The sequence below is a fragment of the Megalops cyprinoides genome, chromosome 17, assembly GCF_013368585.1.
Source record: "Megalops cyprinoides isolate fMegCyp1 chromosome 17, fMegCyp1.pri, whole genome shotgun sequence".
Classification (NCBI taxonomy): Eukaryota; Metazoa; Chordata; class Actinopteri; order Elopiformes; family Megalopidae; genus Megalops; species Megalops cyprinoides.
The window spans coordinates 23,159,077-23,231,165 of record NC_050599.1 but is presented as its reverse complement, the minus strand read 5'-3'; the positions used below and the strand labels follow the sequence as shown (position 1 = coordinate 23,231,165).

The 72,089-nt window shown below is 44.2% G+C and overlaps 1 protein-coding gene across 2 annotated transcripts; it reads right to left on the bottom strand.

Moving 5' to 3' along the window:
- Positions 1-33,018: 33,018 nt before the first annotated feature.
- Positions 33,019-59,039, bottom strand: flrt2 (fibronectin leucine rich transmembrane protein 2). 2 transcript variants are annotated; one of them, XM_036549724.1, is made up of 3 exons: positions 58,942-59,039; positions 38,410-38,688; positions 33,019-35,528 (listed from the first exon to the last, which is right to left on the bottom strand). In XM_036549724.1, exon 3 carries the CDS (start codon positions 35,075-35,077, stop codon positions 33,068-33,070), a length of 2,010 nt encoding a protein of 669 aa, XP_036405617.1. In that variant the 5' UTR covers positions 35,078-35,528; positions 38,410-38,688; positions 58,942-59,039; the 3' UTR covers positions 33,019-33,067. The 2 variants fall into 2 exon arrangements, with proteins under 2 accessions (XP_036405617.1, XP_036405619.1); XM_036549726.1 differs by lacking the exon at positions 58,942-59,039 and having other exon boundaries at positions 38,410-38,953.
- Positions 59,040-72,089: the final 13,050 nt, after the last annotated feature.

The following is a 72,089-nucleotide window of genomic DNA, read 5'->3' as shown; positions in this document are numbered from 1 at the left end:
TGTCTATGTGTAACACCACAGTGACTTTCCAGTATGAATATGTACCTTGACTTCAAGCCACACCTTCATGTGATTCTGCAGTTCACGGACTTACTAAAATAGCTCCTAACTGGGTAATTAGCAGCTCCCCTCTCAAACGGGGGCCGTACCTGAATTACCATCTCGTTAATGAGCGCGGATGTTACCTAGCTCGCAGCGAGACCTGACACACACACCTCATGAGCGAGGTCCAAATGTTATTCCACCGATAAAAATTTGTGATTAATAGCAATCAATTTCTTCAGCACCGAGATTAATCACAGTCAGTCCCTGTGCACAGTGTATTATACTACACCACCTAATGACTGCAGCCCAATTAATAAACTCCATCATAAAGCATGAAGACTGCCGGGCAGTTTCTCCTCATCAGCCATAAAAAAAAAAAAAAAAAAAAGTTTTGCAGGACGGGGGGAGAGATGGCAAAGAAATTACAGCATTGTGAGCAATGATGGCGTTATTGTACATCATTAAAAGATTCTTAAAAGTAAGATAATTTGCGGGTTTCTGGAACTTCTACAAGATGGTGTTGCAGAGATATTGCAGAGCATTTTTGTTTTGTTCTTGTTTTAGATACTATATTTACGTATGTTTTATTCCAGTGCATCCTGTCACAGCTGTTATTGTTGTGGATAAAAGAAACGCCGAAATTAGCTTGTTTCCACACTGATAAAGATTACATTTGTTTTATGTTAAATGATCCTGCACATGCTTTTTTATGACTGATTAAAAAAAGCAACTAGTGGGAAAAGGAAACGCCGCCCTCACTGTTGACGGGTGCATTTGAAATACACAGGAAATGCTTCAAAAATACTGCTGGAAAACACCAGTTCTCAGTCGTTTCTCGATTGAAAACAGACCCAGACCTCCATGTGCAGAAGTGGGGGTGCTTCAACAGAGAGGATTTGTGTTACAGAAGGCCAACTTTAATGCAGTATCTTTTTAAAGTAGGTCTAAGGGGGCGACAATGACTGTGTGGTGTTTATCCAACAGCGTGAGCACTGGGGTTCGAGGAGGCGGTGCCTCTTCAGCCCCCAGAAAAGCGCTAACGCAGCGCGCATTGCACGAAAGCGGCGAGCCTGTCACGGTCCGCTGCCCATAACAAACACTCGACTTGACGCGCGACACCAGGTAGTCCTAGTTCAGCGTACAGTAATATTATCGATTTTCACGGCCTGCAATTTTATTGCATGGGTGGACGGAGTAGTGTTTATATGAAAAGCCCAGACAGTTATATACTACAGGGGGATGTGTGAGGGAGAACCCTGAGGTTGGATTTACAACTCATCTATGAAATTATATGAAAGCAAAGAAAATTACATCAGCTTTTTGCATTTTTACACCGCGGTAATGATTTTATTTCTTATTTTACGCCTGTAGATTCGTTGAGGGCGACTTAAACGTGAGTTTAAACGTGGCTGAAAAACTAACAACAGTTTTACAGGGCAAATATTATCTATGGCACATTTAAGGCTTGTGTATCTTGCAGCTTTCCCAGTTTAACATTATGAATCATTTTGTGTTTTTTATCCTTTGTTTCTAGTGTAAATTAGATTAAGTAAGTGTTGACTCCTGTTTTTGTTCCATGTTTACAAAGTCCAGTTTCTAAGATACAATCTTTCTGTTCAAAACAGGCATTCTAAAAAGGCGGTAATTGGCCACATTTTGCCAAAAAAAAAATGGTTCCACTGTTTTTCAGTGTTGCCTGGCAACTCTTGCCACTTTTTAAGAAATTGAATATTGCACTGCGCATTACTATAAATGAAAACAAATAGGTCAGGGAACAATACTGTCACGTTGGTGCAGAGCAGGGTCAGAGACATGCAATGAAATATGTGCTCCAAAATTTCTTACGTGCGTTTGGTTGTTTGTTACCCCGAGAACTTAAACACGGTTGCAAATCCACACAGCTTGCATTTCATTAAACTGAAGGGATTAAGCAGGTAAACAGTTTAAGCAAATTACTGTACAACCAGGAAAAGATTGATCACACAGAGGATATACTCACAGGGAGAAACAGAGAGAGAGGGGGCGGGGGGGGGGGGGGGGGGGGGGGAATAAAGAAAGACAACGAGGCATAGTGAAATGGGTGAGGGATAAAATGGGAGAAGGGTAGTGAGAGAGAAGGAGAGAAACAGAGGGATAACAGAAAAGAGAGAGAGATACAGAGTTAAGTGTTGCAAAGCCGCTACAGAGTGCTCCACTCCTGTCCTTTCCACTCTACGTTCAGATAAGCAGTCAGTTGCTTGTGTGGGATTTTAGAACACAGTGTCTCCTTCCAAACCACAATGAGCGTCTGAACTCCACAGAAGAGGTGAACACATACACTAGCTGACCTTAGATGCTGTAAACCCACAGAGAAGGGCAGGTTGCCTGGTAGGCATACAAAACTGCACATGGAATGACTCAAACTGGCTGGTTACAATCTCTGAGTTTTAAGGCCCTGGCTAAACACTCAGTTTCCACATGGGTCTTTATATCACAAACAGTGCAGTAATGAGAACTAGTCATTTTAGGTTTATATTTTAGGGCAGCTGTTTGTTAGCTAAATAACAGTGCTCTGAGATCATTTGTATCTCTGAGTTGTATCTGATACACAGTATACAACTGCATGCTACATTGCTTCTGGAATTACCTTTTAATCTAGGTAAAAGATCTTGAGGATCCTGTCATTGAAAAGCTTCCATATTCTGATTTGCCCTGTATATTTGTTTTTTTTTTTTCTTTAGAGACTGATAAGAACATAGCCTCCTCCCATCTTGTCATGCTTGTCACTGGCCTTTTCATTTGATTGATTTATCCCATATAAAGATTAGTGTATCTCTGTTACGTTCCAGAATGAACCCTTAAGACATGAACTGCGTTAACTCCCAACTAAAGTCATTTTGAAATGAAACATGACTAGAAAACAGGGATCCATTCTTCCACTTTGTTTGGGATAAATAATTGAAGTCCTTCTCGGAGCGAATCCTTTGTGCTCCCAATCCTCACAGGCTATAACTACAGAGGTACAGAGTGAAAATGAATCATTTTTATTGTTGTTTACATTGATTCAGATTTCTGCATATGACTGAGGTTTTCTCACAGGCACTGTGCACAGCACCTGACAGGAAATAAATTAAGTTGGATTTTACATGCATGAAGGCATCATCCAATTTTATATATATCTCGGCTATATATATATATATATATATATATATATATATATATATATATATATATATATATATATATATATATATATATATGTATATATATATGTAGCCGATAAATGTATGGAAATATTCATAAGGGGCTGCTGTAATCTTATGTCTGCGTACACACATGAAAAATGAAATGAAAGTGAATTTATGTAGTGTCTACTCTTTTGATTCATGGATGAGGATGAGGCCTTTTCCAATGAAATATTCCATATTCATGTGAGCCATTAGGTATTAGTGTGAAGTGTGTGTTGTACGCATTTGCAGCTATTTCTGTTGCAAAGAACAAACTTTTATTGTACTTCACCACCAGGGATGCAAGCACAGCCTCAAGCTGGAATCCTGTGGTAAATGAGCAATGTGATCGGGGGCAGCTGTGATCAGCTTTAGTTAAGGTGAGGTATTTAAAGCTAGATGTATATATGCCAGGGGCCGTGTTCTTTATGCTGAAAGAACTCCAGTCTGTGACTGTGAGCTATCCTGTATGGGTGTGAAGTCTTATATTTCTTTTGCAGTGCTATTTCTTTTGCATTGGTTTCATGCCATGCACTCTTATTTTAACATAAAAACAACACTTTTTTATTTTGAAACTTATGAAACAACATATGTTTATTTATTTCAGTAGGATTTGAACATTTGTTGTGGAAGCCTGTTTTGAGTGTCAGCTAGTCTGAGTCCCGTCCCGAATGTCTGCTGGCTTAATAATTTTCTGTGGTAACACAAGCCGGACGGCCTTCGCCATCCCCATGCTCCTGTAGCATGCGAGCAGGAATTCTGGCCACTTCGATTTCATACTGTACATCTGTATCTCGTTTGGTTAATTAATCGCATCGGAACATCTCAATAACGTGGTTTCTTTTCCGCAGACCGGCCAAGATTCCTGTGTCGGCGCCTTCCATCTTTTTTAGATTTATTTTTATTTTTTTCCCCCCCCGCCGGCTTTTTATGCACACTGTTAAATTACTTGGCTTCGCCGCTCCCTGGACGTAGCAAGCACAATGTATTCCAGGCGAAGTCTTTTTGAGTGCTGATCTCAAATGAAGGCCCCCGGTTTCATTTGTGATGGGAGACTCAGTGGAATATGTGCCCTTAGTAATTGGAAGTTCCCAAGACCTCAGACAGCCATGGCCCATTGATCAGAGCGAAATTGAAAATGCAATCATCTTTGTTTACATTTCACCGAGGGAGAGCTCCGCAAGACCAGGCGGGCCCGCGGCTTTACCAACAATCTTAGTGCTAACGGTGACACCGCCATACAAATGACCTTTGTTCTCACTGCCTCCCTGGATCTTAAATCATAATTATTATCTCTGTTAGTGCATATCGTCACTGTCTGAGTTATTTTTTATAGACACACAATCGCCGGGTTGTCTTTTTTTTTGTTTTTGGCAGGACTACTTCCCTCCGTTCCTTCCAGTTTCCACACGGTTGACTCCCTGTTGACTCCTTATTCTCACTTCCAGCTTTGTTTTCACAGCAGTTGGTGCTGCTGTTTTCTCCTTACTCCTTTTCTCCTCTGTATTCAAGATGGAGATTTTTACACTGCCTCCCCATCAAAAATGGAGGTTGAGCTGTCACTGAAAAAGCCTTCCCTCCCCGTTAACAAAATAACTTGATGTGTTAAAGAAATTATTAGAATTCCCAAGTGATGAAGCACGGTAGACGTGAAAAAAGTGCGTTAGTCTGACATTGCTCCAGCACCTCATTTCTTTCATTGTGGGAGACAGAGAGGGCCATGACATCACCTAATAATGAGGCGCCAGCTGCACTAAGACCCGAGTAATGTGCCTAAAAAGGTGCCCATTTTTTCCATTGACTATCTATACAAACATATAGGTGCTATTTTATTCCTTTTCTTTGTTTCTTTAAAGGATTATTCATCCCTCTCTTCAAGCAACCATTTCCATATTATCAGAGGCGAGAGGCCTCTCGTTGAAAAGCACAAAGAGCGATCAACGTGTGCATTTCCCATCTCTCAGAAGCGTGCCTTCCCTCTGATCTTCAGAGACAGTAATTGCTTTCTGTCTCCTAATGTATGGATAGGAAAGCATTATTCAGTCCTATTCTCAGCAGGCATCTCTTTTGTTGATGGCATTGAGAGAGTTCTGCCTTTTCTACCTTCTTGATATGATTGAGTTTTGACACGCTGCCTGGGACACAAAGTGTGCTGTTGACATTGAGTGAAAGCACGACTTCGTTTTTTTTTCTTGCATTGAAAGCAGAATATTAAAAAATAATAATGTAAAAATAAATAAATAAAAAAACTCACTATGCAGTTCAGTGGCAGTGTGCCCCTTGTGGACAGGAGTCGGGAGTGAAATGCCAAACACGGCCACAATCGTGTGCGCTTTATGTGATGTAATGTACTGTACTACCCCTCTGAGGCTTTAAAATCTATTGGAAAAAGGCCTGTTTGACAAGAATGTGATGCCAGTCAAACAGATGGGATTAATTCAGTGCAGTGAAATGACATGAGTTATTGAGAGAAGATGCTAACTTGCAGCACTTTTCAAAAATTGAAACATTAAGAAAAAAATAACAATGATAATATTTATTTTGCTTATTTATAAGCAAAATACGTATTTGTTTTGCTTTTTTTAATTATAATCTTCAGTGAATCGAGAAAGTCCACTGAGAACTAGCTTCTATTTTACAGTGACAATCTGAACAAAGCAGGATAAGGGATGGTGTAGCCAATCATCTGCGAAGGGGGTGATTAGGTGGCCAGACTGAGACAGCCAGAGGACCAGGACACTGGGGTTAACACCACAGGTTTTTCAATAAGTAGCCTCAGGATCTCTAATGACTTCAGTGAGTCAGGACCTTGGTTTAACGTCAAGTCAAAAACAAGGTAAACAAAATGAGCCCTTAAAAGGAGATCAACATCTATCTCAAGGCCTTGAAATAACAGAAGGTCAGTAAAGTGTAGTGTTTTTAAAACAGTATGAACACTGGACAGAAGTTATGTCGAGTTCTAGTGTCTGTAACAGTCGTAGCAAGAATAGAGTTGGGATAGAGTGTTGCTAGACGGCGGTGTCTGTAAAAGCTGATGGTTTCCTTTGGCTACATTGACTTCAGTGATCCCTTCTGCAGTATTGATATGCTGATATGACTGCCACACACCTGCAAAGCATTCACTGTGACAAGGCAGTGGCTCGCGGGGATTGGAAACATTCTTCTTTTATATTCAAGATAACACTGAAAAACCTTGCGCTGCACATTCTCCTCCTGACTTTATTTGAGGAGCCTTTTTTCATTTTTTTGGTCAAAAGATTCTGCAGTCCAATGCCTCACCGAGAGCCATGGAGCCTCGAACATGCAGCTAGAAAGTAAAAGAGATTTGCGTGTTGTGTTTTGCTTTCATGGTAAGAATGCGAGAGCTGGGCGGTTTCGCCTTCAGGGAGTCGCTCCCGGGCTCCTGCTGCAGATTGCTTGTGCAAAGCAACTCCTCCGCAAAGCCCTCTTCTTTTATGCCAGGTGCGCCGGGGCCCTCCTGCCGGATCAGGTGTTCCCGCCGCGCGGGGCCCCGCGGGGGACGCCAGACGCTGCCGCTCGCCGATCCTGCCACGTCTCCCGGAGATCTCGGGTTTGATCCTCCCCGCATTTGGCACGTCGGTGGCGGCGGTGGCGAATAGATTTCCCCCGATCCATATTTCATTTCCTCCTCAGTCTCCAGAGACCCCCCCCCCCCGCCGTGGTTCCTCCAGTCAAGCTGTCACATCTCTCCCCGCTCACACCAGTAGAGTGGGATCACTGATGTTTACCAAACGGCAAGACATCTCTCTTATGCGCCTGTCACTTCTATGCTATTTCTTTTTTTTCATCATTTAATTGCTTTTTTTTTAAAAAAAAGATGCTCGGATGACTGTGACACTATGCCTACATATGCATGCTCTCCACTATTCACTGCCTGAATAGCAAAATGAGTTTCGTGGTGAGTATTATTTTTTTAAACAACAGTGACAGTGGAATGTCCAGGGATGGTGGCTTTGGGCCCTTTTTTCGGGGGGAACCAGAGGAATCTGGTATTAAACAGATGACTCCTACCCCTTTATAAAATATAAAATATATTAAGCCTAAAATTGTGCAAATACTAAAAAGCTAGATCAGTGACTAACACAGATGCAGTTGAGATCGCTCCTGTAAGTGGGTTTCAAAATGGGAATAACAATGTGAGAAATAACAAGAACAATGAATAAAAAATGAATATGGTAAATCTTAGCTGAGGCCTACAGACCGCTCAGGCATGGTGAACACAGTAAACAGAATGTGCCTACTATTTATAATTTTAATATGTTCACAGCCAGGAATTTAATAAAACCATATCTTATGTTCCTTCCTTTCTACAGCCTGGTATTGTTAATTTCTCTTCAAATTTTTACTGTACACACATATGCTCATAGTGACATTCAAGACACCACACTCCCAACCTAACAGGCACAGAGGGAAACGTGGCAGGTAATATGAAAAGATGGAAAATACAGGAGAATTCAGCTAACAGCATGATTTATCGCTTGGATTATAAAGCCCATAATGACTCATGTTATTATTTTATAATACATATTTTAATACGCGGCGTACCAACTGTTACCTTGACAAATCTCTGTGATTTATAAGATGTTGCATTTCTCTCAGTGGTAGGGCAGAAAAAAAAATGGGTCTTAAGGAAGGAATATTCCAGATCTCACCCCTGCTATCAGTCGGCTTGAAATGACATGGTGATGGAGGGGTGAAATATGGCAACGCGTGGGAACATTATGGATGAACGTGAACTGACAGCAGCAGGAATCAAAGAGCCCCATCCTGAATATGAAATATTGAGAACAGAAATATTAAGAATGGGAGCTATGAGAAAATGAGGAGCAATACAGATGCATTAAAGTGACAGCACACAGCCATCACGAAAACCAATTTTGTGTCCCTGCAACAATTTGAAATGTGCCACAGCCGTCAAGTATGGAGCTGAAATCCTTGACGTTAAACAGCTGGTGACATCACATGTCCGTCATGTCTTTTCTCGCTTGTTATTGGATGCATCGGCCCACACATGGGCTGGGCAATCCTCCAGCTGCCAATAGAATCTGTTGTGAGCATGAAGCTGATGTACTGATGGCCTCTTATTGTCTATATGATTTACCAGCCCACTGAGAGTAACATGTCATGTTTGTTTGGGATCTGCACCCATTTCATATGTTCCACTGAAACCCTCATCTGGTATCCATTTGTTCTGTCTGTTAGAGACAGACCATTATCTCCCACTGCGTTGTTTGTACAGCCTTATTTGCCTTGAAAAATGACCAGACATTAAAAGACGACCTGCAACTGAAACAATAAGATAGATTTGATTTATTCATGTGACAACAGTGACAGCCCTCATATGGAATGCGTGGAGTCCTCTGCGTCTGACATGCTGCTTGCTTTTTTAGTTTAGTGATTTAATTCTCCCTGAACGAATCTCACGGTGTGTCAGAAGAGTGGGATTATGGTTTCTGTACACTCTTTCCAGATGTTGAGTGTATGCTGTATCTCTCGCACTCTCTCCATGTTACAGCTTTTTGCAGTTCCTCCTCTCCAGCAAATCAGATTCACTTCCCTTGCCTTTCCACTGGACAGTCACACAGTATGGGAAAGCGATAAAATGCCAGGAAAGAGGATCACAGGGAAGGTAAACTGTAGTTGCCTGTACCACTACTCTTGGAGATTGCATGTCTCCAAGGGACACACAGTGCACCTGTTGCACCTCATTGGTCCATAATAATACGCTGTTGACACCATGAGATGCAGGTCTGTATTTTGTTCTAATAGCAGCGTGTCCATGTAGTATCTTTGAAATGAAAAGCCAAACAACTGAGTGTAAAATATGAGTCCTCTGTCGTGCACTGGCTGTGGTGTTGTGTGTTGCGATGAGGTCAGTCTATCCAACCTAGCAAGCCAGATTCAGAACATTTCTATGATAAGGCAGATGCACAAAGTATTGCGTGATGACAGTGAGGATGCTGGACCTCATAGCCCTGTGCAAGCTACCACTTGGCAACCTCTGGTCAACTGGCAGCTCCCCTCCCTATGGCCATTATGTCCAAAACTTGCCTCTTTTCCTCACTGCCCCCTAGTGGTGGAATGACCAACCTGCAACATTGGTGTCCATCAAAAAAACACACTGCTACTACAAGTGGTAGTAATTACCGTAATAAAAATGAGGTGTTGAGAAGAACAATCATTGTTTGTAAATGCTCTGATTTCGTTGAATCAGGTTTTCTTTCCTGGTTGTAAACATTTTTCCGCACACGCTACTATTAGCTAAGACTGTTCTGAAACGAGGCCCTGACAAGTGGATCAGATCATGGTGATGCGCGCGCGGTTAATTTGCAGACTGATCAGAGATCAGGCCCGGTTAAGTGGATGAGGGCACGGCGGCATGGCACGGTTACTTTATAGACACCGGAGATCAGCGGCGGAGAGAAACACCTCACCTCCCGCCCTTCGAATTCGCAGAGCGATACTCCTGCCAGCGAGAGGGGCTGACAGCGCTGCACTAATGCGGCTTGACACTGACAAGGGCTTCCTGGGAAAGTAAACTATATTATATAAACAAGGTAGATCAGCGTAATCCACTGCAAACCTAATTTGCGGACTGAGTGACAAGACTGTCACTCAACGTTAATGTGCCTGAGCCTGGGAAGGCACTGTGGTACAACAGAGGAAGAGGATAAAGAGGAAATGCTATGCTAAGGATACAGCAGTATAGTAGTCCGGCCTGCTTAACTCTCTGTCAGCCACTGGTGTGCCATAAAAAAGGCTGAGGCTACAGACTGAGGTATCTGTGATAGGCCCTAGTCACTTTCACAGGGTTATCTGTGAGTGCATCCTCAGTATGGGAGTGTATTTGTTGGTGAATTCTGAAAGTAGGGTTTTTTATTTATGGGTGTGTATTGAACGAAGTGTTTTTTTTATTTATGGTTGGATTTTTAACGTAGGGTTTTTTTTTTATTTATGATTGCACTTTGAACACAGGTTTTTATCTGTGGTTCCATTTTGAACACAGGTTGTTATTTGTGGCTGCATTTTGAACGCAGAGTTTTTATTTATGGTTGTGGTTTGAACATGCGATTTTGTGGAACATGGGTTATTTATGGCTAAATTTTGGTCAGGTGTCTTTATTTATCGTTGCTTTTTGAACATAGAGATTTATTTATGACTGCATTTTGAACACAAGTCTTTATTTATATTTGCTTTTTGAACATGGGTTTTCATTTATAGTTGTGTTTTTAACATAGGATTTTGATTTGTGTCTGCATTTTGCACATAGATATTTATGGTTGTGTTTTGGCTGTACAGGCATTTAAGTGCATTTAGAACCAACATGGTTTGTTTTATTGTGCATTTTTGATGTACTATATTCATAGGCCCGATTGAACATAGCCTGGTGTAGTAGTACCTATTTGCTTTTATATCTTCCCATTTTCTCTGAGGCCTAACAAACACTAAGGCTTTATGCCTTTTTCAACAAGTTGCTGACAGAGAAATCATAGCTAGATCCAACCTGTATATATATATACCTTTGTTCAGACCTTTAAATTTATTTATAGAACTTCACATATATTATACAGCAAGTGAAATGAGCTTGCACAGTGTCTGGTGCAATGGAATATTGCTTTAATTACTTGAGATTTAAATCTCAGCTGAATCAGTTTCATTTGAGCATGACTACAATTCGTTCTACTACTATTCATGTGGCATCAAAAAAAGAAAAAGAAAAAAAACAGGAATGCACATCACCACAAAGGACCAAAAATATCTGTGAGGCCATTTCTGTTTTGTGGGGTTTGACTCTTGGTAGTATGTCTTCACTTGTATTAGTTCTGCTTGAGCGATTCTACATGAAATTACAATACAATAATTCAAAAGAAAAAAAAACAGACAGGCAGGCATAAATAAAAAAAAAGAAGAGAAATACATATCAGGATTGAAGATGACATGTTTTATCAGAACAGCGGTGGCATATTCATTATGAAACCCTTCAGCCGAGGTACGCAATCTCGCCATCATCCCCAGCTGCGGAACCCTCGAAAAGCGGGAACGCCGAACTGAATCCAAACGGGGGGGGATCAGGCGGACGCGCCCCGCTCCTCATTCTCGTTGGACGGACGGCTAAGGGGGCCCCCTCGGCTAATGTGCCTGACAAAGCAGCAGCCCTCTCTCCCCCCCCGATTAAACAGGCCGGTGACAGTTTTTGACAGTTCATCCGGGGTGTTAAACACGAAAGGTCACCCCGGCAACGGGGTTTGTTTTACGTGTGGGGATGGGACATGACAGATGAAGGTGCGTGTGCGCGCTGGCGCCTGTGAATGCCACGGTAACCGGGATACTTGCGCGGAAATGTCACTCTGCGGTAGCGGGAGCCTACTGTACTGCGGAAGCCGACATCGCACCTGCCACCTTCAGACAGCGAGCATTTATTGATTTATAAAGGCCCAACCAAGGCGGGGGGGGGGGGGGGGGGGGGGTGGAGTTGATTTTGGCTCCACAAAATGCCAAGGAAAGGCGTTGTCTCCCACGCCTGTGTTCACTGCTTTCTCGTTCTTATCAGGCAGTTCTGGACTCACTGACATACAGACATTGGCAAGCAGGTTTCTAAACAGATAAGAATGACTGAGGCCTTCTAAAAGTCCCACTGTCAGATCTGCTTGGGGGTGGTTATTTAGACCGGATACCACCATAGAACATGGTATTAGTCTTTCCCTATGGGTTTTCAGATCTCTGTTACAGTATCTGCGGACTGGAATGGAGAGAGTCACAGCATGACTCCATTCATATCCATGGTGCAAAATCAGTGAGTCAAAATGGCGAGAAGCGGTGACATGAGTTTTTTTGTTAGTTTGTTTGTTTTTTTCAGACCACAATGAACGACTTTCTGCCTATTTTGAACACAAAGACGGGGGGGGGGGGGGGGGGGCAAAAAAAGATCCAGAGAGCTGAGGATATCGCATGGAAACCTTTTCTCATTTCGTATACAGGGGTGGCGTTCAGGACCAATCATTGTTAATTATATGCCGCTTTATGTGCTTGTTTGTTTATTCTGTTCCGCGGTAAGGTAATCGCCGAAAATAGAATGGACGATGTTTTCAAGCTGTGCCAATTTCGCCTCGCGGATTGAATCCAATACAGGGCTGAAGTGCTTTCTCGCAGTGGGTAAACGCGATGAGCCAGCCGGCTGAATGTGGCGCGTTTTCAAACCTCGACAGTGTTTCAAAGCGCTACATTTCAATGGTCAAGGTATTTTGTGAATCTGTTATTTTTTGTCTGTCTCATCAACGAAAGCCGTGTTATTACAATCAAACGGTTTGAAGTCAATTTTTGGGCCGCAGCTGCATCGTGCAGAACGCAGCGATGGCTGAATTTCAGCACGGCTATTAATGCTATTTGCCAGGTTCTGTTTACTGTTATGCAATTAGCTGAAAAAAGGCCTTTGTTACAGCCCGGGGGGATCTGCGATCAGCATGGGTTTGTGGTTTTGCTTGCACGGGTGTCCCTCCACATCTGTGTAATGCTAAATTAATGTTTGTCTTTATTATTGGCTTAAAGTCCAGCTTCAGTCTCCTCTCATGCTGTGCTCTCTATCCTGTCTAACATTCAGTACTGTCTGCTTTGCTGTGCTCTCTCTCTTTCTCCATCTCTTTCTCTCTCTAAAATTTAGTACTGTCTGCTTTGCTGTGTCCTCTTTCCCTCTCTCTAATATTAAGTACTCTCTGCTTTGCCTTGCTCCCTCTCCCTAACATTCAGTTCTCTCCGCTTTGCTGCTTTCTCTCTCTCTCTCTCTCTCTCTCTCTCTCCTCTCTAACATTCAGTACTCTCTGCATTGCTGCTCTCTCTCTCTCTATCTCTCTCCCTCCCTCTCTAACATTGAGTACTGTCTGCTTTGCTGTGCTCTCTCTCCCTCCCTCCCTCTTCTCTCTGACACTAGGCACTGTCTGATTTGGTGTGCTCCCCCCCCCCCCCCCCCCCCCCCCCCCCCAACATTCAGCCCTGTCCTCTCTGGATGTTGTTCAAAGGGGATTATCACAGCTGCACCCTGACAGCGCTGTATCACCTGCACCTGTTTCACATTTTCCTGACCTCTCGCAGTGCATTCTGGTCCTGCAGCTCCAGTGACCTGTCCGTTCTTGTGTGAGAGTGTGTGTGTGTGTGTGTGTGTGTGTGTGTGTGTGAGTGTGTGTATATCGATCCTTGGTCGCTCACAGGATACAGAGACACCCGAGTGGATACCTCTGCCTGGTGCTTGCCCATCCCCTGCCCCCTTCTTTATTCTCTCCATCTTTCTGCTTTCCAACTGCGACAATCAAAATCATCTTTTTCACACCCTCCACCCCTCGCCCCCAGCATGGTCAATTTCACACATAGCAAAAAAGACTAAAGATTCACCTGCTGATGCATGGCATTGCATCAAGCTTTTGCCCTGACAATCGCCTGATCCAGGGCATTTTATGGTTTGCACGACACTCTGACTCCAGCAATCCAACTTGATTGCCCATTGATGTAACAGTGGCGGGGAATTTTCCTGCAGCGGCGGGTGTAAAAAGTCTCACTCAGCGGGGAGCCCGTCCTGGACGTGACTCTGCCAGGCCACGGCTCCCGAGTCTCGGGCTCTGACTGGGTGCGGGGGCTGTAGCCCTGCTGTTCGTGGAGACGGTTCCAGGCGGGAGATTATGGGACCGGTAATCAGCGCCAGCCGCGGTGCTGGAGCGGCTCGCGGACAAAGCGGCTCTCGGGCGCGGGGGGGGGGGGGCCTTCCTCTCAGACTCACCGCGAAGGCCCCGCTTACACGTGGAGTCGCCAGATTACACCGTTCCGGAGTGGAGGAAAGTGGGCGGGGGGGAAGGGGCGTAAGGGAGGAGAGCATTTGTCGCTGGCACGGCCTCCAAGCCCGGGGCTTCAATTTGCCTACTGGCCCCCGGCCCCTGGGCTGCCCCTCCCGCATGTCCAATCAGCAGCCATGATTGCACCGGCAGATGCCCGTTCACCGCCGTGGGGTGCAGGAGAATCTCTTTGCATTTTCCTCTTGTTCATTCTCATTAGATGATCAGAGGGTCTGCTACTCAATCAATCAATATCCAACATTTAAACAAATCCCCGGCTTCTTCCCTAACCTGGTGTACTGGCAGGATTTGATGGATTTAGGGTCATGGGGAACTGCGCCCTCCTACAGATCGGAGCTATGGGTGATTTATACATTACTAATGTGCATGTGTCATGCGGATGCAAAGACATGGCAATGTCAGCTTCTAACACAGTGGGCAATGGGAGAGCTCAAACCACTCAGATAAAATGCAACATTCAGATCAACAGAACTGTGTTTTCCATTGGGTGGCAGAACTTGTAAAAATATGCTTATTGGTCAGGTGTACAAATAGCCCATTAATTAGGTTTTACTGTTTGTGCTGCAGTACCACCCTGGGTGGCTTGGGCATTGATGGAAGCATACAAGAAGTCCCCCGAATTACACACATTTGAAATGGGTAGACTGTTTGGTCTTTTATTTATGCAAAGCCTTTGAATGAGTAACTGATTTATGCCAGACTGCCAGCCACGTAGACATAAAGTATAAAAATATATAAATAAACATTTTTAAATCAATGTCATCCATTTTGCCTTTTCCAGCAACCGTTCCACCCTGTGTGTCTCTCCTGCCAGTAGGGGACAGCCTTTCCTCTACAGTTCATATGCTCCCCAGTCTCCTCTATGTGTTACCCTGCCTCTCTCCTCAGGTTGTCACCGTGAGAGAGAAATGAGCTTTCAGTTGAAGTTCCTGGTTACGTAAAACAGCAGCTTAAGAGAATTGCGTTGACTTTCATTTGTTTGCTGGGATTAGCAAACACTCACACACAGGCTTTTAAGTTTCTTACCTTATGAGCAACGTTTGTATCAAGTGACATAATTTATGTATGGCTGGCGTAAGAAGAGATGAGCTTGCACTCCACGTCTCTGAAAGAAAAAACTAATCCTTTTTCGCTTTCCTCCTTCTACATTCGTGGGGAGTGCTGAGCGGTTGGGGGAGGGGGGCGGTTCATGACGGGAGCCGGATGTGCGAGTTTCAGCACCATGTCATCAGCCATATGTTTGGTACTGACCAGACCGCGGATGAGTTTGGCGGTGGCAAGCCCCCGGCATCAAAAGTTCACAAACAGGACGCTGAGCATTGAGTGGCGAACGGCATAAACGATGAGGAAGCAAGGAGCTGGGGGGGGGGAATAGTTCCTGGCCAGCTTCCAAGTCTCCCCGGCAAAGACCACATGGCGTGGCAGCAAGGATTTCACTCCACCAGAAACAGAAAGCCACATCATACGCCCCCAAAACGAGGCTGCCTGGAGTCTTTTATTTATCTTTTATCTTTTAGTAAAATAACCATGAGTGCCAAGACAGGTACATATTGTCTGCCGTTTGTTAGCGGCCCTTGAAACTCAAGTACAGATGCATCCTTCAGCACTTACCCAGATGGAATAATGCACCTGCTTATTTCAGCCATTGCACTTGAGCGTCTCTTTATTACAGGGGCGTTCATTGTCTGCGTTTGCGTGTGGTTTCTCCCTGGCAGGGCCTATGACGGATGAGCCCACACCTGTCTTCAGAAAAGGTGTGTATTACTGGGTGCGAATGCGCTGATTCAAGGCATGAGCATTAAGCAGTTGGCAAGACGTTTTCGGTACATTCGTGTCTTAAACTGCCGTAATGAAGGGTTGTAAACTTTTAATTTAAAGGATCCTTGGTTTCCTCTCACAAATGTAGCCGCAGCAGATTTCTGCGATCGGCTTCATTTCAGACAGACTAATTGTTGTAATTGAGAACATGTGGAGTTTGTGACTGAGGGAGGCCAGCTCATTGGATATTGAGATCAACTGCACCTAATCAATATCGGCTAAATACAGGCGGAAGTTCATTTCTGTATGAGAGGTCTAAAAATGGTCTGATGATTCTTTTTCATTTCAGATAATCTCCCATGGCTCCTCATTGGCCATATCTCACAGGAGGCGGGGCTTGTTTCTCCCAGCTCGGGGTATTATTCAATCCACGCCCAAAGCAGTTGTCTTTAGCTTTCACTCAAGTCAAGCTAAATCCTTTTTTATGGTTCTTCAAGAACATTTTAATCTCAGTGGCAACTGAACGCGGTGATGTGTAGTCAACAGATGTAAAAATTCTATCAAAATGTCAGTAGGTGTTATTGAGGAAATGTCAGATGTATGGCATAACGCAAAAGACTGCTGCGAGAACTGCTGGATTCAAACATGAAATTCTGAACAGAGAATAAAGATGAACTTATGCAATGCTGACATTCATTTTGTAATGTTTTTGGGGTAATTAAACCCAAAAAAGCCTCTGTTGAATATGATTGATAATAATTACAGACACTTTCTGTGATATATATATATATATATATATATATATATATATATATATATATATATATATATATATATATATATATATGGAGCTTCAGCTATCCAATCAAGATGTGACTGTAGAGAAAATTATTTTTGCAGTTAGAAGGTCAGGCTTTATGTAGACTCCATGCATGTGTAATTACACGATTATAATATGTTATATAATTTATATATATACTTGAAATATATTATATTATATTACACATTTTCAGGGATTCTTAATTGTGCTCCAGCTCACACATGTACCACATCAATAAAAACAACTTTTATGCTTATACTGCACATGCAAAATTAGCTGACGTATTGCAGGTTGTCTCAATTGATTTGACACATTCCTGCAAACTAAGGTCCATGTTCTCAAAACAGTTCATACAGCCATCTAAACACAATTTTCACTTTGCAAAACAGTCAAATTCAACAGCAAAATGAAGGATTGTTTACATTTTGGTTAATACCCTTTTTAAAAATCAAATATCTGTGTGTGTGTGTGTGTGTGTGTGTGTGTGTGTGTGTATGTGAGTGCATGTGTGCGTAGGTGTGTGTGGGTGGGAGGGTGTATGCATGTTTTTCTGTCTTTTGTGTGATGACTTTTTTTTCTTTATATAAAATATCTCATTTGATCACAGTTTTGTAAATGGTGAAAAATTAAATGTTTTTATGTGCTGCTTTATGTAACTTTGATAATTTCAAGAAGGCTGTCACACAGTATGGTCTGTTGAACATACAGTATGAGAATGATACTCATGATTCACTCATGCAATCACAATTTACTTCAGAACAGACAACTCCAAAACACATTTACTGTCATGGACAATTACTCTATACATAATGATGTGCTGATTAGTGAGTGAACAATCTAGTAATTAGCACCTTCAGAGCTGACTATTTTCCTTAGCCTAGGAGTTGAAGTTTGTTTGAGGTTATTGGTAAAAACTGTGCTTTGTTCGTAATTTGTGTGAAAGCAATAAAAGGGCACCCTTAGTTCTGGAAAATTGTCAAAATTTTTGAGAACTTTGTTAACTGTTATGGAAGCATGGACTTGAGCTCACAGAAATTTACCAAATCAATTTGGAAAAACTGTATTATAAGATACTACTCTATTTTGATATCAAAGTCAAGGTAAGTCACACAAAAAGCACTATTCCGAAAAAATACCTCCAAAAACATGAATATTCATTGTGCAACCTCAGTGATAGCATCTGTGGATGGGATAATATTTATTTATTTATTTACGTATTTACTTATTTATTTATTTCCAACAATACTAGCAGACGTTGTGCCACTTTTATCTATTTGACTTAGCACTGTTAATAAAATGAATGATTTTCAATTAGAAATAATGTCCACAACAAGGGTAATTTCAACAGAAGTCATCTTCTGTGTACATAATATTTGCATGCTATATTCCCTGAAATAGTTTGGGATTGGACACTTTGGCGTGACATACATGAGCTACAATTTACGAAGTCACATATACACAGTTATTTCTGCAGTGAGGGTGCAGGTAGATTTGTATTTTAGGGCTATATAGTTTGTACTATGAAAGCAGAAGCAGCTTCCAAGCAAGCACAGACATATCATGCCTGGAGAGTGTACTTTTGCAACTGTGCTACATGACATAAATGGAGATGTTGTGCACCCTGACCCTTTTTGGCATTTTAGACTTTTATGTGAGACAAAACTTTAAAGGGCACATTCTCTTCAGATGGTAGAGAAGAAAAAAAACACACAGGACTGCGGTATTTGAAATATCTTTTGAAGCTTTGTGTCACATTTCTTAAGGGAAGTTCCTTTCCGGTTTGCTGGAGTTTATGTGGCTGAATTTTGGTGATAATTCCATTTTGATATCTAGAATGGCACACCATCTTCTACTACTTTGTTTTTTTTTCCCCTGAACCTATACAAAATACATGCTTTGTACATGTCATAATTTTTATGTTAATTATCTTAATTGGGATGTCATTTATTTTCTGTTGAAGAGGTTCTATGCATATGAGCTGATGTGGTGTAACGGAGAATTCAGCACCTATACATGGTTGATTGTGTTTCAGCACAGGGACGGAGTCATTGTGTGTATAAATGAAATTCTGTTTGATTTACAGCTTATTGTTTTATTTATGGAACATTTTTCTTTGTTGACATGTCAGCTGGCTGAGGTAGTAAAATGGATAGGCACACATGTTGTTGATGTGGATGCCAGGTAACCGAGCACAATCTGCTTCCTGCATGATGTCTGTCTTAACTGGATTGAATATGTACAGAATGAGTATAGACCTGCTAGGGAATGTATTTTCCAGATACCAGAGTGCTTGAGGATAAAATATCAGCAGACCTGGGAAATGTGAGTATATTTCATTAAACAAACAGAGTAGCCTACCTGATGACTCTTGTTAGCAGTCATCGCATTTGCAGTGGTCCCTCACCAGTCGCAGGACCAACTGTACGCAGTGTATGAATTGCATAAACAGGAGACCCGCCATTCTCAGATTCAGCATCTGGGTTTTTGCCTAATTCTGCCAGGCAGCACTCTGGTTCTGGTGTCACTCTCGGTTCCGGGGTGGCAGAGCGCCAACACCCCTTTGTTTTACCCAGCATTTACAGGTATACTTCAGTTAATGAGGTAAATGAATTCTGTAAGGTGGTTTGGTTATCGGTAATTTTGGTGAAAATAACATGATAAGGTGGTTGGTAAAATATCTATAACGACGAAGAAATAACATAAAATGCACCATAAACATGAAATACACATTTATTAATCTGAATATATATTATTTAAGATGGATTAACACGTATTTCATCAGAGTTATAATCGCCAATGCGGTAGCTCTGGCTGTCAGCGGCACACCGACGCACAGGCTTCACATCTTCTCTTTCATTTTCTCCTTGATTTAAAATGGTTTTCAATGTCGACTGTGCTAACTGGAATGAATGCGCCACTTCACTTTTCATTTGTCCCAATTTTGTCCTCATTACGATCCGCATTTTAGCTTCCACCGAATTTGATTCATGTGTCATCTTTTGCCCGGGACGGGCCACTCGCAGTCGCGTTTGACAGCCACACGGATTCGTTTGCCGAGAGCTGACAAAGAGAGAAATGAGACAGGGGTCATTACTTTAAAACATCTGTTTCAAAAGGAAAACGCACAAGCTGCCTCGCCGTAGCTTTTTATGATGTAAACAAGCATTTTTTTTTTCTTTTAAAAAGCAAGGGCTTTTAGTGGTTTCTGGTGAGTTTTCTACAACATGCCATATTTTCAATCATTAAAGTAATGTGAACTTTTTTATAAAGGAACTTCAGTCTCAGAACTTCAGTTAATTGAAGCATATCGGCATTGCATTATCATGTAAATGCATGGATGGACCACTTTTTCCTTGCATTACTATAGTATATTAAATGTATTTTCTGTGTGTTTTGGCAACAAATCTTATTCGTGCATAACTCTATCTGCATGTGCAATAATATCATCTATCCACCCGCGCAATGTTCCCCTGTCACACACAACTCAAGGGTTTATCATCTGCAGTCACCAGGTGCACACTGCTCCCTGGGTGAAAAGCCATAGCTATGATGAGGTCACAAGTCCTACAGACAAGTGAATATCAGCTGTGTGTGACCAGAAGCAGGACATTTTTCCAAATATGACCGTGTGTTTACAAGATGTTTGGCCTATGAAATGCGTCTATGTTGGCAGCTGTGAATATGGTCAGGGATGACGACCATATTGTGAACAGAAGGCAGTGCCTGTGACCAGGACAAGAGCAGACCTATGTTGGAGGGACAGATGTTGAGTGTGCCTCTGTTAGCCAGCTAGCTGGCCTTTCTTCGCAAACAGACCTTGTAGGTTAGCACAAGACGCTGTGGTGACTATGTAAACATAATTATTGCCTCAGGCAGCTAGCTGTCATGAACAACAAAGATGGCAGGTATTTACAGTTTTTGAGGTGTGCTACCTGTGTCTTGTAGCCTTACGCCATTTGAAGTTGAGTGCAGGGTGATAAATTCCTGAACCCTGAATATGATAAAGTTGCAGCCATCCACACAGGAGAGACAAACGGTGTGAAGTGTTATGAGGAGAACTAGATTTGCGATTGTGCAATGGGCAGGAAAATTAAGATTTAGAAGAAGCAGAGGAAGATAAGGAAGAAAGCACTAAATGGGCCTAGCCGTAGATACAGCTGTATCTGTACTCTGCAGTTAAGGTTGGGTGGCACAGAAATAAATATTTTTCAGTATTGATATTAGGAAGAAAACCCTTCCCATTCCTTCCATCCCTATCATATGTATTAGTACATATAAAGTGTAATAAAACTGCCTTCATCCTTGTACAGTTCATTGCCTTTTGATAAAGGGTGGAACAGGTTGCAATATTACTCGATTTAACAAAGATGCAAAGGAACAACCACCTCATCCCATCCCCTTTGAATGACCTGTGTGCAGCTCTACAGCTTTTTAGAGATTTGCAGATTACAGCATCATGTCTGCCGAGTGCTCAAAGGCCTCTCCTTCCTTCCCCATCTCGAATCTTATGCAACACCATGTAAACTCATCTGAACGTGTCTACCAGCTGCAGGACTGTCAGGCACGGCTCTGACGCTGATCTGAATGACACATGCACATATGCGCCGGGCTGCAGGAGCCCGGAGCGCCCAGGCTGTGCAAAACGGGTAAATAACAGCGCTGGCAGCTTGGTACTGAGCAGAGCCTCGCTGTTTTTCACCCTGGGTTTTGACGGTTTGAACCATATTGCACCCACCATTCTGAATTCTGGAACATGTTAAGGGGTTTGATCATGGCCTCAAAGACGAGTTTTATACGTCCTGCTTGCAGGAAGTTAACAGAACCACGCGGGCAGTGCGGACAGGCGCGGTTATTAACTATTAAAGATTCATCAGCAGGCCTTTGAGTGTAGCCTTTCAGAGAGAAGGCCAGCAATGAGATTTAATGTCCTGAGAGGAAAAGTCGGTGGCCAGCGCTGTGTAATGAATCAGTTTATATGCAGTGCCGCTGTGTATCTATCAACTGTATCTGTCTATAAGCGTGACTGTGTGCTCTGCTGTGCGCCTTCAATGGGAAATATAAACCACACACCGCTGCAATTAATTCCAGGGGTCTCCGGTCCGGTGGAAAAAAGGAACGTGGATTGCATTCATGTTTGAGTGCAATAGACCTGTGTGTGTGTTTTTTTTTTTTTTGGTTGTTTGAAATATTTTGAAAGAAAATAACATCACAATGACACTTTATCTTTGGGTCAGCTCTGTGTCATGGTGTGTTTTGGGGTTAGACTTGCTTTTGGCAGGATTTGTTTGGCTTTTCTGAACAGAAATAGAAAGGACTGTATCCAAAACTCATTCCCACACAATATGTTGATTTTTGAGTCAATGACTCACCTTCTGATCTCTGTGCCTATCTGATAAAATGGCAAAATGATCTCACTTCACCAAGGTAATATCTAACAACATGTAATAAAAAAAAAGAAATTCTGCAATTTAGAATTTAGGAACTGGAATATATCATTTCAAATAATCTTCTTTCCTCATGCTGACAGCTAGAGAGTTGGGTAAACATACTTGGCACACAGTGTAAAATAGACATGTTTTTATGAGATGGAGACTATTCAATTTATTGCTCATCTTTCCTGTTTGCTCCTGCTTCCTCAGTGCAAATGCTCCGAGACACATGGACTCAGTCTCTAAATGGAGGATCTTTTAATGGCAAAACTGCAGTCTAATATTCCAGCAGTCATTAATTCAGTTTTATCATAATTGGCTGTCATTTGTTGTGCGATTGACACTGTAGTCAAAGCATGCAATGGGGGACCCTTGGGGATGGAGCCAGTGTCCAAGGCAGCTTCTCCAGGCCTTTCATAGAGACAAAAACCATATGTTCTGGGGAGCACCATCGTATCTGTAACCTTTTGTCTGCATAGTAAGAAGGGCATGTGCATGCCCACGCACGCATGCAGACACACACACACACACACACACACACACACACACACACACACACACACACACACACACAGACACACACACACACACGCGGCCACGTTCTGCTAACAATGAACAACTCCTCACCGTGGGAGCTGATTAAATTAAACTGCCTCACAGGCAATTAGACCAAGGTCAAATGGATTCCAGAGCCAACTGTTTTGGCACCAGCCGCCAGGGGGAAAAGAGAACCGGTGTTCGCCGCTGTACGCAGTCCCGCACCCCCACCCCCTTCCGCCCCCCCAGGGGATGAGAAGGTGTGCGGTTGAGGAGCAACACCCCCTCACGAGAAAATTGAGCTGTCAGTATTCATTATGACCTGTGCATATTGAAGAGAAAGCCAGCCGTTTAAAAGGAGACAGGCATCCAGGAGTCGCGGTCAAACTCCCGAAATTACGCAGACGACATACTGAGCGCGGATCAAAATATCTTGGCTTTCTGTTCCCTGCGCTCTCCTTCTTTGGCACAGTAACCACATGTTTATTCTCTTATAAATGCTATATAAGTACATACTGTGACTGAGACAACTGCCCTTTATGTAGTTGCACATGTATGCACTCTTTGGAGTGGCATCCAGTCCCAATTTAACCCAGCTCATTCAGGGACTCCCATAGTGAAGACAGGCACTCATCTTAGTTGGATTTCAACCGTAAGCACAATTACCTTTGAACACCAACAACAAAGGAAAGCACAACCTTGTAGCCCTTTAAACAACTCTTAATGAAACACCTTAATTAAAACCTTAACTTAAAAATTCACTTTAATCCAGCAAATACGTCAAAATATGACGTATTTATTCAGGGTTCACTTTAGTTAAAAGGACAAAAATTATCACTGTTTAAACTGAGATTTTAACAAATTGGATACCCCTCAGTTAATTCTTTTGAGTAGTCAGTATCCATTTACTTTAAGTATTCTCTGTAATGATATCCAGTATCAGCACGTAGTCACTACCAATCCTGGTAACACTTGAAGTGGGTCTTATGAAACACACATTTCATAAGGTCTAAACAATTCCCATCTTTCTTGACATATGCAGTGCATAAGCATTATGACCAGCTTATGACATAAGGTCTTAAGGAGAAATGACATAAGGTTATGAAGTAGGCTATGTAGTGATAAGCATTTTGACACATAGCAACATAACCTTATGCCATATGGCTTACATAAATCAATTATTCTAAATTGGTTAAAACATATGTGCATGTTTATTGCAATGATGATAATACATTACATAGCACTTATTAAGTATACATCTATATATGACCAACTTCTAAGATCCCTACTAGTTTAGCTTAACTATTAAGTAAAGTACTGACATGTTTTAAGCCCACTTTTGTAGCCATACTATGTCATGTGGCTTCATTTATGACACTTGGAAGTTTATGGAGGTCTTTTGCTGACTGTTACCTCCCAAGCTCAGAGCCGTGTGGGATCATTGCTCATCAGTTTCTTTAGTCAGTTAGGTTCATTCCAGGGGCACTTTGTGTCGCATCTGATCTTTCCCGCATGGAGCTCAAACTCGCGACCCCCCGCCTGTACGCATGGAACGCCGGAATCAGCTCCTCAAGCTCTCGTTCAAAAGCCTTTCGATATTTAATTTGGTCGACGGCACAGGAATTTGGCCTGCGCTCTTTGACAGGTGGCAGCTTAATGGTTTGAAGGGTCAGCCCAAATTGAACTTCGCGGCACGCAGCTTTCGCAAATTGGGATCGTAATGAAAAGAACGGCGAACGGCAACAAAGCCACAACTTTGTGCCGGAGAGAGCAACCTTCAAACAACCTAACAGCTTTCCCGTCGCCTTTTCTAATTTCCCATCGCTGTGAACACGTATTTCCTTTCTTCTTGTTTTTAATCAAGAAATTAATCGGTCTGTCACTGACGCACTACCACAGGATGTGTCCTGAATCCATCATATGTGCAATTACACATAAAGCAGATTTAAAACACATTATCAAATTTATTATACATAAATACTACCTTTAATGAGCTACTTGAAATGCACGTATTACTAGAAGATTGTATTTAATCATGCGGTATTGTGAGTTGCTCTGGGTAAGTGCGTCTGCCAAAAAATTATAATAATAATATTAAGGAAACGAAGAAGATTGTTGTACTTCATGAAGCCAGGATAAAGGAAAATGTTTTTTGTAAGTGCCTTATGATGTGGGGTTTTGTCCTGTGACCAGAAGCATGCATGGTGTTTTAAACTGAAAACTTACACATGCATGCACAAACCTGTTAATTCTCCCCGGTGTAATAATTATAATCTTGAAAAATAAAATGATTAGGAGCAGCATAGTCTATTGAAATTAAATAAAACTAGTTGCAATGAAGCATGTGACTTTAATTGCTTCCATTTCCAGTGATTACACCCTATTAAATTCCATCTGCGCGCCGCATTAAGACACACTTAAGGAAGATTAACCTTTTGAAGTTCACTTACTCATTAGCTGTACAAAGAGAGGACACTGTACTTTTGCTGTGAAAGACGTGAACTTTGTCTTGGGTTGAATGGCTAATTTTTAACATGAAGTCATCAAACCAAACACCGTTTTTCTGTATAATAACTGTACTGTTGTCTTAATGTTTAATTTTACTGTACTGTATGATTACTGTACTGTATCAGAGGATAAGAGGAAAAAGATGATGATAACAGTAATAAAAACATTAAGGATGCAATACTACGCATCTCGATTGCTTTATATGACCTGTGTTTTTTTCTTAAAACATTTAAATGACTTGCTTGGCTCTGATTCATTTTCTTTATTGGATTCAGGAGTAATATTTCACATTTGTGATGCAGGGTGAAAGTCTAAGTCAGGGTGGCTAATATAGAATGCGCTCCAGGGAAAGGCCTTGGAGTATGTGGGTCAAAGTCTCATGTGAGTATTCTTCCAATGTGAACCAGCTTTGTTCAGCATTCAGTACACACATGTTTAGTGTTCAGTGTACAAACTTGCAGTCTGTATGTTTTTGGTATTCAGTGTACAAACCCATAACAGTCGGTGCTGAAACCTTCAGTGCTCATTGTGTAGCCTTTAGTGTAGACTGTGCAGGCCATTAGCACTTGGCATACAGATTTTCTTAGTGTTCAGTATGAATAGGTTGTTTTTTACATAGGTAGTTTTCCACAGTCAAAAGCAGTGAAAAAAAATCTTTTCAAAGCGGTAGTCAGACCTGCACATTAATCTATATTGCTGAGGACGACAAGGACCAAGCTAGCATAGTAGCTGTTGTGCAGCGATATGAGTTAATAAAATGGTTTAATGTGTTTTTATGACGTTGCACCGGAATAAGGACAACGGAGATGTTGAGAGTGGCGATATAGCCAGAACAGTCACAGAGGACACTGAAGTTTTTAAAATTGCACTCACTTTAAAAAGAAGCACTTTGTGACAAATCTATGTTTAGAGGCATCTCTGTGAACCAGCCCCCCCTCCCCCCCTCCCCAAACCAGAATAAAAATGCATTTGAAAGGAACATTCTGAGAAAAGCGAGTGAAAAACAACAACAAAATAAAATAAGGAAAAACAGAATCTCCAAGGAGACTGAGGACTCCCTGCATGTGGAAAAAGAAGCTTTTGTTCTTTCTGTGCGTTCCACGTATGGTACTTGTCACCAGAGCGAGGGCACATTTATATTTTACATCCCTTTCTGGCTCATGAAATCTTTAGGTGGAAAGACTGAGAGTGTACAAATATGCTCTGTTTACTCGTATATGTTTAGAGATGCAGTATTCAGCCATAATGAGCCCTCTGGGGTTGTCGTTTGTGCTTGCTTCCAGATGTGACAGGCTACACGTACTTTTGCAGTTGTTCAAAGCGCCCCACGTTCGCTGCTACTAAACTGCACGCACCGAGCCTTGGGCGTTCTGTTCAGCTCCCTGTTATTTAGGCGCGCTGCTTCTCTCCTCGCAAAGCCGTAACAAACTGTGATCGCCTCGCTCGGATGCCGGCGCGTTGCCGCGGGTGAGGAAAGGACGATGTCACCTTTCTCTCTCTGATATCCGGGAAACCCGACACACGTGCAACAAAAATAAATAAATAAATAATTGAAAATTGACAACTGTCACGTCGTGGAGAAGTGTGACTGCTCTATTCTCCACCTCTCCATTTCTCTCTGCCTCGCCCGTGACACGTGAGATGATTTGACACGAGTACCCCATTTCACAGTGCGCTGTGGACAACCTCAACTCCCCCCCATCCCACCTCTAATTTATAATTTCACTTGATTTGTTCAGTACTAAAGGTGTCATTACAGCTCTGCCTCTCCGGTTCATAATTCAGAGCAAGCGCCCTCGATCGATATGCCACTGTTTCTACTTAATGATTATGCCCCTGGCTTGGAAAGGTAGATTGACGATAATTCAGTGACCGCCTGCGTATTGCAAATTACCCAGAGTGCCGAGGGTGCAGAGAAGGCCGTGACACACGGCGGTCGCTAATCAAAGGCTTCTTAGGAGTTGGTGGGGGAAAAAAAAAAACAACAAAAGAAAAAAAAAAAACGCCACAGCAGCAGACTCGGCATCGGCGTTTCTGCCTCTGGTTTCAAGGTGGGCTCCGTGGAGCTCACTGTGATAAATATTCATCGCCGCTCGGGAACATATCTCAATCAGCACCTCCGTTCAAATTCGCCCGCCAATGCGTTCCTTCGCCGCACAGAGTCGTCTCCGAGCAGCCGTCTCCGTTGCCACCTCTACGTTTCCGTGCAACACACCACAAGGGAATGCGGGTGTAGCGTGTTAGCGCCATGCGATGCATCTTGAAATGCGCCCTCACCACTGGAGGAAACCACGCACGTCCTGCGCTTCTTAAGAGCGGGCGTCTTCACTGAATGTAGTATCAGGATCTAAAGTGGGGTAGACTGAAAAAAAGAAAAAGAAAAAAAACACATTGATTTCTTTTGTTTTTATGTATAAATATTTCCAAATATTGACAAAAATGCCACCAAAAGAACAAGGTCAGAACAAACAGTACTTTTCAGGTGGTTTGCGGAAGTGGGGGGCAAAAAAAGAAAAAATAATTCAGATCCATCTGTCTCCTTAATGTTTCAGGAAGCGGAATGCATAATTCATGAGACATTGCGGCTCTGATGTTACCGAACTTAACGTGTGTTCTTCATGCCTCTCTGTCGACTTCTGAGAAACAAAAGGAAAAAAATAATAATAAAATAACATTAGAGAACTGTGCTTCCCACGTAGTGCATATTCATTGATCAATAATATAGCTCGAATTTTGCCAGAAACAGTCACCCTCAGGTTTTTGTATGGCCTGAAGCGATGTTCAGATGGCTTCAACTTTTCTTGCGCAAACCCCACATTTCTGATACCCTGTTTTGTGCAGATCTCTGCTGTCCACCTGAAGAGGGTTTTCAACCCCACCTAATATTGATATATTTTTTTATATAATATTTCACCCCAACCCAATATTTAAAGTTCCCTCAGCAGTATCTACTGTTAACCATCTGTAAATGAGAAAAAGCTGTGGCAGATTGGTGTAAAACATGATATTCCCCATTCTTCTTCTTCCCAGAAAGTGAGGTCTTATGATTTTTTAGAAGCCCTATACAATATGTTTCCAGCAAGGTGCTGGACATGAATGTAGTTCTAAAAGTAATTTCTTTTTTTTTTTCGAGTAAAGGTCAGTTTTTCACTTTCGCCTGACATTTGCCTGTTCACAGCTTGAAACGGGAAATTTTGTGGGGGAAAATGCATGTCATTTTTTTTTTTTGAATCAGGATGTGCAAAGTAATAAGAGTGAACAATCTTTTCTTTTCTCAGGCAGAATTCGAGACATAGGAGCTGCGGGTTTGGGCTAGTCGGGATGGAAGGGCCCTGATGGATGATGAATCTCATTTTAATCTCCTGTTCGGTATTTCTCACATGTATTTCCGTCGAGAAGTTCAGCATTCCGCCAGCTGTGGCGATCGCTGCATCGGCAAGCCGTGACACGCCATGAGGGGGATAATTTAAAACACGGTGGACGAACGATAATGTATGATCTAATGAGCAGGGTGAATATTCACTTCAGCCTCTGTGCCGTTTCCTGGGGTATCGAGTCTGGGATGTACTTGAGCACAGGGCAGTTCAGAGTCAGCCAGCGAATGCAGCACTGAGTATGTGACTGGTCATAGCTAAGGCTAAAATTAATTTCTGCGGCACATATTCCAAGCACAGTGTTTAGAAACTGTGGCCCGAGGGGCTGCTCCGGTTTCAGTGTGTGTGCGCGCGTGTGTATAAGCATGTGTGCGTGTGCGTGTGTGTGGTGGGGGGGGGGGGGGGGGGTGTGACAGCGTGATTGGGAGAGGGGAGGTGGATGCCTGGCTGGAGTCGGTGAGGGCTGTGGGTTGAACTTGTCCAGCCTGTTAGGAAATGGCCAAGCTCATGGAGGTGTGGTTTCAAATGACTAATATAATGGTGCACATATAAAACAACATTAATGGTACAGTCATTGAGATAAGCTCTGTTTGGCTTCTCAACTAAGCCCTCTTAACCACACACCACTCAATCAAAAACCAAAAACCAGACAGAGCACACCACTTTAAAAACAAAGGCTTAGAGTGAGAACTGAAACTCCTCCACCCTTACTCCCCTGCTACAACAGGGGAGGGGTAAGCTCTGGAGGGGGTCGGTCAGGTGAATGACTCCAAAGCATGTGTGAATAAGTGTGCAGGTCCGTGCAGTCAGGTTGAGACAATCCAAAACCTTATTCTGGTGCTTTTGTGGAGCATCACTCGCGCAAATGGATGCAATTTACTTCTCAATATGTGAGAGACTGACTCTAGCCAAGGCTGTGTAACCGCTTCTCCTGGACTAAAAAGCGCATTTGGCAACTGCATGTTCAAGCAGAACAGAAACTGCATCATTGTGACCACTGGGCGGATATTTAAACAAGGAAAACCAAAACCTAATATGAGACTAATACCCACAGACTAGCTAATGGCTAATTAGCCTCTGGGTTACATACTTGCACTAGGCTACTTATAGTGCAGGGAACTCTGCAGCATCAAAGCATATTAGCAACATGAGAAATACAACAGGGGGTGTCAAAACTGGGCTTTGGGTCAAAAAAAAATGAAAACTAAATATGACTAAATCCCATGGCTTTTTTATTTCCAAAAAGCTTCACTTCTGTATTTACATTTTGTGCAAAAACATTTAAAGGTTTTCAAGGACTTTACATTGTAAGTTAATTTCAAGGCACATACATATTACAACAACAGTAATCTGAGTATGAGAACAAAAAGTAAACTTTGGTTCCCAAGTAGCCTAATGGACTTCAATGTTAACTCAGTCAAACTGCAAAGTGAAAAGTCTCAGCGATCCCTACAGGAAAGAACAGCAAATACAAATTTGTGACAGTATTTTTTGTCATAATTTACACAAACTTTTTCATTTCTTTTCTGCTTGAATAAAAAAAAAACCAAATGAAACAAATAAAGAAAAAAAAAAACAATATGTAGTAAGCTATGACAGAAAGCGCTGCAGCCTTGAAAGGGTTAATTGATTTATTGATAAGATTTGCTTATTTTTTTTTTTGCTTTGCAGTTAGATTGAACAGATCCCCAAGTCATACTGAACTGGGTGGGCAAAATAACCACAGGGAACACTGCAGTTCTGTTATCTCAGGGGGGGTGACTGAACTGATGAGCAAATGCTACACTGATACGGTTGAGTCCACAACAGCTTCAAGCCAGTATTGTTCCGTGTCATAACTTATGAACTTGACTTCATAACAAGCAGAGGCGTTATGAAATTATGACAAGAATAATACTGCAATACCTTCCAAGTATTGATTTGCCTTTAGTGCTTTGTTTGGCTGGACCTCTACGAGGCACCACCCTCAGATCTGAAGCTCTGTGCTTTTGGGAATACTGAGCACATCAGACAGCCAATAACCACTGATTACAGCTCAGTAGTCTGCAATTGCCCACTACTATGTAAGAATCTTTAAACATCTTTTTTTGGTGGAGATAGATTATATTGCAAATTAACCACAAATCAATCTGCCATAGTAAAATGTCCCTGCCACCATCCTCTTCTCTTCCTGTTATTATTGTTGCTATTATCATAATTGACTTTATTAAAGGAGTCATTCTTTGAGACAGTGGGAGGACTTTATATCTCAATTGTGATATCATATTTTATTGATCACTTTGTCTTAGTGTGTGCTTCCCACATTGTAATTATTTTCCCATTAACAATTTGAACGATCATGAGATCCCTTCATTTAAACCTGGGCTGGCCAGTTTCAAAAGAAAGAAGTCATGGGAAATGATTGCAGTTTCTTGCTCTGTGAAAAAGGTAAGGCAAAACCAACCAGACTGCTCGCTGTCAGTACATCTTATGTCAGGTGGGGTGAGCGTTCGCTCTTTGCAACACGGCCCACAGAGACGAGACATTAAGCTTTTGAAAACTCTAGTCCTTTTTTCCCCCACCTCCCTAGACAACTCCATAGGGTTTAATGAGTTACTTCATGGGTTCTTGTCTGTGGAAGAGCGAGATTTGATGCTCTGAGGGGAGTTAGTAAACCAAACAGATAAACGAACCTGCTCCAAAACACTTTTCGGTCTGTAATTGATGAAAACCCTCTGAAGGACTTTGATGACCACAGAGATCGTATTTTGTCTGGATCGGATCCATTTGCAGATAATTAAAAACACCCTTACAGTGGTGACAGCACATCAGTGAAATATCCCTGACTGGGAGAGGGACAGGAACACAGATAAAATGAAGGGTTAAAGGACACACTTCAGCTTCCTCTCCTGCTCGAGAGCCAAACTGCGCAGGTTTTTAAAAAAGCAGTCTCCATATTTTCCTCCCATCTTTGAACACGGGATTATGAAAGACAAGGGAGGGCTTTGAACGAGGCCAGCAAAATAAAGCCCTGTCGAATCAAAACGAGTCTGAGAAAAAAAGTGCGCAATAAACATCTCCTCATGGAAAATTGCATTTCAAAACCACAAACGGTTTCCGGAAACCGAATGCGATTTCAGGCATACTTTAATTGCGCCCTGGAAGGGGCCAAAAGCACTTACATGCAAACAGCTTCATCTGTTTCTGTTTTAAAATATCTAAAATCTGAATCGCGGGTAATTTGTGTGGATCAATGGCACATCAGAATCGATCAATGCGGGACACTGTGGCCCCACCAGATGCCACCATCTCCACAGAGACGGTCACATCAAGCTCACCAGCCTGCAAGCAGAACAGCAACGGACAATCCTAATGATCCGCCAGACCGTCATAAATAATTCACAGATGTTATTATTTTTCCTAGTGTTTGACTGGTGATGAGGCCAAGGGCAGAGGCTATCAATTTTCCTGCCACCACATATCATAGAGAACAACAGTCCCTTGCTGTTTTTTACCAGTAAGATGTGTGTGGCTGAGTGTGTTAAAAACAAACGTTTTAAGAAAGTTTGTAATGCTGAGACTAGTTGTAAATGCTTTTCGTAATGCATGAGTTTCTGGCTGTTGATAAACCATGAACAGAAACGCAATGTTATCCAGCTCCGGAACAAACCGTACCCTTATCAGCCGAGCGGCACTTTATATCTTTAAATACACTATCTGTTTGTCTGTGCCGGCGAGGTATTAAAACTGATGGTATCAGAACGGGGACAAATGAGGGAAGTTAATGGACACAGAGTTTGCAGGAAACTCGAAGAGATGGTGTTTGATATGCAGCGTTTGATGTCCTGCCCAGAATAGGGAGAGCTGCCCCCTAGTGGCGCATGTGCTTGCTGCGTGCATGGGCGCACGGAAGGCCGCTTCCCCGTATTACTTACTCAGTCCGTTGAACTGTTTTCATTATAATTCCCTCTGCCCGGTCGGACCCACGGGGTGTTGAAATCCATTCCATTTCCCCGTGACGTGATTTGCACAAAAGCTAATTTCCTGAACGGCTGGTTAGGCTCTCTCCCACTGGCTCACATAAAAAAGCATGCCCTGATTATTTAAAAAAAAAAAAAAAAAAAAAAAAACATAATTTGAATTTCTGCCTTGGCCCAATCAGTAGTGTTTACATTCGGCAACCACTGTGTTATCTTAGCCACCGCACTCAGAAGGGGTTAATGTGTTTCTGCACAAAAGGGCAAAATTTCGCCTCTGTGGTTAACAAAGCCTCCAGACCTCCAAAGTTAAACTGAACAGCTTCTGTAAGAAGTGGCTCTGAAGCCTTGATTGTACAAAGTCGTCTGTACAGTGCTCAAGTCATACCACTCCAAAAACCAACAAATTATCAAACATTTTGCTTTTTTTTACTAAGCAATAGAAAAAGATAGCAGAATTCCACATGGTTGTCCACAGTATAAATTACATCGTAGACAGGTCTTGGAAATATATATTGTACAGTATAGTGAAGGATATTCTCATTACAAAGGCTCTAATGTGTCCTGCGAAGCCGTCATGTGTGGTAGCAGTCAGCGTTGGGAACGTTGCTTTTGCAGTACGCTATGCTGCTGTTGCTGAGGTGGCAGTCTCCGAAGCCCAGCCCCCCGTTGGGGGTGTATATGGGCTGTATCCGGAAGTCCCCCTTCAGGAGCTGTTCGTTGTTGAGGGAGACGATCTGAAAGCTGGTTTCAGTCATTTCCAGGATGGAGTTGTCCTTTTTGGTGCCTGCCTCGCAGTAGTCGTCTTTCCTCCTGCCCCGGTTGTATTTCCACTTGGACGAGGACCTCCCCTTCTTGTGCATGTGCCAGCAGAAGACGCTGAGCAGGACCACCAGGACCACGACGACGGCGCCTCCGATCAGGCCGGCCAGCAGGATCTGGGAGCTGCCGTTCTGCTGCGTGGCCTGCTCGGGGCCGCCCGCCTTGTTGTTGGACCCGAAGGAGGCGGATTTGGTGGTGGCATCGGAGCAGATGGTGTCGTCGCCCGGGCGGTAGCTGTTGAAGCTGTCCAAGATGTACACGCAGATGCGGTAGGTGGACCTGGGCTCCAGGTTGAGCAGGTCCAGCGTCTGACGGTCGCCGCTGACAGTCCGCTCCTGCACTACGTTACCCATCAGGCTCTGCCCCATCTTCACCCAGGACACCTTGTAGGCAGTGACGGGGAAGGCGGAGCTCCAGGTCACCCGGATGCAGGTGCCATTCACCACGTGAAAGGAGATCTCCAGGGGGTCTGGGTGCGGGGGGCGCGGGGGGTGCGGGGGGCGCGGTGGAGGTGGCGGGGCGGGCCTGCCCTCAGTTTCTGCTGTGGGCTCGGGTGGCAGTGGAGACAGAGTCGTGGATGGGGGCGTGTCTGATGGTGGCGAGGTTGCAAAGGTGGGGCCGGTCATGAGATGCGGGCGCGTGGGCAGCTTCGTGGGACCCGGCCAGGAGGGGGCGCCGTGCGGGCACTGGATCACGTCCAGGTTGAGCTCTCTGATGGCCATGCCCCGCACGTGCTCCGGCTTTTGGCACATGAACCCGCGCACGTTGAGCGTCGAAGGCAGGGTCTTCAGCCACATGATGACCCACCTGATGCCGCAGTCGCAGTGCCACAGGTTGTTGCGGACCGTCAGCTGCCTCAGGCCTATGAGGCCGTCGAAGACCCCCGGCGTCAGGGACTGCAGCTGGTTGTTGGAGATGTCCAGCTTCTGGAGCTGCTGGAGGTGGGAGAAGGCTGACACGGGGATGTGGGTCAGCTGGTTGTCCTGCAGGCTCAACCTCTGCAGGAAGGCCCCAGGCGGCATGGGCGGCGGCACTGTCAGGGAGTTGCGCGCCATGGACAGCTCCCTGAGGTTGACCAGGTCCCGGAAGGTGCCCAGCGCGATGCCCTCGTCCGTCAGCAGGTTGCCGTCCAGCAGGAGGCGCTCCAGCCGCGACACATTGCGGAAGGCCTCCTCGGCGATGACGGCGATGCGGTTCTCGTCCAGCCGCAGCTCCTTCAGGTCCTCGGGGAGCCCGATGGGCACGCTGCTCAGGTGGTTCTTGGACAGGAAGAGCAGCTTGAGGCTGACGGCCTCCCGGAAGGCCCCCTCCTCCACCCCTACTGTGGAGATGGAGTTGTCGTCCAGGTGGAGCTCCTCCAGGTGCGCCAGCTGGGCCAGCGCCGCGCGGGACACAGTCTGTATGTTGTTCTCCTGCAAGTGGAGCACCCGCACGTTCTTGGGCAGGTTCAGGGGGAACTCGTCCAGCTGGTTGCCGTACAGGTAGACCGTCTCCACGGAGGCCACGTTGTGCAGCTCCAGGGGGAAGCCAGCGTTGTTGATCTGGTTGTTGTGGAGGAAGAGGGTCTTGTACCCCTCCTGTATTCCGAGAGGCACTGACGTCAGGCTGCGCTCGTTGCAGTAAATGTAGATCCGGTCGCAGCGGCACTCCTCCGGGCACGCCAGGGCCCGATTGAACTGCACCTGCAGGCTGAGCAGAACCGTTATCCAAGATCCCAGGAAAGCAGGCCCGTCTTTATTCCACAGTCTTGCCTGTAACTCCATAGCGCAAAGGTGGTCTCGGCTCTGGGGGAACACGGTCCACACAGCAGCGACAATCGAGGAGGGAAGAAAAAAAAAGCAAATGGGACAAAATCCAAAAAAGGAAAAAAAAAAAGAGAAGGAAAAAAAGTTCTTTAAGACCTTAGGTCAGTGCTCGCGTTGGCGGTAAGTGCACTGTGTTGAGGAAGTCTCGGGGTAATCCTGCAGTAATTACTCATCCCAAGTGGAGGAGCTGTGGTCTCGTTAAGTGGCTAGGCCCCTCAGCCTGGCTTTATCCATGCCGGGGTATCTGATGATAGCGGAGCTCATCACATTTTTCTCTCAGCCCGGCGAGGGCCAATTTAACAGCAGGCAGCACCACGCAGGGGGGGAGAGGACTGTCGTTCCCTCGTCACACGCAGGCGGGCCCCGACGGGGGCAGGCCCCCTCTGACCTGACATCCGGATCCAGAGACCTATTTCGACAAAATACATTTCAGAAAACAAATTAGGATTTCTCTGGGGCTGCCGTTCTCAGGAGAAGAAACACCGGTGCACGCTATCGCGTATGCTCACACGTACAGACAGCATGCGCACACACACACACACACACACACGCACACACCGGGCAAATACAGCACACCAGGTGCACACATGTGCATGCACACACATGTGAATACATACCAAGCAAGCATACGGACTGTAACTCCATCTCTGTCTGTCTCTCTCTGTCTCTCTCTCTCTCACACACACACACACATACAATTTGCCTAACTTACGGAGGGCTATGTGTGTCGAAGTTTCAAATGATCTGATACAGAATTCCAGACTGTCAGACTTGTTCTTGCTCAGGGGGGAGAGAGCCCCTGTATAATAGAGACATTCATTACGTCCCCTCAGTCAACAGACAGGACACTGTGCTCCAGCTTTCTCCCAAAACCACATGCGCACATTTATTTTTAGTTTGCGTTTCTGACCGCCAGCTTCTTCCTTATTTCACTGAATCTGATTAAATGTATGTGTGCAATGTGTCACTCGAGGAAGCCGAATTTGCCTGCTGTGTCTGGCACGCGTGTCTGTTCACTGATCTCAGAAAAACTGTAAGTCAATTTAATTTCGGAGTCTAATAACGCGTAATACCTATTAGTCTTGTAATTATCGAGATAATAGATAGTCAGAAGCCGCAGCGACTGCACTGCGAGACCTCGGCTGTGGCTGTGCGTTTTATTGTTCGGCTCCATCTGCAAGGTGGATGCGCGCCACGGCCGTAATGATTTCTACAGGCCTTTAAAGCAGGCTCCCAAAAGCGGGAGCTGACAACAGGCACTGTAATGAGATGGGGCGAGAGGAGAGGGGAGTGCGCACTGCCAAGACAACTGCCCGGCCCAGAGAAGAAGGGCCACTGTCTGTGACATCACCACTCCTGTTCATTCCACTATGAGCGCGCACTAGAGGTTTTTTAATTTGTCACATGGCATTATGATTGACAGCTCTCTCTTTGAAAGCTCTCTATTTCTCCCTCTCTCTCTCTTATACATACACATACATTATATATATAGAGAGAGATATATAAACTTTTCCCTGCGACAACTCCGATCTCAGATGCATTTTTATTCTGAGATAGGCACAGCGCAGTAAACCCTTGCAGTAGGCCTGATTTCTTACCTTTGCCAGACAAAAAAAAAGTGTAATGAAACGAGGGGATGACAAAACTTGTTGATAAAGCTCAGAGAGACAAACACAACCTGTCCAGTGAAATGGGATTGGAAAATAATTTAGCTGGGCCCCCAACAACATATGATCGATATGGGCCATTTTCTCAGGGGAAAGGTTTACAGTGCGCACAAGGTCACGAGATGACAGCAGAAATGAGATTCTGCTTTTGTGTTTTATTGCCCTTTGCATTTTCACTTAAGATTAAAAGGTTTTATAGACTGCATGTAAGACTGAAAAGCCTCCTATCTCAGTAAGATTCATGAGTTTTTATGGCCTTTGAAGGGCGCCATAATATTTATTAAATCTTAAATATACGTTTTTCGTACATTGTTTACTTATATAAAAAGGAAAATTAAGTGCCCACATTTTCTGTGGAATCTGCGCAAACAGATAGTAATGACAGCTTCATATTGGAGACGGATAAAATTCACCGGGGTGTTTCTTTGTTAAATTGAGAAGAGTAAATTAAATAGAATGAGATTTAAACCTCAGAGGGAATGTAGGCAAACACGTTGGCATATTTATCTTGCCACAGTACGTCACACCATCTGATATCAGAAGCGGCTGTAATTAACATTTAGATTAAATTAAAAATACGGACAGCGAAGGTGTAAAATTAAACAATCCGGTGTTGGACGTGTGCGAGAGCTCGGCAAATTATTCCGTTCGAAAGATCGGAGCACATCTGTTTGAAAAATCAAGGGAAAAGACGCAGACAGTGAATCATGGAGGATTGGGGTAGGTCTAATTCAACGGGCATTAGCCTAAAAATAAAACCGTCAATAAATAAATGCCACCAGATGAGTCAGTATTTAAGATACGTGAGTTGAAGTCGGCGTTTTGTCTCCTGCAATGTTGCAATAGTTTATTTATTTAAACGACCATTATTTTGAGGGACATTTCTATTAACGGATTTGCTAATTTCAGGAACCTTTCTTCAGTTCTGATGGAAACGGTTCGACCTAGATGTACATGCTGATATGCCATCCGTGATAATCGGATTAAGAGTGGAGTTAAGGTCTACAAACGCAATTAAAAGTTAAAGATGGTTATTAAGAAACGCCAATCGAGTGGAACGGATCAGGTGAACTTCAAAGACTGCGCGGTGAGAGATGTTCGTTTGAATGTATTTTCACAAAAAGGGATTGTGAATGGGTCTTTCTGTCGAAACGGGAAGCACTTAAAACGCTGAGTCCAGATATTAAGCAGGAAACGTCTGAAGTGGCACTCTCTTTCTCATTGATCTTTGCCTTTATGAAAATGCAAATAAATAAATAAATGCATACATACATTAATGAATATAGATTGTATATTAACACGCTTTCGCCTGCCCATAAACCCAATTCCATACACGGAATACTGACTGCAGGAGCAAGCACAGACGCATTGAGAATATTAAAGAATATATTTGCATATTTTAAGTTTATTAAAAATACATAAATAGCGTTGTGTTTTTAGTATTACAGTTAATAAACTTGAGCTGCTTGCATTTTCATCGTTCCAGTTGTTTTGGTTATTTAGTTACTGTGTTTTGTTGAAATGTTTGTTTTTTCGATACGTTGTCCAGAATATTTACTAGTTTTAACAATAGTAAGTATTATTGTTATTATTACAAATAGATGAACTGATTTTTTACCGTACCTTTTCGGGAGCGGCTTTAACCCCCTCCATGGCATATCCTTTTATCATACTGAATACTTTTCCTTTTCCTCCCTCGGTCCCTCATGCGGTCAGGGTATGTGCCAAAACCCACTGCCCAAGATGCGTTCTGTCCTGAGCGGACGGGTCGGTTCCGTGATCCCTGCGGGCGGCTGCTCTCCCAGGCAACATGCTTGCTCCGTCCGAGGGAGGGGAGCGCTCCGTCCGCGCTTCTCACTCCGGCGCTGCCGCCTCGGTCCCTCACCCTCCGCGCTCCGCTCCCTTCAGAGAGATTAAAGGATTACATTAGGCAGAGCGCTGGAAGAGACTCGTCGCTCCCACTTCTTCCCGGTGTGTCGCCCGAAACAGTGAACGCGCACTTCCTGAGACCGCGCTCCACTTCCCCAGCCATAACGGCTTGTTCCTGAATGTTTACTGCCAATGTAAGACTTGCCTTTTCCCCTTGAAACCCCAGGGAGATGTTTACAGTAATAAATTCGAGTGATAGCGATCTCTCTGTACTGCTCTCTCGCTTTCTCTCTCTCACTCTCTCTGCGCTCTCCTGTGCACTCTCTCTCTCCCCCTCTCTCTCTCTCTCTCGCTCTCTCACTCAATATTTCTCGGTCTGTCTCCTACTCTCCCGGAATGAAGAATGCGTTTCTACTGGAGAACACAAGCGGCACTAAATGACCGAGATCCACAGTTTCTTTCCTATTCACCCCACCCTTTGATTCTGGATTTTATTTTTGGAATGCTTTTTTTTGCTACTATGAAATATTTAAAGTGGATTTAACCTAAAATTCGTTGCATAACAGAATACAACCTCCTAGTATGTGCTCCTTAAATAAAGCTGACGATACTAAGGCATACATGTAAGCACCTCTCCTCGATTATTTTACCTGCAGATAATGTTTGCCAAATTATTTCAGCATTTTAATAATGTTTTGTAAAGACTTAAGTGTATATTTATTTCAATAATCAATTGAAGGTTGTGTCTTTTCTCGTTAACACATGGTTTGCCTTTTTATTTCTATTCGAAATACAGCTGAACTTTTCCGCGAGTTGTTGACGCAGAGGTAGTCAAACTGCTTCATTCTGTGTGCGAATCGCCCCTAAACGTTAAACCATGCCACGGTGATTGAGAAAGAATTATCGGTGGAAGCATTATCTGAGGTACGCGTTGCCACCGGAGGAGTGAGGATTTTGGATAGGATTGTTTATACATGCATGGCACGCACAGTATGTGCGCTGTCAAAGGCTCCACTGTGCACAAATAAGAGCTGACCTGTGTTTCTCTCACAAACCAGCTGTTATACTCGGAGAGGTTCGTGGGGGAAATCATGTGATTAAGAATATATGGATGTGTTTCTGTGTGTATGCGGGTTTGCAAGAGGAAGAGGGAGACAGAGAGAAAGGGGGAGAGAATGCTGTCGAGGACAGTGACATTTAAGTGAATACTGTATGTATGTATGTATGTATACAGTACTGTGGGTTTTTTCGTGTTGGCACCCGACAAATGCCCCACGCTCTGAGAGCAGACAGGGGGCGTTGCAGCGGTCACTTGTTCTGGAACGACTGCTCTGGACTGAACTAGATAGAGCTGGAATTTATTTAACTCGATAATGGGCAAGGTTCAGCTGTTCGCAGTAAGATTTCTACAGGATTTAGAATCAATTAATGCCTGGAACGCCGATCAAGCTAAATTTGTGACTGAATCATAACTTCAATAAAATAATGAGATCTGGAAAAGAATGAAACAAAGAAAGAGCAACAGATACAGAGGCCCTCTAGGACTGGAACCTTATTTTTACTTAATTATTTAATGATTTTTTTAAAAGAAGGGACAAAAAGCCATTTTACAGGATAAACTCAAGCTCTGTTTTTTCATGCCCATTAGAAATAGTGCAAGACCATAAGGCTGCAGAGCAGAGAGGTCATCAGGGCTGAGTGGCAGAGTTTTCAGGCTGTGACACTCATCTCTCTCTTTTTCCCTCTCTCTTGCTCTCTCTCCCTCTCCCTTTCTCTCTCCCTCCCTCCCTCTCCCGGGCTGTCGTCTCTAGATCACAGTGACGGGAGTCGTTTGGGTGCATCTAGTGACGACCCCGCTAATGTCCTCTGACTGTTTCATTCCTCTCCCAAACGCTGTTTCAGCATCGCTTCTGCGCAGCTTGCAGACACACACATGCACGGACGCACGCACACGCACAATCATGCTCCCTCTCAAGCTCACAGACACACACAAACACGCGCTCTCTGACACACATGCGCTCATGCACACACTCTCTCGTTCACACGCTCTCACACACATATGCTGCCCTCTCTTCTTCTCTCCATTTTTGTTCCACACACGGACACGCTCACACACACACACATACACACACTTTCTGTCTTTTTCTCTCACCTTTTCACACTCACACACACAATTTATTCATTTCTTTTTCTCACACACATATGAACATACTTTCACTCTCACACAAACACACACTCTCTCTCTCTCTCACAATCATAATCTCTTGCTCTCTCACACACACAAACACATGCTGTATCTCTCTTGGTCTCTGTCTTTCTCTGTCCTCTGTCACACACACACACACACACACACACTCTCTCTCTCTCTCTCTCCCTCTCTCTCTCTCTTTCTTTCTCTGTCCTCATATTCGTGCAGATCTAGCACTTAGGGCGTTTAATAAAGTGCAGGCTGCAGAAGGCCAGGCAGTGCTGATGCTGAATCCTCCAGCTCCAGACGCCACACGGAACCGGAAGAATGGAATGAGATATGATATTAATATTTCTTTCTTTTTTTTCTTTTGCGTGTGGCCTTGCTTGCCCCCTGGCGCGGCACGGGGCCGCTTTTTAAGGCCGGATGCTCACCTCGGTCATCTTTCACGCCACGCGGCGGCAGCGGGCGGCCAGGTCCTGCCAACCTCAATGCCCCACCAGCTCCATTAGCATAAATAATGAGCGTCGGGCCGTATGGAAACGGGGGGGGGGCTTTGCCGCTTAATTACCACAAGGCCTCTGCTGTCACTGTGGATATGTGAGTGACAGCTACGTAATGCTGGTTGCTAAGTGGTGCGGGTGGGGGGGGGGGGGGGGGGGGGGGGAATTCAACGTATGGCCTTGGGGTCAAAAATGCTATATGTTTACCTCTTTGTGTGTGATTGATTGATCAATTTGCAACCGTTACTCATAGGTGGGGGGGGGGCGCGGGGGGCGTTATACCGAGTGACGATTCCGTGCAGCGTATTCCGAACTGATCGCAGGGCCCATGAAAGCTGCCTGTATTCTTGTCAGTGAAACACAGCCTCCTTTCTGTCCCCCCCCCATCCCCCCCCCCCCCCGGGCTTGTTCGTGCGGGCATTGTCACGTTGTTTTTCCATGCCCCATTTCTGTGTGCCATTCCGTCCAAGTGTCTTTTGGCTTTAATTTGGCCCGCCAAATGCTACAGCTGTTGCACCCCCCCCCCCCCCCCCCCACCCCCACCCCGCCCCGCCGCCTCAATCCACAAAATTAATTTTCAATCAAAATCTGGCTGTAGGATATTAATGTAATAATCGGGCTGCATGAGGCATGCGTGGGAAAGAACAGTATTATTATGTTTTAGACAGATTGCATGGAAATTGGTTGGGCATGTGTTTATATCACATGAGATTTTGTACAGTAGGTAGAACGTCAACAGAGCTAGTTACACAGTTGGGTAAAGCAGACTTAATTGCACCGAATACACGAAAATAGGAAGATGACAAATATTCAGAGTCTGTTGGAGAACTCCAGGCTTTATTTCAGCACATGGCTGCTGGGTTGCTGTGAAAACGTTTCCACGGGGGTTGGTTAGCATGCCCGCATTTCTGTGCCAGCCCGGGACTCTACGCCCTCTCCTTGCGGAATTTGTTTGCGCGAGTATGTCAGAGGGAGACATTGTGACGATCACAACCGCCACTGCTTGTGACTTGCGTCGGCAGCCAAGAGACTAGCCCCCCTCCCTCCCCCACGTTTTGGGATGCAGCGGTGGCACTTCAGCCTGCAGTGTGAGGCTTGAGTCCTGGCAGAAACTGGGCGTCTGTCTCTCACCCACCCCCTACCCACCCACCCAGGAAGCTGAAGTGTTACTGAAACCTCTAAAAACACGCTCTTTCATATTCCTGCTTCTTTCTTCCTTTTTTTTTTCCACACACGCGCTCGTGCGTGTCCCCCGAGGCTTCATTAGTTTTGCATGTCTCTTTTTCCATGTCTCATTTTACACATCACGGAGCACATCAAAGTGGCGAAGCCTAGCCGTTTCTTTAATAGCCGTCCATCTCCTCGGCAGCTACGGCGGGCCGAGGCCGGTCAGCCTTCGATGGGGGCCCAACCAATGATATCATCCTGTCACAGCGTTCTCAGAGAGTGATCGCAGAGGCTGGTGCGGAGGACAGCGTATGCATGCTTTCCCGGATATGCCAGGACAGTAAATATCGAGAGCGCTGAAAATTCTACACTTGATAAAGTTGGCAGCAGCGCGCCGGGTGCAGCAGAATCTAGTGACAGCAGAAAACGATTGCCACCTACAGGCCCCGGATTTATCCCATAATCCATCAGGTTTATCTGACCATATGAAACAGAAGGAAGCCTCCCAAAGATTGTTGCTTCACATGAATATACGGCAAACTGCACAGCTCCAACAGCTTGACTTATTGTGCCATTAATTCCTGTTTCATTAATGCGTGCACCATGCTAAAACCGTCAGCGTGATGATTCAGTGGCGTTTACATAGTTTTTTCTACTTTTATATGTTACATTATTGCCATTTTACCCATTTGAAGCTCAGCATAGGCCTACTCACAAAACCTAGTAATATCATTTAATCAAGTTTAAAAATATTGCTGATTTTAAACAAGTACTGGCATCCTTGGGGTCATATGAGAAATGATTGTGAAAACGTTAATGCTGTGTACATAGCAGAATAATAAAGAAACACCAAGCGAACATGTTCTGGTGCTTTGCCTCAATGATGACCACTTGATCTCTAATCCAACATTTTTTAAAAAATGCAAGCAGGAGCACACAGAACATTGATCCTGTAGATGTTTTGTTTATGGATCTTGCCGGATTGTGTGCATCCGTAGCTCTGTCGTCAGAGCTGTCCATCCACTTGCACAGCACATGACTTTGCATCGCGCTCTCTCTGTCTTTTTTTTCCAGATTGACGTCCACATCGCACAGGGGAATACACACCGCATGCTTTTATCCCTCCTGCACAACCGCTTGATTAATCAAGCCTCCTGCCTGTCAGTCGCCTAATTCTACATGCTTTCTGCACACAATTACACTGCATTCGATCATTCAAGCGTGAAATGTTATGTCATCAATAATGCTGTGTGATACAATTATTTGAATCTTCCCCGTCCACAAAAAAGCAGGGCAAATTGTTAACAGACGATCCTTTGGAAATCGCATTTGGCAGTACGTGCCGAATATATATTGAGCTGGCCGCTTTCTGATACGTGTAATTAGTATGTCTGTGCAATCAGGCTTGATCAGGATGGAAAGACCGATAATGACACGGACCATTCTGTGAAATTACAGGTAAGGAAAAAAAGAGAGGAAACAGGATGCGTTAAAATACATGCATCTTATAAAAGGCCTGGCGAGAGGCCTCCATCAACAGCGTGTGTAAAATGCAGACCCTTTAATGCACAACACCTCTGAGTTCTTTAGAAAAAAAAGCCTTCAAAAACATGTTTGTCAAGTGGTAAAAAGGCAGGCAGGGTTCAATCAGCTCCTGATTTATTTAATCAGCAGTTCTTTGGCTCAGCAGTGAATTACGGAGGAAAATAAACTCTCTGCTGGGCTGCTGCAGGTGGATGTGCCTCATACGCATGTCAAGCTGTAAAAACAGACCCTTGCCAAACAACAGAGAGCCCTGTTTGGTCAGCGAGTGGACAGGCAAGCGAGGAGGGGGTCAGAGGGTTGTTGGGAAGAGATGCTCGGGTCTTGCTTCTCCTTTTTTTTTTTCTTTTTTTATTTATCTGTAGCCGCAGCTGCCATGAATGCCCCCATCTGGGTCCAAGCAAAAGAATTGGCAACGCCAGACAGGAAGTGACAACCCCCAGCAGGAAATGATGATCCCAGGTAGGGAGTGATGATCACAGAGAATATGTGGGTGGGTGTGTGTGTGTGGGGGGGGTCTGAAAGCAGCAATCCTAAACAGGAAGTGGTAGACAAAAGAAAGGAAGTGTCAATATCATACATGAGGACATGAGGTGGCAATGCCAGTGATTCCAAAGGGCTGGGTGTATCTTTTGGACGACCTTTTGCAATCCATTCTTCTCAGACAATAATTCCAATGAAAAACCTAAATGTAATAACACTAAACTGAAGTTTTTTTGTAAAAGATTTTCTGTGTCTGAGAGCATGTGGATGTCTTTTTTTAATTTTTGAACTATAACCCTGACACCCTGAGTACCATAATGGATGCCTGCGTATGGTTAATGGACCGTTGTTTGTGTTAGCCTGCATTGCCGTCTTTGATGTTTATGGAACTTAATGTGCAGTAATGCAGAAGTCAAGCATGCAGCGCTCATTTAGTGTGCATAATCACTCCAATCTCAGCCGTGAGTGAATAATGCCGGCCAATGTTTGGACCCGTGGCGGCCGGTTTGCCTAATGGAATTCGCTAGAAAGGGTTTTGTTTGAAGGGACTTTCCTCAATGGAGCGAGAGAACCTGTCACATCAGGTTCAAGGCTACCTGCTGGGAGGATGTTTTCTCTCAAGGTCTATGTAAAGCTCCCTCCCCGACACACACCTCTACCTTGCACACATAGATACACACACACACACACACCTGCAATTGTTAATTTGTCCTGTTCAGATGTGTTGACATTCACTGGACTTTGCAAACTTGTCTCCTGCAGAGAAGCTCGCGCTGCGTGCGGCTCTTGATGTCCCCACCAGAGTGACAGGTACCCAGCCACACACACACACACACACACACACACACACATACACTCCCAAGAGACTCCCCTTTACTGTATATCAGTCAGTGACTGCTTCTCTCACTCTGTGCCTGACGATAGTTCCCTTTGTGGACTGAAAACCACTGCAATAAATCATGGACATCAGCCTCACTGCCATCAAGGGTAAAAAAAAAGTGTCAGAAAATGAAAGGACATTAATAATGTTATGAATAATCTTGTGGGAAGTATTTCCTAACATGGGAAACTAAGATCATTTTTTAAAATGTGGAGTACACAGTCAGTGAGCATTAGCACAGTTGTGCTTCAGATGACAACAGCGGTGTGAGCGCCTTTACTTTTTATGTGGAGTTTTATTAACTGCAAATGTAGTTTATGTTTCCCAAAGCATCACCAATATGAAAGATGTTGCCATTAACTTAAGAGCAATAAACTTCCCCTGAAACATGGATCGTCACAAAGGTTTCTGAGAGTCTGTGCAATCCCTGTTTGGTTGTCTGTTTGTTGTGCAAGCCAGGGGCTATTGCTAATCTGTACCCCTCAAACCAGACTGAAATGTCTCTAGTGATTAGTACTTCCTGTGTTTGTAGTCACAGATCTTGTCAAGAAGAGAAAGCATGGTAACAGTGGGAGTTTACCTAATAATGTTATTTCAGTCCGTATGAACTTCTGACTGTTCCAAAGTGAAAACGCCAAAAGGGATTTTGGAGGAAGGACACAAATAGTAAGCTGTGAAAATAAGCCCCCAGAGGGGTGAGGGGCGCCATAGCATTAGCATTGTAACCATAGCATCACATTGTTTAAATCTGAGAAAGCCTCAAATCAGCCACCACTCATTGACTGCAGTGTGTGTGTGTGTGTGTGTGTGTTTGTGTGTGTAGGGGGGGGGGGGGGGGTTAATTAGCATTTGGTTTTCATGCAGCTTCACCATTGTCAGTGGACTATCAGACTTGTCAAGGAAGGGCAGTTAAACCCATAATTCCCTGACAGTGCTGCTAGCATTATCTCTCCCTTCCTCTTTTATGTGATAAGCTTAGGAGATTAAACAGCATCGCAGAGATGGGTACTTTTCTGACGCTCAGAGCTCCGCTGGCTGATCGCAGTTCGCTCAGTCCGATAATGATCTCACAGATCCTCTTAGTCAGATACAGAGGAGCTGAACATCCAGGTAACTGCAGATTACCGGCATATAATACTCCCGCTCAGGTAAAAACAGGATATTATGACATTTTGACCCCCACTCCCCCTTCATTCAGAAGGAAATTAAAAATTCACCCTCGTTTTTAAACATGGATGGTACTGCAACAGTCACATTAGCTTGTAACTAGCCAGCGCCCCCATTAACAGCGAGTAATAGTCCCCCATCTGGCCGTCAGGTTGAGCCATTAGTGTTTTGACTTCTTTTGTTTCTACAGGTCACTGGAAACAACCAAGTCCCTCAGTTTTGTACAAATCACAGGGACACCTATATGCTCTGCATCACGATTCTGTCTTCTGTCTAAATTCGTCCTCTGCCTGGTAAAGGCATAAGACAGGCCTAAGTCCACCACGATATTTTGGTGGGCCGTGTCCACAAAGATTGCTCTCTCTCTCTCTCTGTGTTTCTCCCTCCCTCAGGTGGTGTCAGGCCAAACTCCAGCGGCCGCCACCCCAGCCAGATTAATCACCGCATTCCGCCGCTAATGAGTCGCATATGGTGGATACCCCCCCACACACCCCACCCGCCCGCCCCCCCCCCCCCTCCAGCTCAGTTCCGCAAGGAAATGCCGACTGACCTTTTTAAAGTCCTGCTTTACGACATTTTACCTTCCCTGTTCCCAAGGTCGCCGTTCCATGCCAGGCTCTGAGGTATTGTATAATTCATGTTTTTTAGTCTTCTCTATTTTTTTTTCTTTTTTCCCTATTCTGTTCCCAGTTCATCACATGACAGGTCAGATTAATTACCGTGCTCCAGACAAGCAAAAGCCGCTACACCTGTCCCCTCGCAGCGATACATCAAGATTAAGAAATCAGAGCTTAGCGCTCATTATATATCAGGGCTATTAAATGCTTTCACATCCCAAAGTACTGCTCTGCTCTAAAGAGAGTCTGTTAGGTTTTTAAGGCAGTGGAATATTGGCCTGGTCTTAGTGCGACTGCATAATCCCCCAAAAAGAAAGTGCCAGTAATTGCACACGACTGGTAGCAACTGCTACATCAGTGCACATCGTTACATTTCGTGTCATTACACAAAAGGTCAAGGGTGGGCTTAGGATTTAGGGCGGGGTTAGATTTCATTTATTAACTGTAAAAATACACACATGGTACTTGTTTAAGTGCAGTGCAATTTACCAGGCAAGGATCACTTAATGTAATGGGAGACTGTAATATTTTCCGTGTTACCATTTCTGTTAGCTGTTATGGGTCTCCCTCCTTAAGGGTGAACTTCAGTTATATCTATAATTCTGCCTTTCAGATATAATATGCATGAGGTACCTAACATTTACTTTCAGTTGGAATTCCCTGTGTGCCTTTGTCCAGTGACCGGTGGATTATCACTTAGCAATATTGGTGGCAGCTTCTATGTCTGTAGTGCTCTTCCCGAAGGAAGAGGCAGGGCAAAAATGCTACGCATTTCAGTTGCATTTGAAACAGTATGGGTTTGAAGGAGCGGTGAATAATGTCTCAATTCTCCTCGCACCAAATATTTGTTGATGTCTTGGCAGTTTGTGAACAAACATGAAAATGACTTTAGAACATACAGTGACATTGCCACACAGATGGCTGTACGCCAGCTGGCATGTGTGTTTGTGAATGTTTACATAGTGCATATGTAGAATGTTTGATAGAAAGTTCCTTTGTTTTTTTTCCTTTTTCATCCGGATCCAGATTCCACATATCAGGTTTCTTGTTTTTAAATAGGTAATCGATTGGTATTTACCCTTGTGTTATCCATCGTAATGTTCACAAGAGGAGATTCTTTTGACACCAACGCCTCTGGTGTGAGAGAGAGAGAAGATAAGGCCACCAGAGTGGCGCAGGCTTGAATTTCGCTGCATCCCTTTTCCCTGTCACATGTCATGTCAACTGCAACATTTTCTCATTTGTATTCAGAGCCCACAAACATTTGTCATGGCATGCCAGTAACTGTTTTTTGTTACATTTGATTGTTCCTTTTTTTCAAATGTAACTGTAACAGTTCAACAGTGAAAGCTGTATTTGTCATTTCAAACTCACGTTGTACTAAGTGTTCTATGCTGCAGGCAAAAAAAAATATACCTTCATCCTACAGAAGGAGAAAATCCACAAACATACATGAGAAAGCTTTTAAAGCAGCGTGCCCTTGCAGACTTCTGAGACTTTCCTTTTCACATTACAATTTGGCGTCCCTGCTTCTATATGTACTTCAGACTGGGCTCTATGTATATCTTTGTTCATGTGCTTAAGAAATGTAGGCATTACGTGTCTCTGATATATTTCTTTTGTCTATGTACAGTGCAAATGCTCTCTCCCCCCCATGCGCGCATAAAGAATGACACAATTTCCCTGTTTTATTGCTTCCCTGGTGAACTTACACTAGCCCTGCTGAGGACCTCAAACATGTATTTTTCATGAGAACCTTTCATCAAGACACCTTAGCCAGGTAATTCATGGGCCGTCTGCGGAACATGCATCAACCTTCGGATTATAAATAGAAACGCTTTAACAAATCTTTAGAAGACACATCCGGGGGCAGGAAACGCATGTAGGCGGGGGGGCGGGGGGTGGGTGGTGGGGGGGAGGGATGCAGAAACAGCGGCATTTGCATTGCACGTCTTTTCCCACGGTCTGAGTGAGCGACTAAGCACCTGAGCAGGTATTCCACGGTGTCATGTTTGCTGTCCCTCAGTCATTTGCGCACTCTTGCTATGTTTGGGAAATGCCCCAGGAGCTAGGCCTGTATCTAGTTCACAGGAGAGGTTAACAGGAAGAACCCGTTTTTTATCAATGGCCCCTTTATGCTATCCGCGAGCAGGACCGCTCACGTATGCTTGCATGTCTTGATCGCCCGCGGCCTCCGCAGGAATGCTAAGAAAGGAGGAGTCAATCTGTTTCCAAAGCAGACCTTAAGTCAGGCTGTCACAAATTCATCCCCATTGTTTTTTTTTTTTCTCTTGGTGTAATTCAAGCTCCCCAGACTAGAACAAGGCCGTCTGTGTGACAAAGACTATAGGGAACCGGCCCAAAAAAAAAGAAAGAAACGTTCTCATTTTCTTATCTAGGATTTTTTTTTTGGCAGTTAATTAGGGAGGGGGAGAGACAGAAAACAATACCCAGTTCACGGGAATGAATCTTTCAACAAGGGCCTCCGATGCACTCCTTTTTGACAGCGTTTAATTACTACAGGGGGGGTGTCATGTAACTCTCTCCTTCCCTCTTCCTCGCTCTCCTTCAAAAGCCGCCTGCAATTACCAGGCTACACTCTTGTCAGGTTTTTAATTTTTTTTGCCTGATGCAGCACAAACAGGGGCCGCTCCAGTGTCCATCATTAATACCAGTGTCCTTTGTTTAGAGGTCAACAAAACTGACAAGGATCCAACATGACAGTATGCGTGTGGGATTCCTTTGCCAGCACTAGCCCGTGCAGGAAATAATTTTTTTTTTCTCTCGCTCTCAGAGCTGCGGTCACCTCTGTCTCTGTAGTTTAGCCTTCGGTCCTCGCCCGAGTTGTTCTCAGTTTGCTTGGTTTCCGTTCAGCTAGCTGTGCTCTCCCCTGGTGTAGCAACCACTTTACGGAGGGGGGGATCGTCTGATGTAGACTGCCTGGTAAAAACAGATCCAAAATGGCGTCCAAGGTGTGGACAAACTTTCATGTAAGGGACCAGACCTCAGGGTTGGCTTCTTCCACCTCTTTGTTTTTCTTCTGGTGCGCATCCAATGATCTCATATGTTACCCTCAATAGGAAAAACTCCAGGGGAAATGTTGGGCTTGATGTGCGGCCGACGGAAATGCCCTTGGCGTTGGCTTCATGGAGATCCCGCCTGCGTTAAGGATATTGAAGTCAACTTTTTGACTTGTGAAGAGCACAGTCAGTTCTCTGGCGATGAATATCATATCAGAATGTTTTATTTGGCATTTAAAGGACAGCACTCCTTTCAAATCAAAAAAGTTCCCAATAAGCTGAAATTCTGTGTGGTCACAGAACTCTTCCATAGAAGAAAGGCATTATAATGTTAAAAAACTTCTTTTAACAAATGAACAAAATTAGGTACCTCCTTTGTTTTCTATTACATACATACAAATCTGAGAGAGTGTTTTTTTTCACTGCTTTAATTAACCACTTATGTGTTTGGAAAGCAAAAGTAAATTACAGTTCAAATCCTAAATCTCACTAAGGTGCACTCAACCTCCTGCCCTGACGTTCTGGAGATGCTACCGGGTCCGTCCCATCAGAACCCCTTAATTACTGTACATAATTGGATCAGTCACTAGATTAAATCGATACTGGTGTCTTCACTGGAGATTCCCCCTTTCATACCCATCACACTCAGAAAATTTGCGGGTTTTTCAGCCTCTCAGACGATGATTGTACCCTGAGCTGAATGCACCAGAAGGAGATTTGGTTCCCCCGTTAGGAAGGGGAAAAAAGAGAAAAAACGGAAGAGAGGTTTTAACGTCTCCCACGGTCCCTGGTGCTCCAGCATTCTTCCACAGAGTGCTGCCTTTGTTTGATCGTGCCAGGAGGAGGCTGCCGTCATGTGTGAAATGCTACGTTTTGAGCGTAATTAGCATTTGGTGCTCCGCAGGTTTTTGGAAAAGCAGGCGGATTGAGAAAAAAAAAGAAAATGAGAAAGAGAGAAAGAGAAAAAAACGCTTCAAAAAACCGCGGTTCAAACCTTCACAGAATTCAGGTTAAGATTTGAGATTAACTTGCACGCTTGTGTATACAGAAAATGAGAAATGTGCGCAGAGCTTTAAGTGTAACATTGAGAAAAGTGTTCACTGCATTTAGAGCTCATTATAGATGGTTAAGGGGGAATGTAGAATGTATGATCCACAGTTGTGCGATTTCTTGGAATCGTGAACAAGTCTGCCCATGTTACATAGCAACAGGAACAGGACAGCTTTTGCCCAACCCTATAGCCTTAAACTTCCCTCACTTAATCTCTTATCTGAAGTGTCTGGTATGTGTTTACACTTGCAAGCGAAACTATAGATTTTCTTCCCCTCTTCTAAACAGTTTATATTTATCGAACCAGTGGGCCTGACAGACAATGGGTGGAAACTCTCTCTTCCCCTTCAATTTAGGGAGAGCTGGTTCCGTAGTTGCACGATTGTGTCGGTAATATTATTTGGAATGAGGTTATCCCACTGTTTACCGAGAGGAATAATCCCGAAACGATTCCCCTCCCTCTGACAGACAGCTCATGAGAGGCCCTTGGGAGCAGGTTCGAGCGGTCTCCAGGCAATCCTTCATCAGAACACCCTGTCCAAGCAGCACCGGCAGCAGCAAAATATGTTCCCAGCTCTCAAACAATATTCATCTTGTTCTGCCAATGTCCAGGAGCGGCGTTAGGCTCTCTCATGGTGCGACTGGTAGTGATTCGCCACGGTATGTCTCCAGAAAAAAAAAGAACTTTTTTATTTCATTTTTGTAAGTGAAATACCTACGAATGGCTGGCTATGATCACAGGTGCCTTTCTGTGTTATGAGAGTGATGACTACTCATAGGCTGCGCCAGGAGTAATGATGGGTTTTCATAATTGATTGGGCAATTATTACATTTGTCCTCAGGTGTGAAGTAACCCAGAAAGTTTTCCCACATTTTTCCAGCAAATATGAAAAAAAAGTTCATACTGTAAATGTAATTGTGTGCAATAACACAATAATTCTCTTCCTTTTAAAGCCTAAAAAGCCGAAAACAGAATTTAAAAAATAAAAAAAAAATCTTGTTCTGTCTGCAGCTATGGTAAGCCTATTATGGTGTGTGGGAGATGTGGTATTTTAGTTCAATTTGAATAAAATGTCAACTACTTCTCCATAATGTATACAGCATGCGACTGTTGCCTTATTTAAATCGGTCTTAGATGCCTCTCTCTCTCTCTGTTGCTATGTAACGCTATCAGAATGTTTCCTCATGTAACCAACCCAAGATTCCGACATCAGTATGGAGATTTCTGGTGTATTACAGCAGACACATACTCATGTTTGTAATTGTTAAAGCCTCCCTTTCACTGGAAATTTGGGTCGGGAGCAATTCTGTGTGAATCACTCAATTCTCATTGAAGGCGTGCTGCCTCGCATCTCGTCCACATCCAAAAGAGAAAAATAATAAATAAAAATGAAATGAAATCTTGCCGCCGCAGATCATCATGAGAATAACGCCCAGATCAAACGGTCTTTTGATCTTGCTCGCTGAGGACCGAGAGGCTGCTCCGCCCTCGCTCCTCAAACACGTGGCACGTGAGTCCGCCGTTCTCCACCACTCTCCGTCCCACCCAGCACCCCCCCCCCCCCCCCCAATGCTGTTTCGACCGGCGCGGAGCTGCACCTGTGTGCGGAGTGGAGAGCGCTTGACCCTCAGCAGTATAATTTACTGCCGGTCTTTACCGCTCCTCTAATGGGCCTTTTCCCGAAAAGTGCAGGCCTAAAGAAATGCCTATACATTATGTCAGTGACTGACTCCAGCTTCCCTGGTCCATCAGAGGTGAGAGAATGCATTACTGAAACAAGAGCACTTTCTCGTTCCATAAAGGAGGCCCTACATCTTCAGGGGCTCAGTGCGTTTCAGCAAATCACTCCATTGGTATTTAGAAAGGAATCCTGATTGAGGTCTGCCTGTGACCCGTGATTGATTTTGTGTTGCAACCACAGTGGAAATTTCTGCTATTTTGCTCCCAGGGGACTTTACAGTAAGATAATAATAATGATTGATTAATTAACAGACAGACTGACCATCTAAGGACAAAGTGAAATAAGTTTTTGTTTATGCCAGACAGTTGCTCCAGGTGGTATCATTTGTTGGAATGTCCATAGCTACATGCCTATATTGTAACAATTTGTAGGGTTTGCTGTGTTGTCAGAAATGTTGATTTGTTGGATTCCTGTTGATGAAAACTGCCAGCAAAATGTTCAGGAACGCTGGCTAATGACACAGTTCAGCTATTGACCTCAGCCACTGGGAGTTAGCATGATCCATACTTCTTCCTCCCTTTGTGTAGTGGGTAGTAGTACCTCCTCTTGTATCATCCACTTTCTATGTTTGACATCATGACTACTTCTCTTTTTAGATTGTCCAGCTGAGGACTCTTTGCATTTTTATTGTTTTCGTGTTTGCACGGGTGAAATTTATGGCCGGTGTGTTTCTGGGCAGGATGGGAAGGTGGGGGTGACTGAGTGCTCAATCTCTCTCTCCGGCACCTTCCACCCGCTCGGTCTCCACACTGCCGTGCGTTTGCCTTCCTCCCGGGTCCTGATAGGCCCCCTTCCCGTCACGCCAGCCTCACTGGAGCGAAAACGGATCCTGAGGCAGGGGATGGGGGGGGGGCACGGGCGGCGGAGAGGGGGGCGGATGAGGTGTAAAACGCTCTGGACGTGGAGCTATCCAGTAATGTCACCGCAAGCTACCAGCCGCGTCTGGTGCCCTTTGATGTCGGCCCGGCGATCGCTCTGAGGTGGTAAGAACATACGCCCCGAGAGGTTTGGAATGTCTGTGGGATTGGGGCCATCTCCGATTTAATGATGTTTGAGAAGAGTGGAAACAGCACTCCTGAAACAAGGAGTCGCTCCGAACAGGGGGAGGGGGAGAGTGGGTCGAGCAGCGCCTGCGTCTCGTCTCTGTGGGCTCTCTCAGCGACGGAGCTCTGGAGGAAGAAATTTGGCGGTCGACGGGGTCGGGTGGGTTTGAAATCGAAGCCTGTCCCGTGCGGGAATGAGGGGGTGGTGGGTGGCGGTGGTGTGGGGGGGGGGGCTCTCCTCCTCCGTGCATTTCCGGTCTGTCTGATCCCCCTCTCCTGGCAGCTGAACAAATGGCGGAGGGACGTCGCCAGGAACGGCAGGCCTCTCCGTGCCAGAGAACGCGAGGAGGGAGATTCCAGGGCACAAAGCGTGCCACGCCCTCGCCCACCCTCATGCTCTTCTCTAAAACAGTGATGCCCGAGTGATATCGGCTCTCAGCTTGACCATGGCAGGGCCGGGGGGCCTGGTGGATGGGCAGGGGGGCTCTCAGGGGACATGGGCCCGTTCTTGACGCGGGTCGAACCCACCAGCCGAAGCGAAAGAGAAGCTGCAGCTGTGCCTGACTGCCTTTCGCCAGAGCATAACTGGATGAAGGCCACTTCACACGCAGACAAAATCTAATAAGGGTCGGCCGCTTGCTACACAGACAGAATCAAAACAACGGGCCTTGGAAATGTGTCTTACAGGTGTTGTGGCTTTGCTGGTCTTTATTTTTCTTACTCTTTAGTTACATTTTCCGTTTCCTTTTTAACATGCAGGTAAATTTCTAGGACAAAAAAAAAGAAAGGAAAAAAGTTTGGCCGTGCATTTTCCAAGCCTGTAATTTTTGGAGAGAAAAGAAGAAAAAAGAGGAGTATGGGGGTATTGGATGTGCTCCTTCTTGCCTGTCATTAGTATCGGCTGACAGGCCGAGGGAGAGGTATTCGCCTGTGAGTTTTTGTAGATGTCGGCCAAATGGTTGGCGGGGGACGAGAAAAGACGAACAGGACGTGGGGAGCATTGTGGGAAGAAAGGCCGGTCTGAAATGGCACTCACCCTGAGAGACTTCTCTCTCGGGCTGTAACTTCGGGCAGCAAACATAATAAACATCCTTGTGAAAAGCATAACGGCCGGGTCCGCTTCTCTCTGCCCAGCTGGAAGCCCCGTCCCGTCCGTGCTGCATGCAGGCGCAGCTGGAAAACCTGCGCGCCAGCGGGATGTTTGATGTTGATTTCGCTTAAAAAGGTGCCTCCTCTGTCATCGCACAGCAGACATGAGCAGCGCGTTGCTCATTCCGGCATTCGGCTGCGCGGAATTTCATAGCTTCCCTTTCACAGGGCTAAAAAAGGCGATTTCTTTCAAATATATTTATTGCTGTTTAATAGCATGTCTCGTGTGACATGAGCGTGATCACTTTGCTTAGCTTACTGTTGTCATAACAAGAAAAAACAAACATGGTTCACAACATAATTTTTAAATTATTTTTTAGTGCCGCACTTAGAATAAATTAAGTCAATCATGTTTGTTGAAACCTGGAGTTTATCACAAAAGAAGAACTTTTTTTTTAATGAACTTGATTTTCTCTTATCGAAAAACGTGAAGCAAGCATAAAAGAAATATACATAATGCATACAGTACATACAGCTGAGCAAATCCAATTTAAAACTGAGAATTTCAAACTATTGTTTCAGTGACAGAACGGCAACAGGTTAAAGATACACACACTCAGTTTTCTTTTTGTGGGCAGCGTTCGCCACCGACATCGCCAGGTTGTTCCGTCGAACGGTCTGACATATGAGCGTTGCCATGGCAGTCGGATCTCGCTCGCTAAGCGCCCGTTTCTTAAATGTATGAAGCGGCAGCAGGGAATAATGCCGGGCCTAGTTCTGCTGCAGCTTCTCTGTAACGCGCAGGACACCAGGTTCAGAGACCGGGCTGCGTTTCAGGGGCTTTATCTGCAGGCCGTTGCACTGCGGCCTGACCTCTGTCCTCACGCGCGGCGGAACGGCACGTCTGCGGCGGGGTCTGACGCGCGGGTGACGTAACGACCCGCCGATCGCCTGCTTAACGGCTTCCTGCGAAGTGACCCGGGACCCCGTCTGTATCAAAAAATCTGTGAAAGGCTGGAGTTGCATGCAAGCCAGGAGGAACGGGGGCGGATGGGAAAAAAATCCCCTTCTCTGGAAAGTATATTGCGCAAAGTGATGAGATTGGTCCCTAGGCGAAAAGCGCCGATGTCATGCACCCCGGCCCTGCCCACTCCTGGGCCCAAGATTGTGACCAAAGTCACGGCCATGTCTAAAAAAGCTGAGAGTAAATAAATAAATAATAAATAAACAATTGCCGTCCGCGCTCCATAAAATGACAATCAAAATTAATTTGGTCTCATGTTCTCTGTCTCTGGAGCAATTCTGAAGCCAAGACAAAAAGAAAATAAAAATACAAAAACAAAAGCGTGCACCACGGCAATAGCGGCAAATGTTTCCCACATTGGAAGGCTTTCTAAATACATTCCTCTCAAAATCTAAAACACCAGGCCTTTTTTTATGTCGCTCCAGGCTCATAACACTCCTGCTTGTTACAGAACTAAAGCTTTAATCATGGTGTTTACCTTTGAAAGCCTCTGGTAAATAACTCAATTAACACGTAAATATTGAAATGAATGGAAAACTCAGTTTAATCCTACCAACACAACTTTTCTATTCTATTTTACATTTGGAAAAACAATCAATGCTACATGTTCTTAATAGTAAGTAGTGCTATCTAATATCTATGCTCACAGATTTCTCTTAGATCATGGTTAGATTTAACTGTATCTGTAATTCAGTAAATGCCCATTTAAAAAAACCTAATATTTTAGTGTGTAAATATGTTAACTCTATAGTTATAATTAATATTTTTCTTCATATATCAAATATATAAATATATTATATATTATATATTATATATTAAGTATTACCACTACTATACTGTAGATTTTTTTCTGTACTGTACAATACATGCAAATAAATACATATGATAATGGAAAAACTGTTCTAAAATTGGATTTTTGACATGTGTTTGACATTTTCACATTTATAGTCTTTTCCCCTCTAACGCAATACAGCCCACTGTGTTTATTCTCTGCGTTGCAGACGATGTCATGATAATGCTGTATCTCCACTGTTGTTTACGGACGACTTGGCCCAGCCATCTGATATGGAAAGAGGTGATGCCGATGTCTGTGGCAGTTTGGGGGGGTGAGGGGTGTCAAGACCAAGGGGGGGGGGGGGGGCGATCACAGCTAACGCATGAAATCATCTGCCAACGCCTGAGATAAAGTTCATCTGGAACAAATCACAGCTTGCGCCGGTATCTCTCTGTGCGACGCTGCATTCTACCCCCTGCATGTTTCAACTCAGGCCAGCAGGCACGGTCCCGCTTTCGGCCTCCCCCGGCGTACGGGAGCCCGTGTCTCTATGTCTGAGGCGGGGTGCGCATGCCGCCCCACGGCGCGCTGCCCCGGCGGAGGTCTGCAGGCAGGTCCCGAAACGCACGGGACAATCATCACGGGACACGGGAGTCCCGGCTGGGTGAGAGGCCGGACCGCAACTCGCCATCTGCTTAAATGACGGCCCTTCTGTGATTGGGTAGAGGGAAAGTGCACGTCTCTCGAATTACTGAAGAATAAGGATTTGATCAGAGACCCCAGGACAGAGCGCACCGTTTAAAGTTGTTAATTGATTTTTGGAACAGGAATAACGGACATGATTATGGCAGAGGGGCCTTGTGGAAACATGTTTGATTTGCCTTTGGAAGGAAAAAGAAACTTTGCTCTCTGCAGTCTTTCAGAAAGCTTAAACCGGATGTCAAAACACATCACATACCCAAAATGCACACACACACACACACACACACACTCACGCACACACATCCCTCGGGCGCATATACATAAACCACAGCTTGTTTTGGAACTGTACGACTCTGAGCATGTGACCATTGGCCCATTGGCCCACAGATAACAGTACAACCTAGAAGACGAAAACAAAAAAAGAAAAACTTCTCCAGTTATTGACTTTTTTCTGTCTAATACTTGTACTGTGCCTCCCCTCTCCCTTTCTTTTCCCCTCTCTCTGTGATGTTCTCTTTGGTGTTTTCGGAGAAGTCCCAGACGTGTGAACGCATTGCTCGGGTCAGAGCTTCCAGCAGCTACGCCTTCACTCACTCACCGAGCCCTATCTGTTCAAATTACCTCATTGACTCATCCTTTTTATCATGAAAATAACTCCTCAACCTAGAACTGGAAAAGTCCATTATATTAGCTGAGTTCTTCAAACACAGGATTCTAATCTCGGCTTAATCTTAATAATCTTTCTGCTCGTACTTATGTGTTACAAAACAGTGAAGTGGTTCAGCAGTTCTGAATATCGGATAGCATCTCACTGGTGTTGTGCACCTATCATGTATGCAGTTCAAGGAATATGGCTGCATGTGAAAACAAGCATGAATGGAATAAGGTACCCAGTGAACTGGAAAAACATGACATCAGCTCAATAATTCATAAAAGTATATCCAGTTATACCAGTGCGGGTATCAATTAAACTTTAAAAAGTGTCTCCCAACTTTGAGCTCTGGTTACTTTGCCACAGTCCGTGGCCGAGTTACAGTAGACAGTCCTGCCAGCACTTTCCGCTTGTTCTTGTTTCCGTTACTAGCTGATTGGCTTAATTATGATTGCGCTGATTATGTTTGGCTTGTCTGGCCGTCACTGTTGCCCCGGCTTTAAAAAAATATATATATTGTAAGAAAACAAAGAGCTGCGCAGTTAATTGCCGGCCTTAAGAGCCGCGAGGTCGAAAGCTCTCCTCCTGTCCCCGCTTAGCCGTGGCATTTTGTCGAGTGCTAATTAGAGCAGTGGCGCTTACCTTAGAGGCTGTCGCTGCGCGCTGGTGTCGGGGAGGGAGAACTGCCGGAGTTACACGCGTGTGTCTGCGGGTCGCTCTTCAGCTGCGAGATGAGGAAGTTGTTACTTTAAGAGCGAGGAGCTGCTCTCAGGCACTCCGGGCGCTCAGTCAGACCAACACCTCCCTGTTCCCCCTGCGCTTAACCCCTTCACTCCCTGTTCCCTGTGCCTTTAACCCTTTCCATGCCGTTCCCTTCTGCCTTGAACCTCTTCATGCCCTGTTACTTCTGCACTTAACGTCTTCAGCCCTGGTTCCCCTGCTTTTAACCCCTTCACTTCCTCTCTTCTTTTTGTTAAGCCCCCCCCCCCCCCCCCCCTTTAACACCTACACACCTGTACACACCTTCTCTGCAGTGTATTTCACTCCTCCTCACCTCCCCCACTGCAGAACCACTCCCACTTCAGGCAAGTTATTATTTTATAATTTCCACAGCTGGAACTGACCTCATAAGTGGAGTTGGGTTTCAGGGCTGTCCATGGGAATGCATGGGTGGAGATTTTAAAAAATAGGGTTAAGAGAGTTAAGATAGACAAGGAATCCTACAGGAGGCAGGGACATGATAGAGGGCGGGGGTCACGACAGGAGGCGGAGTCACTTCAGAGGGCTTCAGAGCAGAAGTAGCCAGTGCAAATGTAAAACAAGTGAGCAAGTAGATGAAGTGAGAGAAGGATGCAGCGATGTCTCTTGAGATTCTAATTACACAGTGCAAACCCTCCTCAGCTCAGTATCTGCAGGGCCATAAGGCACGCATGAGCTCATTCCCCATAAAGAGAATTGGCGAGGTGATTGTGCCCCGAGTTTCTAAATGCTGTGGTGATGCGGGGAGGAGGAGTTTGCGCAGAGTCAAAGAGAGGCGTCTAAAAATACACACTGTCAGCATCGCGGCTGTGATGAAGTGTTTATTAAAGTTTATTGTCACTACAGAGGAGGACTGGGCGGAGACTGCATGTTGCCGGCGTTTGCAGGAGTAAACAGCGGGCCCGCGTGCACAGTCCGCTCACCCCTATTGATTATTTAACAGTCCTGCGCCTCTGCTTATACGGGCCAACACTGATGCAAGGGGCCATTGGTATGAGCCAGCTGTCGATAAGCCGCGCTCATGGAGACAGAGTGCATTCCACAGGCCACAGACTGTCTTAGATGCGTTTATGACTCAAATGCATGAAGGACGTTGTTGACTGTGGGGTGACTTGGCGCAGCTTTGCTGTGATTTATCACCCAGTTACATTATGGCTAAAAAAAAATAAAGTGGACAACAGAGGGCTTTTGGGAAAGAAGGAGAAAAAAAAAACAACAATCAATCTTTTACATTTTTAAGACAGGATTATCTTTTTTAAGTGCCTGTGCCAAGAAGGTAGTGCTGAAGTACTAAAAGAAATGAGGACTCCTCGGACGTGAGGGCTTTTAATTTGTTCACTCCTGTCTGTTGAGCTGTAGCTTTGGGTTCCCAGACCCTCCTGTAGTTGAGCTCCAGGGACTGCATGGCCTGTGTTCAAGACAGGAAGTGAAGGAAAGCGGTGTGCAGCTGAACGTATCAGGCATCACACGCTCTCTCCCTGGAGTCAGGTTAGCAAAGGAAGGCCTGTCACTTCTACTGCGGGTAACATGCGCAAACACATGTTCACTGCACACACACACGATAAGGCAGAAACACATGCATGTATAGTCAACATATATATCAATGCATGCACCCACATTCAGACACACAAATATGCACACGCTTAGAGTACACACCCGTGTGCATGCAGACACGTACACACACACACACACACACACCCACACACACACAATCACACTATCACACACATGTAAAATACACATATGCATGCACCAACACATGCACACGCAAACAGAGCTTGCACACGCACACACACACACACACACACACACACACACACACACACACACACACACACACACACACACACACACACACACACAAAAACACATAAACACTCACACTCAAAGACTCCCACAGACACACGCACACCCACGCTCACAGCTTCACCTCCGGCGGGTGGCGGAGAGCAGGCTCTGTGGGCTGTTCTGGCAAAGCCTTTGCAGACGAGTCTCTGTGTGGGTACACACCCTTTTGGGCCCGTTCCCATGGGAACAGAAAGTCGGCCAGCGGCGTGTTTTTTGTGCTCCTCAACGACGACGGTGCCAGGGTCCCGTCAGCCTCTCTGCGGTCGTGATGTGGACGCAGAGAGCGCCGCTGGACGTCCAGCGCTCAGCCCAGAACGAGTCTGCGCCATTTTCCCCTCTCCCTTAACGACAACCCACAGCTGACTCATACGAGACACATAGCCTCATACAACTATGAGATTTTTTTTTTCATTTATTATTTTTTTTACATTGGATGTGTTTTCTCTCTCTCTCTCTCTCTCTCTCTCTCTCTCTCTCTTTCTCGATTCAAATCATTTCAGAATGCTTTATTGGCACAACATCTTTGTGCCGTACGCAATGCCAAAGCTTAGCAATTAACAAATGTCTCTGACTCCCTCTCGCTGGCGATGGCCGTACACAGTTTACAATACCACCCTTGTTTCGTGCTTTTATTATTTAATTAAAATACAGTCCGGGAAAGCGCCGGCTGCCAATATTTAAGTAACTCCTGCCGTGTTTGTCTAAGCCAAGCTTAGCGCGAGCCCTTAGTGAGAGAGGACGCGCGTGTGTTAGCGCCGGGAGCAGCGGGGAGGCGTGGGCGTTGGACGTGAGTGAACGTTTGACCTTTTTAACCTAGGCCCCTCAGCCATTGCAGGGGGTCACTGTCCCCTGACTGTGGGTCAAGGCATGTCCGTTAGTCAGTCTGCGCTGACGTCCGCAGTGACATCGGGGGAGTGCATTGTCCTCAATTTGCCTCTACCACCCAGGGCTGAATAACAGCAGTGGCATCCGTGTTATTCAAAAAGGCCCGAATAATCTGAATTTATCAATACGTTTTGCTTTTTTTGTTAAGGCTCTTCTAAAGAACGCCTGACAGGTCTTCTTCCCACATAGGAAAGTAATGCGTGCAGTATTTTGGCAGGACTCATTCCAATGGCGCGCATTTGCATGTTGATAATTGGAATCTACCTACAGCTCCAAGACTGGCGTTCCCCGCGTAAAAGGGAGGCATGGGGTTGTTAGAATGCCAAGCAGTAAACAAACGCTGTCTTTTCATGTTGTTGCAAAATGCATTTAGTTACACAGCTAAGGATGAGGATTCATTTATCAGTCTGCATTTCTAATGACAAAGCATTATACGGACTCTTAACAGCATACTTCCACCTCTGGTTAGTTTTTTTTTTTTTCCTCTAGCATGTAAATATAGTTCACAATTAGGGCTCTATCTCTATATTAAACTTTCCTCTGTATCAAGTCGCGATCTGAAGCGAGGAAATCCATTTGAGTTACCAGTGTCTAAATGTTTTACAACAGCTAGGTGGGTGCTGCTAAATCCGTGGGCTATTGATTAAATAAATGAAAATTTTCTGTCTTCCCTGTCAGTGTTCGAAGGCTCGGCTGGTTGTTTTTACCCAGCGCTTCGATCTGCAATTTAATATCGTATGGCACGCTACAAATGGTTTTAATTTAGCTTCATTTCTGGTCGTCTGTAAGTGGTTAACACCTCGAATGTGTTTGCCCCCTTTTTTCACACATGAAGTCGGCACAGTGTGGCCCTGATGTTTTCAGCAGTAATGTTTGCTTTTTGCATTATGAATATAACCAAAGCGGATGATTAAAAAAACCCCTTCAAATTATATTAAAATGCAAGTTTACTGGCCAGACGGCTGCCCCCCTTTTTTATGGTGTTGGGGTCTCTAAACGAAAAACAGGTCCCAGTAAACCTTTACGGGGCTTCCCACTCAGTTCCGGGGGCCCCCGCTAACGCTGCTCTCGCAGGCGCGGGGTCACGTTTAATGCGGCTCGCAATAGCTACATAATTACATCATTTGGAAGTGGCATGAAAGCGCTTTACTGGCGAGGGGGAACCCGGAGCGCTCTACCGTCCGTAGAGCCGACAATGAAATGCAACACCTGGAAAACACAGGGCCAGTAAACCAACGCCTCACCCCCCTTCCCGAGCGGTCGGAGGTCCTTGCTCAAGTAAACAAAAGAACCCAGATACAGTTTGCTTCTTTGCCTTTGTTTCTCTTTCTTTCTTCATTTTTCGGTTAGTGATCGCACCCTGAGCATCGTTAGTCACGGTAACTTTTTGAACGCGTGTTCCCGGCTCACTGTGTAGGATGGGGCTTTGCAGCAAAGTGGCTCAGCTCTCTCCCTGCTAAAAAGGCAAGAATTATATTTGGAATAAAGCGTTCTGCATATGGGCTGTAGATTAATTTGATTTCAGCGCAAGCTCGTTGGCATGTACACCACACCCGCTGGAGTGAGGAACCACAGACTGTCGAAGCTACAGAAAACATTCACATAAAATGCGGTGAGACCCTGTCTTGATGATGAATACACAGTGCGGTCTCAGATCTGGCCAGATTTATTTTGGAAATGAGTTAACCGGTGCTTGTGGTGTTATTACTGAGCGCTGGCATGTGTCTCCGAATGTTCACTGGAGCTAAACATGTTCTTGACTTTTTTTTTTCCATCATGTCTCCCTGATGCGCAGAACATTATATCTGTTTTCTTTTTACACACCTTGATCCGAAGCCCCCAATGGCTGATGTAGAAATCTCAACCAATGGCAGCCGAGCACTAGACATAACAATGGCTTTCATTCTCCCTGCAAGGTTGAGTGTCAGTTTAGAAATGTTTAATGCCCACAGCCATTGTACATGTGGAACTCATTACTCAATTACATTTTCAATAGATGTTCTGTTATGTTTTCAAACACAGAATGACCACAAAGTACTTGGTCTTGCCACAAGTTCTGCCTGGGGTAACAGTACCAAGTTTTGTGCACCCCCACAAAAAAAAAAAAAGAAAAAATGGAATCTGGAATCTTGTCTCCTTTCTCTGAAAACAGAAAATAAGATCTTTCAAATTGATCTAGAATATTCCTGTGTCAATCCATACTAAGTATGTATTCATTTTGCATATTAATATTCCACTAAAGGCTTAATTTAATATGACTTTAGGCAAAACTGTGCAGCTTTTCAGTACAGGCACTGTCTGTGCCTAGACGTTGGGCTCATTCAGATATACACGATAGCCATTTGATTCACTGAAATATTTATGGGTGCAACCAGACCCGGGAGCAGGAATTCTCTGCTTAAATGGACGTAATGACAGTGGTGTTTTGTCTCTTTATAAGACAACACACAACAGGGCGGTGTCATGTGACATCTCCCAGATAAATAAATGATGGTTTAACATACACAGGGATCAGAACCGGTTAATCACGAAACAGCAACCGGGAATCCAAGTTTTTTTCCTCTATTTGTCAGGATTAGGCCGTGCCGGTCCCTTTGAGTGTCTAACAGGTCGTCTGTCAGAGCCTTATCTTCAAAGGAGCTCTGGTTTTCAAAATGAACCACCACCCTGCGTGCACGCTGCCATGAAATGTTTGTTGGTTCACAAAAAAAAAAAGGCACAGTCCGGGTTTTAATCCATGTGACATTGAAGTCACCCCCTGCATTCGGAGCCTCCATGACATAGAGAAATGCTTCACTCGTGGTGTGCGGGCTTTGGGTCGGGCGCTTTTTTCGGCGCACCCTGGCGGAAGCGGTCCAACCGTCTCGCTCCGCGGTGCAGGCGGGGCCCGCCGAGGTTCGTGGGCCTGGGGCTCTGTGATAGGAGGATCGCCGACCTCAGGCGACCTGCCCCGCCCCCTGCCCCCGTGGCCACCGTCGTCGCGCGACATAGCCTGGGCCCGCCCGCCCTCTCTGCCGCGCTCTGGGCCCTGGGCACAGAACGCCGCGGCTGATCTGCATTTTCCGAAATTTTTTCGGTCAGCCCTTAATTCGCCACGTTCCAGCTTTCATATGATCAATTTACTCATTATCAACAGACACAGACAGGGCTTGTGTGGTTTGTAAATGAACAGTGGTGAATTGTAATTTAGCCAGAATGAAACCAAGCTGAAGTTCTTTATTTTTTAGTCTGTTAACAGAAGATTTTGCAAGTCTTCTCCAAATTCCCTGGTGGATTTTCCACACCAGAGAAGGCACTTAAAGATAGTTCTTAGTCCACCCAGAGCTGACCACCAAAATGCAAATGGAGAGAAAAGAAGTATTGTGTCTAGGTTTCACACTCCTTTTACATTAGAATCCTGCAATTCAACTACAATCAGTGCATTGAGTCAGCGTCAGGATTAAGGTAAATGTTACAGATGCTGCTTGTTAAAATTTCAGTATTCTAAACACGTGCCCATACATACCCCTTTTTTACCCTGTTTGTTCACTCTGACTGGGAATTGACTGTGCAGCACTGAAAGGTTAACCATATGATACATCTCTGTGTGGATCTATGTTGAATTAAGCTGTGTTTGCACTGCACACTAATGTCTATCAATGAGTGAGTTCATTGTTTTAACTGAATACATTACATCACATAGGGGGGTATTCTCCCAGTCGCGCGTAAGTCCTTTTTAGTCGTGCCTTCAGTTACACGCATTTCAGTTACTCGTATTCTACCCTACGCATTCCTATCACACCCACAGCGCTTAACTTCAGAATGAAGGTGGGCTCATGAAAGGCATGATTTATTTAAAATAGAAGTACACAGAGTCACAACCTTGTTTATTTTGGCTGTCGGGAAAACGTGGAACGTGGACTTACACATTTACCATGTGAATGTCATTGAAATCCATTCAAACCATAAACCTGACTCTGATTTTGAACATAAATGCAAAGGGAGAGCTATATTACGAATCGCCTCAAAGGAAAGCATTTGTTTCTGTGTATGACATAAACTCAAAAATAAAGTAAATATACCAAACAACACGTGTTGGGCCTATGTATAAAGGCATGTTTGACGTGTGGAGATTCATTAACCTTTTCGCGCATACCGTCACACCGGTGTGATTAGCCGTTTAGTGCGTATGCTAAAACCAGTGCGATTAGAAAACTAGATTGGAAAAAATCTAGCTTATTTTAGCTTTGATGAAACAGCGATTTAACATTAAAAATATAGCAAAATATAGCTAACTGAAAACTGTGAGAAGCTTAATAACACTAATGAAAACATAACGAACCATGTAATGCAGCCTAACACGCACGCTACATAGCATAAAAAATAAGTTATATGTGAAAGGGTTAAAAGGCAATATGGTGTGTCACCATGTGGTGGCGCTTGACTTACTACAGCCCTCAGAAGCGCGTATCTGAAAAACATGTAAGTCAAGGGAAGAATATGTGTAAATGGTGTTTACATAAGAAACGCCCAGATTTTGGGGTTGCTTCCTTTGAAGTGCGTAACTGCCTTCATGGCGCACAAATCATAGACTTAAGTCAAGGGGAGAATACGTGTAGGTTGAAAAGTGCGTAGCTGCGCACTTTTTTGACTTAAATACACCTCACAGTTCCTTAGCAGACATCCTTATTCAGAGCAACTTCTGCAGTACACATTTCATTCATTTGTACTGCTGAATATTTCCTGAAGCAATACAGGTTAAGTACCTTGCTCCAGGGTACAACAGCAATGCCCCACACGGGAATTGAACTAGCAACCTCTGCATTACAAGGCATTCTGTATGAATAAGCCAGACGGCTAAGCTGAAACCTTTATCTGTGATGGCAGCAAGTAGGTTTTTACATTGTGTTAGATGCCAGTAGAGTCGGAGTTCCATAGTTCCTATATCTTAATTAAAATAAATAAATAGTAATTCTTATGGTGTAAAGTTGACATGATTTATCTGGTCTTAGAATGTGTTAGAAATGTATATTCTTGCATGGGTGCATTTTATTTTACTCCCATTGAAAATGTTTTTTCTGACTTTAAGTGAAAAAAATCCTCAGAGGAAAGCAAATGCTGGAAAAATAGAAAAAAAAAAATAAAATAAATCTTTTCCTTTATTAAAATGTCAGTCTGCATCCTGTGTGCACCAAAAATTTCCATGCACCCAACAGAAAACTGCATTAAGTGGCTACTGTAAAATTTACCTGGGGGAGCGTGCACCCAGACCCTCCCTGACCTCCCCCCAACAACCCACCCCCACCCAATCCCCGAAAATAATGATCGTATTCCTGCAAAAACAGATAGACAGACACGCTGGAAGTTGTACAACTAGTTGCCTTAGAGCGAATATTTTGGAGGCAAAGCAAGGGTTGAGTTCATGTATGTTTTATTACATTGGGTTATAGGTTAGTTTATGATCTTTGATTGCTGTATTGGAATTCCTGTCCTTGCCTCCTGGCAGGTGGTGTGTTATATCATCAGAAAGGCATTGCAGAGTCTCCTGAGGGCTCAATCAGTCTACATGCTCGCCCCAGGCCTCCTCACCTCTTAATCAAAAGATAATGTGTGACTCATTACATCCACCAGAAACAACAAAGGCTTTTCTATCCAGACACAAAAAAATAATTGGCTATTTTCACTGCTGTGACAGACAGGTCTTGTTTATCCAAAAGGAGCAATGTGTTTTTAGTTTTCATGTTCTGTTTAAAATGTCAACATGTGCATGTTTTCTTTTTTTAAAAAAATACTGATTTCAAATGCAACGCTTATATTTGGATAGTCATGCAAAAGGATATGGCCTATGTGGCACGGAAGGTCTGCACTCTCTTATGCACACTCAGACACACATGCACATACATATATATATATATATATATATATATATATATATAAATAGTTGATTAATTGGTAAGATAAATCAACTAAAGCTGTGTTGACAGCAGCTTCATAGACTGAAATTGATCAGGGTTAGTACACTATCTTACACAACAACTGTGGGAATGAGCTTTTTCTTTTTTTGCACATGTTCAAAAGAATGTTCTCTTCTGCAGCTTAAGAACTTTCTTCCCCTAGCTATGTCTTTATTATTCCGAAAACACAAACTTCTTCTACACACCTGTTTTTTTTTCCTGTCCAAAGGAGCTGCCAACTTGATATAGAAGCTCCCTGGGACTCAAGTCAGCCTTCAGTTGCTTCTCTGCACAAGTCCACGCAACCAAGGTGATGTGTTGCTGGTTTATAATGAGCCAATAACTGAGGCGAAAAGGTGGACCTGACATTTCATTTGATTTACCCATAATAATGTTCATACGCTAATAGGCTTCCGCCAAAAAGCCAATTATTGCAGAAACAAAATTTTAGTCTGCATATCTTCTCAGGTGCACACTCTCTCTCTCTCTCTCTCTCTCTCTCGCACACACACACACACGCTCACACACACACACACACGCTCACACACACACACACACACACACACACACGCACACACATACGCACACACACACTTTTCATCTAGTGTAGCAAGTCAGATAGCTGGCTAGCTACTGTACTTACAGCTATAACATTACATGTAGCTGTCTAGTTATGGAGGGAAAGAAATTATGTAATATTAGAGCAATGCAGCTACCAGCGTCTCCTAATACTTTAGTATAGAAATTCATATGCAAGTGGGCTAACACATCACTTTTATAACTAGCTAGAGAGACAGATACAGTATATAAATGTTGTATTGCTATCTATTGAGTACCCAAACCACAGCAAGCTAGGTGGTATTGTGCAAAGGTGGAATAAAATAGTTAGGAAAAAAAATCTTATTTCGTCATCAAAAAATACACAGAGAGGAAACAAACAAACACAATGATTTTCAGGTGGGTAGATTATCCACATCTAGCATCATGGGGCAATGAGATTTTAAGGGGTAATACTGAAAAGTAGCAATACTGACCACTCAGGGGAAACCTGCATTTCAGTTTTGGCATCAGGTTTGACAGCAAAGGAAACAGAACTGCAAGCGGAGATTTTCAGGCAGCGGTAGTGTTACTGGTTTGTGCGCAAAGCATCCTTTTGCTGAGGCTAGTAGCACGTTGTAGGACAATTAAGCGGAGGCCCCAGCAGCAGGCAGTAGCATGGATTTGGCATGTCAGCACACATCTGTCCACGTTCCCGTGCTCATGTTTCAAGTCGAAAGTGCATCAAAACAAAGGGCCCTCCCTGTCTCAGTTACCACGTGGTTTGCATCAAGTAATCAAACAAATTTAAATTGTTGATGACGGTATGTTAGAAATGGCCATAGCGATTCAACTTCTAATGCCTCCAACCAAATACCAGGATGTTTAAAACACCCATATATGAATGAACACATGTTAGAGTAGTTAGTTTTGAGAAAAAAAAAAAAAAAAAAGAGAAAAAAACAGATGTAATTAATCTATTCGGCTAAAAGTTATTCGGCCAAAAAGAAAACAACCGCTAAGTGACTGACATTCATATAAACATACACACACTGTGGGAAAGACAAAGGAAGTGGGTTTGGATGATGACAGAAAGAACATTGCTGTTGTCCTGTCGTTCTGCTTTGAGTTTGGTGCTTTACCTTGGTTGGTGCAGGAACAAACCAAATGTGCAAATTGCCATGAGTGGATACAAAGCCGCCCTGGTCACATGAAGCCTTCAGTGCATTCAGGCTCCCCTCGAAGTCTGCAGCTACGCTGCCATGATGCATCCAGGTCTTTCCAAACAGGACTTGGTAAGTGAGTCAATGTATTTTGGTCCTGTCTCCATCTCTGCAGTGCTAATTGCACCAATGGACCACAGAAAACCCTATGACTCACAAGCCTCGATATTATCTTATGTTCTTCCACAGACGATCCAGCCAGTGGAGCAACAGGATGATGGAGAGATTTTATACAGGGTTTATGTTTATATACAATTCCCTTGATGATAGTATTGATCCAGCAACCACGTCACATTCTCCAGACAATAGCCTTGCTAGATACCTCTGTCAAACACTCCTGTTCTTTCCAGACAGTTACTTTTATTTCTTTTTAAGAGACAAAGCAGCGTTTAATGCACTCGCTCCTGATGGTACTTCGCAGCATCCTGATTCATTGTGTCAGTAATGTGCCTGTGATTTGTTACACATGCAATTATCATGTTGTATAATTACAGACCTGACTATGAGGCGATTGCCCTTTTGAAAGGAGAGAATAGAAAAATTGCAAAAAAAGTGGACTTATTTAAACAAACAACAACCAGAAAAATATTACCTCAAAAATCAATCATTGAGACAAATGACTCTGAAATGGCTGATCTGACACAAGCACCAGTCAGGTGAGAGATCTGATGACTTGTGGTAGCTGGCAAAGATGTCATCCACAATCAGCCATTGTTCCACATCATGGAACAATGGCTGATTTTTTTTTTTTTTTTTGGCAATTGCTCTGTATTACAGTCACCAATTTTCAGAAGATTTAGGCTTTTAGTGCTACCTGTTTGGTGTGACATTCACATGGGGGGCATGTAAACTCACTGCCAGGAGAGTCAATATCATCTCCTAGAAATATGTATTTTTTTAAAGTTTAAAGCAATACAAGTAGCATGGGAAATTGAGGGCTTTTATGCACATTTTATTAAATCACTGTCTGACATGTGACTGTGTTACATTATGAAAGTTATCCCCTGTTTTCTGTGTAAAAATAAGGGTGAGAAAATGCAATCAGGCAGTGCAGCTGCAAACATAAAAGAGACCCTCTCAACTTGATCCGTCCGAGAATGAGACAACAGCTTGAAAATTGAGACAGCTTCTCCTTGCATATGTTGCTGGTAAGGTGCCAGGACATGCCTTGTGCTTACACAGTGGGTCAACACAAGTGAAATTCAAGGACAGCGTACGTGTGGCAAAACACTGAAATGGCTTTGAAAGAGGCCAAAACTTTCAGCCTGGCAGGCATTTGAGTAGCAATGCTTTGACAACGGTCACTGGGGACTGGAGCTAGCAGGCTAGCTCGTTCCAGGTGTGTGTGTTTGTGTTCATTCTCAGGGCTCCACAGTGTTTTATTTGAAAAACTAGCCTGGTTAAGTGAAGATATTCCAGAAAGGGAAATGCAAATGTTAACATGGTGAATATTTTGAAATGGAACTTTCTAACATTGTTCCTGCATGTGTTAGCACACAACTATCGGAAAGGTCACACAACAAGGCAACAAATGTATCATAACATCACCAGTTTTGGAAGGGGTTGAAAAATTATACTAATAGCCTATGATTTGACTGGTTTGTCTACACACCATCTGTTTGAGTTGAAAAAAAAATCATTAACGAGGGCAAACCTCATCAAGAAAATATGTAGCTAATTCACCGGGTGTAAATTATCGCTTTTTATAATGCCAATGTCACCTTTAATTGTGCACTTAAATGTACAGTAAAAACACCATTAGTGCAATGAACAAACAGCATGGCCACCTCTGGAAGTGTGTCCTTTGGAAAACCCCAAAGTCTGCGCTTGTAAAGCACTGAGGGCTGGTTTAAAGTGGGAGGGTGTGGAGCCAGGGGTCAGGTTGTGGCAGCGTGTCCCTAATGATAGGCTGGCAGGTGGGGTGACGCAGCCCCAGAACCAGGGTGGTGGAATTACATCATGTTTGTATGACCCTCAGGGCAGAGAAAGGCTCATAAGCCACCATCAGTCTGCAGTGACAGGCAGAGAGGGTGCAGAATGCTGAGAGCTGTGGTTTTCCACACTGGCTCTGGCAAAAAAGAGAGAGGAGAGAATTGAATAAAACTGAATTGAGTGGAACCGGACTGAATTGAATGGAAATGAATTGTTCAGGCCTATCAGCTTCATGGTGTTTGTTCATGTGTTTTTTTTTTTTTTTTGTTCGGCACAGACTCACACATACACACTCTATTTCCTTTCTTTCTTTCTACCTTTCTTTCTTTCTTAGTCCCTTAAACATTTATTAGACAGGTGGAGATATTTTTCGATGATGGAGGTTGATCCCTTCCCTGGGACTATGACTATGCTGAATGAAATGGAGAGCGGTCTGCAAAGGAATTGTGTGCTAAACTGAATTGTGAACGAAGCGCTTTCATGCACATTGTCTACAGGTTTTCTTTAGTGCCACTTGATGCAAATGGGTCCACCTGACTGGGGGCTGCCTGGATTCTCATTTCTGTGGAGTTAGAGCTAAAGCGTTGAGCACAATTGTCCGCATTTTGAAAGTAAATAAATGCAATTCTGAAAATCTGTTATGGTGCATTTTATGCAGAGCAGCTCTGCTTAA

Bases quoted from the DNA above. Each gene is read 5' to 3' on its own strand.
- flrt2 (XM_036549724.1), bottom strand. From the start codon at position 35,077: ATGGAGTTACAGGCAAGACTGTGGAATAAAGACGGGCCTGCTTTCCTG.